Source organism: Stegodyphus dumicola, chromosome X1 (genome assembly GCF_044657685.1).
Source record: "Stegodyphus dumicola isolate Sdum_Otavi_A_Nest chromosome X1, ASM4465768v1".
In the NCBI taxonomy this organism is placed as follows: domain Eukaryota; kingdom Metazoa; phylum Arthropoda; class Arachnida; order Araneae; family Eresidae; genus Stegodyphus; species Stegodyphus dumicola.
Window position 1 is genome coordinate 164,648,299 of NC_140780.1, and position 62,804 is coordinate 164,711,102.

At 33.2% G+C, this 62,804-nt stretch overlaps 1 protein-coding gene and 1 long non-coding RNA gene across 6 annotated transcripts; one reads left to right on the forward strand and one right to left on the reverse strand.

Annotated features, from left to right (window-relative positions):
- Positions 1-10,563: 10,563 nt before the first annotated feature.
- On the reverse strand, positions 10,564-18,737 carry LOC146993348 (uncharacterized). 2 transcript variants are annotated; one of them, XR_015038671.1, is made up of 3 exons: positions 16,788-18,737; positions 16,026-16,313; positions 10,564-10,872 (listed from the first exon to the last, which is right to left on the reverse strand). It is a non-coding gene; the product is annotated as an uncharacterized LOC146993348 (long non-coding RNA). The 2 variants fall into 2 exon arrangements; XR_015038670.1 differs by lacking the exon at positions 16,788-18,737 and having other exon boundaries at positions 16,026-16,781.
- A 6,260-nt stretch (positions 18,738-24,997) lies between these two features.
- On the forward strand, positions 24,998-46,319 carry LOC118206088 (uncharacterized). 4 transcript variants are annotated; one of them, XM_035378355.2, is made up of 2 exons: positions 24,998-25,384; positions 42,583-46,319. In XM_035378355.2, the coding sequence occupies exon 2, from the start codon at positions 42,628-42,630 to the stop codon at positions 43,942-43,944; it is 1,317 nt and encodes a 438-aa protein (XP_035234246.2). In that variant the 5' UTR covers positions 24,998-25,384; positions 42,583-42,627; the 3' UTR covers positions 43,945-46,319. The 4 variants fall into 4 exon arrangements, with proteins under 4 accessions (XP_035234246.2, XP_035234245.2, XP_035234247.2 ...); XM_035378354.2 differs by lacking the exon at positions 24,998-25,384 and adding an exon at positions 25,395-25,796; XM_035378356.2 differs by lacking the exon at positions 24,998-25,384 and adding an exon at positions 25,803-25,937.
- The last annotated feature ends 16,485 nt before the right edge of the window (positions 46,320-62,804 follow it).

Here is a 62,804-nt window from a genome sequence, read left to right on the forward strand (position 1 = left end):
TTTTAAGCGTCCAGGGACACCTTAAGATTTGCCCCACCCTAGCCCACCCTAGCTACGCCACTGCATGAATCAACAATAAAACGCTAACCTCAAAGTCTTACAGCTGATTAACAACTAATTCGTCCCGTCTTTCAGAGCCGTATTTACACTGTCATCAAAATTTAAGGATAATGACAGAAATAAAAGTAGCTGATACTTAATGAAAAATTATTAATAGAAATTTGTACAAAATCATTAGTTAACATAAATTACAATATTTGGCAGTTGATTATTCGCAAAATATTTAAATTAAAACCAAATTGATGGGAAAATTAAGCCCCTCTTGCAGAAAATATTTTTCTTTAATATGGTGTATGGTCACCTAGGGCAAGTTTGCATATCTGACATCTTGATTTCATAGACTTTAGTCTTGTAGAATTGCACGCCAGTGATCTAAAAGTGGACTTGTCAGCTCTTGGAAGGTCCGCGAACGAATTCGGCGTGCTAAGGCATCCCACACATACTCAAGTCGGGTGAGTAAAGTGGTCAATACATTTGAGTGATATCTTCTGTTTACAAGTATTCTTACACCACATATACTCGACGAGGCCAAAAATTTTCACCCATTAGCAAAACTTCTGGGCCAATAGCACTCCTAAACAGTCTAACTTGGGGTTCCAGTAGCTCGTCAACATATCTCCGAGCGGTTACAGAACCTCATTGAAAGATATGCTTGAAAGATTCCAATGCGGCGACTGGTCGTAATTCCTCCCCAAAGCATTAAACCGCGGAAACGGTATATTTCACGGACAAGAGAAGGGAAGTTGTGTGTTCCTTTCTCTTTCCAGATCAACAGACATCTACAATCACTGCTTAGACTATGTCTGGACTTCTCAGTAAACAATACTCGGGATCAGTCGTTTTGGCTTCACTGAACATGACGACGGTACCAGTTTAAACAGGCCCCCTCTGGAAGATGGAGTGAATGGGACACAAACCATTGGTTTTCTTCCATACAGTCCAACCTCCTTAAGCCTTCGTGCAGCAGCAGAACGGCTAATTCGAGTTCCTATGGCAGCATGAAGTTCTAAAACCAAATCCCTTGCAGTTTCTTCGCGCCAACAAGGATATAAAACGCTCTTCTGATGCACTTGTTACTCTTTGTCGCCGTTGACCAAGGCTGTCTGTCAACCGATTCATTGCTTAAAAAGCAGCTCCAGATTCAAATCTTTTTCGACCTCCATACTGACTTCTCTCGATTATACCAATTATTCGCCACTTTTGACCTTCACTTAAATGATGCTTTGAGCCATAACTACTGAATACTGATCGGTCTCAGAAACCATATTCAATTTAAACTTTACAACAGACCGGAATTCCAAGAGGCATCCATTGCGCACCCCATTGTCAGTCACCGAATTTGCATATTTCTGGCGCTGACGTATGCGCGGAAGTGCAATTTTGTGTCCAAATGTATTTAATTAACAGAGGCGTAGCTAAGGTTTTCATCGCCCGGGGACACCTAAAGATTTTGCGCCCCTTTCTGTGTTCCAAGAATGGAAAACATTTCATTCTGAAATGTTTATCATCAATGTGCCGCTCCCTGGATGCTGCGCCCGGGAACGGATGTCCCCCTTGCCCCACCCTAGGTACGCCACTGTTAATTAATGTAAATAATTATAGCATCGGGCATTGGTTGCAACATTAACTTAGTGAGCATATTTTTTCCTCATTACCCTTTAATTTTGATGACCAGTGTATATGGTGCAGCACGAGTTCTGTAAAAAAAGGTCTTAGGGCTTCAAAAGCAAGCAAGCAAATCAGCAGCAAGACGCGTTAGGAGCGTAGTTGTTCATACTTAACGTATTATTTAAGCTATTTTTACAGTTTAAATATTTTCGAACTCAGAATTGAAATATCTACAACTGCACGTAAGAAATTATCTATATAAGAATAAAATGATTTTAAATATTTATAGAAATTTGCAACAATTAATATTTATTTACCTACCACAGAAATGTAATCTTATAAACATATCTGTCCGGCCATGTACTTATAGAAAAATACATGTATGTATTCAGAAATATTCATGAGCATTCACTGATCCATCTATATAATGTAAAAGACATGACAGACCTCCTGACGAATAGGATAGCTTATTTGAATACGGGAAAGCATGCTAGTCCTATCTGCTGAGGGGAAATGAGGACTTTCTAATGAAAACTGGATCAAATTCATGCTGCAGATGTAAAAACTGTGAAAACCTATCATGCAACTAGCGTTCGCATGGGTTCGAACTTGGGTGATACTACCAGTATTCAGTAGTCTTAATCATTCAGCATGTAAAAGTCTCATAAAACCTCCAAAGTGCAGGTGGTAAGAACTGAGCACCTTTGTCGCTTCATCCGAATTTCCAGCCCTCTGTTTTAGTGAAATTCTTAGTAACATGTTTCATCTGATATTATCACTTTATGCCTCTTGTTTTCACAAAAGAGTCAAATTAGTCCATAACAATTTAGAATCAGCCATAAAATAAGTTTTAGAAGCTAGAAGTCATTTCTGACCAATCATCCAAGATGGAAGTTTTAATGTGGTTTTGCATGTGATTCTCATGGACTATCTTATAAGACCTACAAAAAGCTTCCGAAATCTGTATTTATCTATCCTAAACTGCTCAGGTAGTTGAACTGCATCAGCATCACGTGATTGTGTGACACAGCAAGTCGCTTTTCAAAAGGTAGAACGGACCAGTCTAAGAATTTTGTACCGTTTTACACGTATCCTAACTACCTCTTCGCCTACTCCCTTTCTCTCATTGTTCATCGCCTTTGCTTTCCATTTCATAGTGGTGCAGTTTCCACACACAGATCGTATTTTATTCTCGAGTGTCAAGATGTAGAAACATCTTTTTACTCGACTCCCCGAGATGAGATAGTTCTCCAGATCCTTTTGACATCCTCACCGTCCCTCTCTGTCTTCTGACATCTCGCGAAGACGGTACTACTCACGTATAAGAACTATTTGGAAAATAAATGGATTTTATTCATTTTAAATTCCCGAATTTTTTAATTTACTATATTCTGTATTGTTGCTGAGGCGGGCTCCACGGGTACACTACTTATCAATTCTTGCAGAACTGGACAAGCTGACTGCCATTGTGCATTTCGATGTCCGACGGAAAACGCTTTCCTTCTGGAACATCTATGTGTTTGGCTCACTACTGTCTTCAACCTGTACAGACTGATATTATATATCTAGTATCGATTTTATCTGCCTTCTAATGGACTCATAGATAATATCAACCGAAAACGCTTAAGATAGCACTTATCTGCATCATTCGTTCTAACCGATGATTTTAATGACGAGAATCCTCTTTAAGGAAGTAAGGATTAAAACTTAAATATGTAAACAGAGCAACTAAGTATATCACTGCGTATGCCTCCTTAACGATAGATAGCAAACTCGTGTCTACGAACTTAAAAGGTATTAAAAGGCTACTTCACAGCACTGATCTGGTAATATGTACGCCATTACATCTATCACTTTATCCATTTAGAATCTAGAACGACCCATTTAATCAGGGGCGTAGCTAGAGGGGGGCATCTGTCCCCGGGCGCAGAATCCAAGGGACGCCAAACTGATGTTACGACATTTTAGAATTAAATGTTTTCCATCCTTGGCAAGCAGTAGGGGGCGCGAAATCTTCAGTTGTCCCTGGGCGCTGAAAACCCTAGATACGACTCTGCATTTAATACTGAATATTTCCCAATATTTGCGTCTTTTAAAGGAATATGCGTGTCGGACTTCCATCTCTAGCTTTTCTTACGAATGAAAAAGTAAGGTGTGTAAAAATAGATGATACTGTGGAGACCGTTACTGATCTGTTGTCCAGGCTTTCAGAAACCACAAATCTGTATTCCTACGTCATCAGACAGACTTCCTAGATACATATCTAAAATCATAACAGAACCATAGAAAGAGAAGTTTAGTTAAGACTTATGACAAACCCTAGTCCGAGAATATTGGCAATTCCATGCTGAAGCATTCGTTGACTGAGTCTTTTATTAGTTTCCCTTCTTACTCTTTGTAATAGAGGTTGTAGCAGGGCATTTAATGTTTGGCATAGAGAAATCCGAAAAGCAAAACTTAGAAAAGCCAGAATTGCGAATCACCTACGCAAACTTCTGGGGGAGGATGGCATACTGCAGCCTTGATCATTAGTTAGAAGAAAATGATAATACCTTTCCTAATCACAATGGTTTTCTAGAAAAGGAGATCAATACTGATAATGTACTTCTGTTCAGAGCTATATGTTCTGCTTTTTTTAAGAGGAATCACTTGATGTCAATATTTTTGTGACAAAGAAAAAAGTGTATGACTTGGAGTTCTCTAAGATCTGTTCATTGTTGTTTGCAGAGACCTTCCAATTTTTAAACAAAAATTTCTCGAAGGACTGGCTGTTTCTCATAAAAACTGATACTTTGTTGTTTTAAGTCATTAACTCTTTCCAAAAATTTCGGAGTGTTATGTTATGTCATAACACATAGCTTATTAAATTATCTGCAGTCTCCGACACCAGTAACTTTTTGGCTGACTGCCAATAACCATCAATAGTTTTGATGGGCACTGCTGTTCTTTAGTTTAGTTTTAAAATCTGTTCAGGCTTTTTTCCACTGTCTTACACTGGTAAGCTAGTTAGGCGGTCATCTCCACTGGCTGCCAATTCATAGGTCAGTAGTGATTTTAATGGGTTATGTTATGTTAGGGCGCAGCCCGGTCCACCTTGCAAAACAAAGTTTGCCTTATGACCCTATACGGGCTACGCCAGTACAAAAATCACCACACAACTATACAACACACGAATCACACACTGATAATGGCTTCTTTATTGTTGTTAATAATCTTCATAATCTTATGCGCTATTCCTCTTGCCTTAAGTAAACCATTTTTCATAAAATCTATGTTCGCTCCATCAATGCATCTGGTTAACGTAACATTCTGTAATAAAGTGGACATTGTCTCCTACTTTTGTACATACTTTACATAAATCATTATCTTGAACATGGAATCTTTTCAGATAAAAGGGAAATCTCCCATGACCTGTAAGTAACTGATTCAAGTCAATGTCATTGTTAATATTCATATTTTCTTTAGGAACAAAAATCTTCATGAACATATTATTTTAAGCACAGTTTTCCCATTGAGTCCGCCGTTTATCTACAATATCACACTTCATAATGTTAATGCATCTTCTCCTGGAGGCTTGTACATCGACAGTTTCAATATCATTACTCATTGTTGCCTCTTTTGCTAAGACTATAGAGACATTAGGATTTTTTGGAAGCCAGAGAGATGAAAAATTAGCAACCGCCTTCGCCGGGAATCGAACCACGGACCTCTGGAATACCGGCTCAGTGTGCAGAACCACTACACCACGAAGGCACGCTGGGCGAGTGGGAGAAATACCTTAGACATCCGCCCTCTCATTGCCCAAACAACCAGTATGGGCTTTAACCCAATTAAAATTCAATTGATGCCATACCTCCAATTGTACCACCAAATTTTTAATAATTTGAATATTTAAATTTTGCTGCTCGGGGTCAGAAAGTGCTTGAAGAACTGACATACAATCAGAATGTATTGTAATTATTTGTGATTCATTCAGATTTCTTACAAGCCACTCCAAGGCTTTTTGTATAGCAATCAGTTCGGCTTGATACACCGAATTATATTTTTCTAATTTAAACTTTGCATGTTTAATCTCCAGTCCACGATAGAACACTACAAATGCTAAGCCAATTTTTCCCTCCAACCCCGAGCCATCCGTATAGACATCAATATCATTAAATACAGGAATGTATCTATTAAAAGTAATTGATCTTCTTTCCCTTGGATGTAAAAGATGACAATTAAAAATATAAAAAGCAGTGTTAAAAACAATATCATCTGTATATGTATAAAAGTCAATCTTACTTGATCTCAATAAAAACTTTTTATAATAAAAGTCATAGGACAACGAGATGGGCGGAATGCCCGCAAGTATATTAGCAATTTCCGTAGGAGCAGTTCTAAAACGTCTTGTGATTGCCAGCAGCCAGCCTCTCTGGATAGATAATGTGTGTGTGTGATTATGGCAAAGCCTCGAGGGCTATCTGCCTAAGGGGAGGGATGCCTTCGTGGAGGACTTTCTAAGGGAAACTGGCTCGTATACACGTTACACATGGGGAAAACCACGAAAACGCCCATGCAGCCAGCCCGTTCGCGGGATTCGAACCTCGGACCGAACTACCAGTGTTCAGCGACTTTACCGCTCGGCCGCTGGTGGGCCCTCTCTGGATAGAATTCAATTTGTTCCTTAGTCTCAGCAACTCCGCTGCCCTAGAACCCCAAGCTCCAACACCATACATTATAATAGGAGCAATAACACATTCATAAATTTGTTTCATAGTCCTATTCTTAATAGCTAAAATCTCACCAGAGAAGGATCTCTTATAAAATTGATCTTCATGGGTACAAGTATTCTTGGATTTTATTTAAGAAAGTATGTAAATTTACTGCAATATCACATATCAGTGATCTTTACTTGTAGGTTTCTGGCGATCAACAGCATTGGCAGGCATCTATGTTCTTCAATATAATTATTATTAAAAATGCTATCTAAATTTAGTACACTACTCTGTACTAGTGAATCTGTTAACAAGTGACAACCAAGCTTTAACTTTTTTGATTGAATGTTATAAATTATGTACGGGCTATCTGCTTAGTTGGAGGGATATCTTTCTCAGGGAAACAGCCTCACATTACCTGAAGATTTGGAACATCTATTCAGACTATGTGGTTTGCTTTTACCAATCACTCCACCTAAGTTAAAAAAGTTCTCTTTGATTTAAAAATGTTTTGGAAATCTGATCATCCAGTGCTTAGTAACTATCATTCTCGGTACTAAATGCATCCATTCCTCACTCCTACCTTTGGATTTCGCGTCCAAAAGGTAACACAACTATTCTTATGCCTGAATAGGTCTAGAAATACCCCTCTGCACATATGAAACTTTATTAATTATTATCTGAATTATTTCAGAATTTTATTAAAGATAACAGTGATGTTATTAACTGCAGCATTTTTATGAATCCAGAGAATATAATAGTTATATTCCAGTCCATACAAATGTTTCTAGGTTCCCTAATCACATCGGTTTGGCTGTTATGTATAATAGAACACAACTTTAAATAGCTTATATGGCATTGAACCTATGATAACGTTTTTGAAAAGTACAAAATCTTTTTTATAGATATATTAAGTTTGTGAAGAAGCCACGTTTAATTTTTATACTTCCATAAACAAAGCAACATGGTTTAACATAGCAAAATCTAAAATTTTTCTGTAGTTTTTTTCAACAGTTCACAACAATTTATTTTATATGTACTAGTAGTATTTTAAAACTGTACTTGGATGTATTCTTGTCTTTACTTATCAGTTTAGATAATCTGGAAAATGTTTGGTATATATTTGATACTGTACAAATGTTTCTAGGTTCCCTAATCACATCGGTTTGGCTGTTATGTATAATAGAACACAACTTTAAATAGCTTATATGGCATTGAACCTATGATAACGTTTTTGAAAAGTACAAAATCTTTTTTATAGATATATTAAGTTTGTGAAGAAGCCATGTTTAATTTTTATACTTCCATAAACAAAGCAACGTGGTTTAACATAGCAAAATCTAAAATTTTTCTGTAGTTTTTTCCAACAGTTCACAACAATTTTGTTTTATATGTACTAGTAGTATTTTAAAACTGTACTTGGATGTATTCTTGTCTTTACTTATCAGTTTAGATAATCTGGAAAATGTTTGGTATATATTTGATACTGTATACTGCATTTAAATTTGCACCAATAAAACCAATTCTTATTTTTATGTTTCGTTCATACCTTGCAAAGTTCATAGGATGTTTCATGTTTCGTAGGTGTAATCTTTGGCATGAAAATACAAAGTTATATCTTGAACAGATCAATCACTTCCACATACACAAATGATATACCATAACACAAAATATTCTGGTGAATTCCTATCTGAAATAATCTAAATTTTTATGTCATGTTTCTCAGTATAAATCATACACACCAATACAGAACAGTATCTCGTTTCTAAAAAATATTTTTTTGGTTCCTTACGTATTCATTTATGAAGCCTCTCATTTTCTAAAAATGCAGATTTTATTCCATATACTTCTGACACTGATGTTTTTAATCAGTAACAGTGCTTAACTAGACCCAATTTTTAGAATTGCTTGTTGTTTGTAGGCCTTTTACACCCCTATTTTGCATATCACAATATTAGTTACTGTTATAATCAGTCACATTTATTCACACTGTTGGATAAAAACAGCACAGTTCAACATTGATGAAATAATTAACACTTAAATTCCAAGAATCATTCCTAATATACTATGATACAAATAATTTAAGAGATTTATGAATGTGTTAGAATTGTTAAGTTTTACGTTTAATGAAAACATTAGGAAACGTGTACATAGAATTGCAAAGTAACTCAAAGAAGAGGTACTTTGCATTTCTACGTACTTTAAATGGTTGCTACAGAATATTACAAGTTCGAATTTAACTGCCCACTTTTGCCCAATTCATGCACTATAAAACCTCATTATTTTGGTTTAGTAGATTAATAATTAGATATCAGATTTTGGATACAGATTAGCATTAAGTTTTATTTTCTCAGGCATATAGCATCCAAGAATAGAAATGATAATTAATTAATTTAACACTTCAAAATATACTCATGTGCATGAAAATAATTGTAACTGATGCAAAATGGGAGAAAACATGGCCTTTTGTAAAAGCAGTGTTTGTTCTTTAGTTATGAATGTTTAAATCAAATCTGGATTTTATGTATATGCTTAGAGCAAATATTCTCTTATTTTTAATGTGTCAAACAATTTATGGATATTGGAGTTCTGCAAAAAATTCAATTCTTTAAAACCATCGATGCAAATGATAAACAAAGAAATTTCAGCAAGTGCTTTTGTAATGACAGGAAATAATAATAGGCATTATCTAACTATTAAGTAATGATAAGACTTATTCTAGAATTAAAATTACAAGATATTTAATTCCCTGAATGCTTTAGATAAATCTGGCTAAACTCTTCTGTGTGAAAGACCGCAAGCCCTTTGCCTGACACATAAATTTTTATGCCTCCTTATTTTGCAATAGTTAAAAATTAAAAAAATGGGCTGTAACTTCAGCACTCATTTTCCATAACTATTACAAGACCAGTATATTCATCTTTTTGATTAGCAGCAAGTTCACTCGTACTTCTTTGTTTCTGAATGTTGAAAATTAAAATATCTAATTATTGGGAGCAGGACCTTTTCTGTTATTGGAATGTGTGAAAGTTTAATTTGTATATGGCTTTGCGTACTGAAACTTACAAATATGCAAGTACTCTTATTAACCAGGAAACAAGTGTCCACATTTTTAAGTGACTATAATGTTTTTTAATCTTAATGAAAATCAATTGATATCATGGATGATGAAATAAAGAATGAAAATATGTTTTATTTAAGAAGGGATAATGTATTATTCATGTCTTGTAAGAAACAATACTTATATTATACAGTCAAAAGTCGTTAATCCGGACTCGTCGGGACTTCGGCGACACCGGATTATAGATCATCAGTTTAAATCTGGTAAGATGGCATGCAGAAATTATAAAATTAAAAATATGAAACCGTAATTTATGAAATAAAGAGCAATTATGATCTAAAGGGTATCAAAATTTACAAAAAAAAAAAAAAAAAAAAAAAAAAAAAAAAAAAAAAAAAAGGCTTAATATTTATTTGTTTACTTTATTAAACATTTCTTTCAATGTAAGTTGTTTAAGTTGCTTCGTTTTATGTGATAATACTTTCTCTTTAATTCTATAAACAGACATAATTTCTTGTTCAGTTACAAAGTCCCGTTAATTGCTGTGCCGAGAACATCGACTAACTTGTCAATCGAAATTTTTTCGTTTTCACTAACCTCTCTGTCACATTCTTCATGTCTTTATCCATTTTTTGCAGCAATTCCACTTTTTGTTTGTTGGACATCGAAACATACTTTCGTTTTGTAGATCCTTTGCAAGTTCCAGCATCGGAAATTCTATTTGACATAATCGAAAGTTCAAGTTTACTTTTATAAAATTGCTCTTACAGTCTGCAAAAAATAATACGCGGGATCCAATTCGAAGATTAAGGAACAACGCAATCATTAACATTAACTGAAATAGATAATTAGATAATTTTAGCTTACACCGTCCGTTATACATTAAACGCGCAGGCGAAAACGTATTCTGCACTTGCGCACACGCATATGCGCAGTAGTCAAGGTCTTACGCGCACGCGTAAAACGCCTGTGCCAACGCGGCACATGCGCAGAAAGTTTTTAGCTTTGAGGTCTGGATTATAGATCATTCCGGATTATGGGTGTCCGAATTAACGACTTTTGACTGTATTATGCTTCACAGATGACTAATTCATAATATGTGGAGCAATTTTCAGTAAAAAATAATTCAAAAATGGAGAATTTTTTCCGACTTTATTCAGAATACATAATTATTTTACATAGCTTTTATTCATCTTTTATTTCTGAAAATAAAGACATATCAGATAAAAATTCCTTGAATAGAGTATAAATATTATTATTCAACCATATTATTTCAAAATTTATGAGTACTAGTTTCAGTTTCAGAAAATTCTGCTGGCAGAGCTTGCTCTTGACTCTTTATACACATACCAGATATCCATCGTTTACTGAATAAAGAAGACTAAATTCAATTGTGAAACACGAGATCACTGAAAACAATGCACCATTCATTTTGCAAACATAAACCTGAAATATTAAAAATGATCAGATATGTTATGAGATTAATTATGAACAGAAAAATTTTCAGTACTTACATATTACCCCATTGGCCATGAAAATTGGTACAGACCCACCAATCATTCCTGAGGAAATCCTTCACAGTCAATGGGATAAAGTACAAATTTTCTGATTCCTCTTTAAAAAAAAGAGAAAATTTTGGCATGTAGGTCCCCGAGAATGCATTGTTAACATAAAATGAACTATTCTCTATTATCCACAATTGGGGGTATCACCCTGGCCAAAAGGGCTCATTGTTGCCTACTTTAACAATTTTCTTTTATACTATTATTATACTACCAAGTTACATACAAACATAAGCATTTTTATTTGTTTATTAGCCATATAACATTACAAAATAAAGCAAACTCAAAAAAAAAAAAAAAAAAAAAAAAAAAATTCTTTTATAGAAACTGTATGGCAGCAGATGAACTGCAAAATATTTGTCCACTATACTTTATATTTCTCAAGCATTACCAAAGGAATGGAATGCTGTCCTGAAAAACATTTCTTATTTTTAATTTCTTTAAATATATCAATCACTTAAAATTATATGCTCATATATCATTTTCCGGAATTCAGTTATAATAACTGGCATATTTAAACTTTGATTTTTAATCCTCTGATAAGCATAGTAACATACTAAAACACAGCAGCTCATATTATCAGTTTGAAAAATATGCAAAGGATAAATTATTTTCCATTTAGTGCTAGTAGCAAATATTTTAGCTAAAACCTTACACCATGTATGAATTAAAATTTGATACTCTTGCACACATGATTTATTTTGTGGATCATAAAATTCAAATATCATATCTGGAATATTTACTACTATTAATATCCAATGACAATTTAAATTTGCAGGGATAAAAAATAATTTTGCTGATTTTAATCTTGTTAATAACAGATCTTTAATACAGGAATTTGCTTTAGGTATTTGTAAATTAGACTTAACAAAGGCAAAATTTTCATAACTGTTTAATATTTTAAACAAAAAAGCATCAATTATAGATTTATTTTGATCAATTCTGGTTAAATCACACAGATATTGATCATTGTTATTTAAATCAAATGCTATGGCTTTAAATTTAATTTTCTTTTCCACACATTCATTTATTTCTGGGTCATCTACACTATCATTAAAATCTTCGATTCTTGTTCTGCTGATGTTTCTGTAATTTTCTTTTTTTAGAAGTTTTAAACAATTGTGGGTTAAGTTTTTGATTTGGTGAAATCGGACACGATGCACTTGAAACTCTTCTTGAATTTTCATTCGAGTTTAAAATTCCCCTACATTCTGAAACTAATGAATTTAATGTTATATGAACTCACTTTAACATGACATTTTGGACTTTTCGTTGTCTTATTAATCACAGTAATTCTTCTACAAACTTTTCACATGGATTTACTCTCTGTTCAATACTTTGTGGAATGTAATGATTAACAGAATACACATTTATTGCTTTCATATTTCCATTGAATTTCTGATTCGATTTAAGATTAATCTCTGAGGGATTAAACATACAATCATTTTGTCTATTAAGAAATGAATGCACTTTATGTATATGTTTGCACAGCAATTTATCTAAGCAATTGCCATGATACAAGTGACTACACAATGAGACACAATACTTAAGGGCATCTATAAAAGCAAAAATTCTGACACGGACAAATTTCAAAAAGATGCTGCACAATATATATTTTATTTTTTGCCTGGGAGCAAACAGTCCAAGAATTATCAGAGCATTTATTTACATCACTGTCCCTAATTTTTAGTCCTCTCTGATGCCTACTTAAACAAAAAATGGAATTTCTGGGAGATACATTAGTGTATAATTTATAGGTATGCTTTAAATATTTATCTTTCTCAATTGTCAGAAGTGTAGAAATTAAAATATCTAATCGTCTATTATGTCTCCGCTTAAAATAAACAGTTTTCAACTGATTGTGAAAAGATTCACAGTACATGTTAGTATCAGTAAATGCATATGGAAAGTTCCGATAACATAAAGCCCATTCTTCTAATCTATTTTTATAATTTTCAGAAAAGTATTCAATAAAATCTCTACTTTTCCTAGAATAGTCATTCAAAAACTTCCTTATTTGATCATGAAAAGTGATCTGGTTTCTTTTATGTAATATTTTTGTTAATTCTCCTAGCATTTTTTGTCGTACTTCCTTATCTACCACTTTAGAATTAAGTTGTCAGAACCAACTTTGGCGTACGTGCCACGAACATAAAAGATGCTTAACATTTTGGCCAAAAACCTTTGAAAATGCAGGATATGTAACTTTGTCATCATCTGTCATTACGCAGTTTACATATAAATTTGGTACACGACACTTTAAACTATTAAATAAACAATAAAGAGTGCCAGCATATAGAAAATTAGTAATAAAATGAGCAACTGGATAGCCACAACCAAATTCATCAGGTACTATAAGATTAAGAAGGTAAAAATCATACTGGTTAGTCTTATGCGGAGAATCGATACATAGAATCTCTGTACAACCTTTTATCCTCATTTCTTTCTGTTCACGTGTCTGAAGACCAAAAGCAAACGATACTTTACGATTTGGAAGATTATCTAGATCAGTTGGACCGTACAAAGTTGAATTATTCTGAGGCTTATAATATATATTATAATAACACAGGATTGTATGCTTCACATTTTAAAGTTTCAATGATTGAATTAATAGAAACTGCATCACTACTTGGACGCAATGAATTGTTTAAATATCTAGAATAAGCACAAATAGCTTTACGGGAGACAAAGCTTTCCTTTACAGGGAATTTATTTCTATTCTCGTGATTTCCTGATCCATCTTGTAAGATATCCCTATTTTTTGTGGAGGCACAGACAAATGTAAATTTGCTTTTATCAAACATCGCGTACTTTGTTTCAATGGCTGATATTTACAATTTTCCAACTTTTGCTCATGATTATGTTTAGGAAAGTAAAAAACAGAGATTTTATTCATTTCTTCACACGCCCACATTCTGACTGGACAGCATAAATTTTTTGAAATTGTAAATTTTTTATTTTTCCGACTAGTATTTTTTCAAAATCAGAATAACCTTGCGTGGTAAACTGACAACAATAATAATGATAAGTTTTAGAATTTTTCGTTACTTTAGAAAACTTCCTGAATGAAGTAAATGTCGAGGTTCCTTCCAGTTCTATCCAGTCTTGAAAATAACTCATTGTTTCAAATGAATATTCTTTTGAGTTATTTAAATTATGTTCATCTGCTAAATGCTTATTAAAATTTAAAACATATGTAAAAGACTTATGGCAATCAGGTATGAAGCATACATACAATTTATTAAGTTTTGTGCAAAATTTCTTATGATTAAAAAATGATAATTTGCAAGGATAACAGTTATCACAATTTAGACATTTCTGAGGGTAAACAGATGAAAAATTTTGTTTTAAATCAGGTACTTGTTTATTTGAACTTTTTTTTTTTTTTTTTTTTTTGTGTTTATAAAATGAATTTTTCGATTTATACGTTTTCAAGCATATTTCACATTTATGAAGATAAGCCATTTCTATTTTGTCATTAATATATTCTTTGGTTTCTAATGTTTTAACACTCGATACATTATCAATGTTTATAGCAATATTACTTTGAGGAGAAGTTAATGAAAGTTTAAAATTTTCAGTTTTTCTTTGCAATTTTTTTTATGATTATTAAAAGAATTTTTAGTTTTATAGTTTTTTTTACAAACATCACATTTTCTAGGGTAAAGCGATGGTGCATTACAGTCAATTTCGGACCCCCCCCTCCAGTCAGAATAGGACACATAGACTTATTTTCCCTCTCTTGACAATTAATTTCACTGCTTTCTACGTGATCTTTTAGTAAACAAAATTTATTAAAGTGAAAGAAACTTAGGCCAGAACTACAAGAAGCGCTTCCTCTGGTCATAGAAATGTTCTTTTCCTGCAAAGCATAACTAGAGGCAGAGTAAAAGTCATCTTTTGTTGTACACAAATTTAGGTTGTGAAATATAAAAATTTGTTGAATGATTTTTTAAAATCCCTTTGCCACTAACAGAAGAACAATACAATGGATAACAATCACTGAAAGAAACAGCACTTGCCTGCTGTACACTACAACCAGCAGCAGCGACTGCATTTTTTAGTGATGATCCCGTGTAGGCCATTACACTTTCTAGGCGCAAAACAGCTGAAGCAGCATTCTTCAGATGCAAATCGCCACTAACAGTCAAATCCTTTCTTGGACACACACCATCACCAAAAGCACGAATTGGATTCTTCTGAAAGCTAGCAATTGGGACAGTAGTGTTCGTAGAAGAATTAACAGTGGAACTAGCACTGCTCCTCAGAAAACGGCCAGAACCACGGACTGCAACACGTCTGGAGTAGTCAACATCAACAAGGGTGTCATTTCTACGACAGGGGCTGGGAGTGACGTTATTCCTTGAATGCAAACCAAAAGCAGCTTCTTCGGATGATCGCCAGTACTATGGACACCAACAACGGGAATGACAACATTCTTAGGGCATGGGACAGGGGTAGCAATGTTCCTTGGATGCAAATCAGAACCAGAGCAAGGGATGGCAGCATTCCTGGGATATGAACCAAAACCATGGACAGAAACATACTTAAAATGAGAGCCAACACTACGTATGGCAACATTTCTAGAATGACATCTAGGTTTAGTCTCATTCCTCACATGCAAACCAGAATCAGTTCTACAGAGTGATCCACCACCATGCAATCAGACCGAGAGCTAGCATCTGGGTTGGCAACGTTTTTAGGATGTGAGCCAGGGGTGGTATCATTTTGCAGATGCAAACTAGAACCATCTGTGGGGTTAACAGCTTTCCTTGAATGAAAGTCACCACCATGGACAACACATTTAAAACGCGATCCAGCACCAGGAATAGCAACACTCTTCAGTCAAGAGCCAGAAGCAGCTTTAGCAGCATTTCTCAAATCAGAATTAGCCTTCTTAGTAGCATCTACAGCACAACCATGCTTCAAAACAGTTGAATAAAGAGGATAAGAAGGGCTTGCAGAAACAAAAGAATCACTCAGCGGTGGAAAATCCAATGCAGTAAATGAAACACAAGACAATACAAAATGACTTACCTTTGCAGAAACTGGCTTTGAAGTCATAACAGTCTTGATATTATCCAGGAAAACTGCCACAAGTTTCTTGTTCCCCAGACGGTTTAGGTGTAATCCATCCCTAGCCAATAACCTAGCTCCAAATTGATGAGACAACCTGCAAACAAAAAAAAGCTTCTCGATTTTGGCAGTAATTTTCAAGTTGAGAATTAATTTCTACAACTTTTCTACTAATTACCTGTAAACGGTTCAAAGCTGCTACTCGCTGATTTAAAGTTGTGAAAAAATCTTCATCATATGGTAGGATATCTGAAATGATAACATTGATATTTGGGTTCAAAGTTTAATATCCCTAGAGAGGCAATCGTACTTTTTAAGAATAACTTCAACATTGTCATTCGAATTGTTGGTACCAACATGTACCAAAATCAAATGGTATCGATTGTCCAAAAAGGATTTAACCTTTCTATCATTGCACCAGGAAAAGAATGTAAATCTACTTCATAATTCAGAAGATTCGCAGGTAAATATTTAACCATTGAATCTCCAGTTATAAGCAATTTCATCTTTTTTGGTTGCATATCGGCAAAACAAACACAACTACAAATCGAAACACAGATCAATAATTTGGTAATATATACTGTAAATAAAATGCAACTATAAATTAAATGAAAATCAAATCAAACACTAATCATAAATATAACAAAATACAAATAATTATTAATAGAAAAAAAAAGTAAATAGCTCAAGTAATGCGAGAAAAATGGCGCAAAAAATACACACCTCACTCCCGCTAATATTAACACGTAAATTAAATTCGCGCCAATTCTTCAGCTTGCGGAAAAAAAAAATAACGCCAAATGCTCGCCAAGCTTTGTTGCCAACAGATATATCAAAGGTACATATCCGGTGATGACGTAGAACACACTTCCGGGTTCCGATTTGCGGAATTTTGTAAAACTCATAAGCAAAATGTACACTGCTAGGACAACGGCTTGAATTTGGCCATTGACAGTCCAGATGAGGGTTCCATTAACTCCGCCCACATGAGTGACGTCATATTTCTGACGTTTGTTTACATTCTACTGTTCGGAAGTTACGAAGTGCGTTTTTTGAATGTACATTTAGTTTTTCGGAATAAAAGTGTATATATATGCGTATATATCTGTATATAACGATTTAATGTTTGTTTCGGAATATTAAGGATTATTCTACTGTTCCAATACAAAATTAGATCTAGTCAGATAGAAGTAACTGATGGCTGGAAGATACTATATGTAAAGTGTGATTTACAAATTATTCTGCATATTGATAATCAGAAACTTTTAAGTGACAGTGACTTAAATCATCTACTATATAAAATGTACCTGCGGGAATTAAACAAAGTGAAGTTAATATTAAGTTAGTGAATCCAAGTGCTATTTTGTGTCAGTAATTAATGCAGTAAATATTTTGAATCAAAATGCCACCAGTAACTATTGCAGTGAATTGACATAGTGTGTGTCAAGAAATCCTTAAAATACATTTCATATATATCTATCTGAATATTTACAACATTAATTGTGCTTTGATTAAGAAATCAATATGCTTTCTTAGAAATAAACCTCATTTCATTATTAGAACGTAAAGAGTATAAAAGATGAAAAAGTGTGTCCACTCTAATGAACATATTGGAATGTAATTTAGCTGTGAAACTACTGAAGTTAAATGATGAACATGTTATTTAATAAGAACTGAATATATTTAAGATATGCTACCAGCTCTGATATTTCAAGACTGTTGGATATGCTTATCTATGAAGATTAAATTACTATTAACTGACAAATTATGGTTCTGGTAAAGCATATATCATATTTGGAATCGTAGAAAGGAAGTTCATTGTTTTTCTGAAATGTAAAAAAAATAATACTGAATAACTGTAAGTGCTTAGTGTAATAGACCTATTTAAATCTAATTTAGCTATAAAACTGCAAATGCTAAATGATGCTGAACAAAATTTAGCAAGAACTGAATTTAGTAAGATATGTTACCAGTAATGATATTTCAAGACTATTGAAAATGCCTAACAATGAGGTATCATTACCTGTTTGTTCTAAGGTGTAACGCTGAATTGAATAAGTATAGTTTTATTTCCAGGAAACATACCTTCAAGTGAATTGCTTGAATTAATCAAATTCAATTAAAAAAAACCACTATTAACTGACATTATAGTTCTGATAAAGCATATATAATATTTGGAATTTTCATTGTTCAGTATGCATTCTCAGAAAGGAAGTTCATTGTTTTGTTGAAATGTTAAGAAAATAATAGTGAATAACTGTAAGTGCTTAGTTAATAGACCTACTGAAATCTAATTTAGTTATAAAACTGCAAATGCCAAATGATGCTTAACATAATTTAACAAGAACTGAATTTAGAAAGATATTTTACCAGTTATGCTATTTCAAGACTATCGGAAATGTCTAACAATGAGGTATCATTACGTGTTCTAAGGTGTAATGTTGAATTGAATCCAATAAGTATACTTTTATTTCCTGGAAACATACCTTCAAGTGAATTGTGTGAATGTGTGTTTATAGTTCTTTACATCTAGTTAAATACAGTGAAACTTACATAAGCCAAAACTGAATGGATTAAAAAAAATAACTTAAAGTTGTATTTCAAATTTTACATTTTGTCGTATTAAAGACTGATTACCTGGGTTTCCACTGATGGTTGGACTTGATAAAATATGTCTTGAACAGGCAATTTTTTTTTTTTCTTTTGAGAAAAAGAATTTTATATTGATTTTCTTATATTAGTATGTATTTTTAACTGTGAAGTTTGTGCATTTAAAAATTGCCAGTTTCCTTTAGAAAGTCCTCCTCAAAGGCATCCCTTCCCACAGGCAGATAGACCTAGTGTACTTTGCCATACTAAACTAAAATGAAACCCAAACCACTCGTGGATACATACATTACATGTCTGAATCCTGTCCCGAGAACAGAAAAGTACCGGTTAAAATTGGGCTTTTAAAGATATGTGAAAAGAGTTTTGAATTAAAATCCAGACTATAATTTCATTATCTTGTAATAAATACATTGGACTTAAGATTGCACTGCAACTATTTAATATAAGTTCCACTAAGCTGTCAATAATGCTTTACATTAAGTACTGAAAATCAAGATCAGAATGTTATGAATTAGTATTATTGTTCACATAAGTGCTTCACATTTAGAAGTCCATTCTATTATCAATAATTTAATATCCATTCTTAATAAATAAGAACAATATGATACTAATTATTACATTTATTCATTTACAAGTTCTATGAATTGCAATAATTTCCTTTTCCAATATCTTCTTTTACAAAATACTTTCAGTCTATAATTCCTTTTTTAAATGTTATTTTCTCTTCATCATAAGTAAAATATATGCACACATTATTGATGAAAAATTATTTAATTAAAATGTTCAAAGTATATGTTACAAAAAACAAACATATTGACGTCTATAATACATTTATTAAAACTTATTTATTTACTACACTGAAATAATCAAATTCTCAGATTAATAGATAGAGTTTGAAAAGCAGAGGTCTAAGAAAGCGTGTAACATTTATTTTACATAAGAATGACTGTATATATGTTACGGTGAAACACCGAAATCTGGAGAATGTCGACATTCGCCGGTGAATGTCAACATTCACATAGTCGCTTGGTGTATGTCCGAAATATTTTCCAAATACTTTTATTTCTGACTTACACCGGTAAATGTCGACATTCACCATGTGCCAATGGTGAATGTTGAACATATAAGAATATTATATCTTCTCTGTAATTCAGTCTCAAAAAAACACACTTGAGACTTAAAATAAGAACATAAGAACTTAAAACACACAGTACATTCAAAATGAGAAAGGAAAATAATAGAAGTTAAAAACTTAATAAATTATGTGATTCCAATCTTATTTATTGCAACAACATAAACTATTATTACTCTTTGAATTGCACAAGAGGCCCTTGCTTTTACAACTGCATTTATTTGTGGAACACTTCCTTTTGCAATGACAGCGTGTACATATACTCCTCTCTTTTCGACCTACACCAGAGCATATCTGTGATTGTCGACATACACTGGTGAGGATCCGAATGTACAAGAATGTAGTGCAATATCCGATCTTTCACCAACGCATTTGGTGAATGTTGACATTCTCCGTTGAAAGTCGACATTCTCATTTTTCGGTCTTTCACAGTAACATATACATAATGATAACAAGTTATCTTTTACTCAGACATTTCATGCTAACCTGTTTTTATTGCATTCGAGTTTTAAAACTAAGTATTTTTAATGATTTTTCTACTACTGTTTCAAAATTCTGATTTTTATGCCAGTCAGAAATGATTTTCTTCGAGTATACAGAATTAAATTATTTATTTCTGGATTAGTCATTGAGTAATTTAAAATATAATACTTAGTACTATTACAAAATTTAAGAACTACAACTTTTAACATGCTGCTTTTTATCACATAAAAAATTAACCAAAATGTAAACTTGTAATATTGAAAAATTTCTCTCTTAAGTAAAATTATTGCCACTACATAATTTCAGCACAAACTCAATATTACAGTATATAAAAGAATACAGTGTTTTGCCTGTAAAATTAATAATACTTACAGATTAACACAACTACCTTAGCTCAACTTGGATTTAACATATGAATATGTAAAAATTATTCATTGGGTGCAAATTGATGGTTTTCACAACTTTTCTTAAATAGATACCCAAATTATTGATATCTATCATAAGTTGGCTAAGATTATCAAATTATGAAAAGAAAACATACTTTAGAATTTGAAATATAAATTTTAATTATTAAATAAGGAAATAAAGCACGTTCATCTCCAAATCTTTCTGTAAGCGGTTTGTTTTTCTTGAAAAAAAAAATTAAATAATTTCAGAGACTCGGCATCACACAAACTTCAGCAGCATCAGCTATCTACCAAATGCATTTCCTTTTTCTATCTTTTAGAAATTTTGTATTGCTGTAGAGTTTCCACTGTAGTTTTTTCCATTGTTGATAAATTCCAAAGAGCATATTTTAAAATTAAGGCAAAAAATATCACAATTTGTTCATAAAAAATGTTGAAACTTGAAATACAACATAAAGAATGTACTATACAAAAATGGCGACATTGTTCTATTAAAGGATTGTTATGAGCATGGTTGCTAGAGTTAGGCACATTTTAAAAATTTGACGAGTTCTACTGAGGTGGTTGCAAGTAATAAATTAATTGCATTGTAATATGTGCATTTTTACTGTTAAGAATATAAAAGTTTTGCTTATAATAAATATCTGAATATGCTAATTATTTATTTGCCCTCTTATGTAATTTTGATAAATTAGACACTATTTTATATCAGTAATCTTCAGACTAATTTTAAATTTAGTTTCAGTGTGAATTTCTTTTGTTCTCTGCTTTCTTATGTTTAAATTGACGTCATGTAAAGCAACATAAAAAATAAAACTATTAAAAAAATATATGAAAAGCAAACAAATGAACAGATATGAAAATTTATCGGTTCAGTTTCATAGATATCCTGTACAATAAAACCCTAAGTTAATTAATAGGTGAAACTAATGAAACGTACAACTTCACATACAGGATCTGTCAGAAAAATACATAGAAACTTTAATAGATGATATCTGTATATTGGTTTCTAAGTTGAATTACCTTTATAATATGTAATATGATATTTCCTTAACATGTGTACTCTCACATATATGTAATACATGACTGTGAACCAAAATGGATTTGAAGGACTCTGAGGGATGTTGTGTTGTATAAGAAATTGGTTAGGCTAGAGGTCCTTCATCAAAAAATTATGGCAGAATGTGCAGCAGTCGCCTCAGACACATCGACTAAACATTGTTCAAATAGCTGCTCAGTATTGTGCTATAACTCTAGCTGTTAATGGCTACCGCTGTGACTGAGCAATCTAAGTAACTGTACAGGTACATATTCATAAATATTTTTATTAAACCTAGCATAGCCTCTGATATGTATGATTTAATTATAATTAAGTTCAATACTAAAGCACAAGAATTTTCGGCTAATCTTTGGAATATGGTAGTTTGGCAGGTAATAACAGGTAGTTTGGCGATAAATGTTGCTAGCTAGGACTTTAGCAGTGCACATGGATAAAGTCAAGAGTGTGCGCAATGCCATAATGGCGTACAAAAAAAAAAAAAAAAAAACCACTAGCAGGTTGCTGTAGCAGAGTTGGTCGCCAAATTTTCGACAAGTTACCATAATCCGAAGATTAACCGAATTTTCTTTTATTATTAAAGTGTGTGCATTTTTTTGATAAGCCGTTTATAAATATAGATGAATTTTAGTTTAATAGGATCGAGGGCCAGACCACCAGCACCTGAGTGGTAAAGTCGCTGGATACTAGATATTTAGCCCAGGTTTCCAATTTTGCCGAATGCATGGGCGCTTTCATGGTTTTCTTCAAGTGTAATGTGTTTAAGAGCCAGTTTCCCTTTGAAAGTCTTCCATAAAAGCATCCCTCCTGTTAAGCAGATAGCACTCGAGTGCTTTGCATAATTAAATAAACCAAACCAAACCGATCATGCTACTTGGCCGGTCAAAGGGATAATATGTAAGAACCTAAAACAGTATTAAAATTAATACACTGGATTTTTGTGGATGCCAATTGCCTCGTATTTAGCACACATTTCTAATTAGAATCTATGTTCCCCAAAGCCTTTTATCACTTGAGCAAAGGATCTTTTGTCAAACTTGTGACTATCATACATTTTTCTGTAAACTTTAAATTTAAAACTGTGTAACTTCATGTTCCCTTAAGTCAAGGATGAATATTCCATAACATGTGAAGAAAACATATATTTATTTTCTCATATGTCGAACCTTTTTCAGTATTATACTCAAATATAAGGCTTCATACATACTATATTTAAAGTTTATATATATATATCAATATACCAGAGTCTGGTCTCTACATTAAAAAAAATCACATCACAGGAAACGAAATTTGAGATTAACATTACATGATATTCAAATTTATGTAATTTTAATTTCAGCTTCAACATTATTCATTTCCTAGATTAAATCTTAACATGGACTATTTAGATAAAGCCCACCAGCGTCAAGCGGTTAATTCGCTGAACACTGGTAGTTCGGTCTGAGGTTCGAATCCCTCGAACAGGCTGGCTGCATGGACACGTTTTCATGGTTTTCCCATGCGTAATGTGTATACAAGTCAGTTTTCCTTAGAAAGTCCTCCATGAAGGCATCCCTCTGCTTAGGCAGATAGCCCTCGAGCTATAAATTGCTATAAATCACATAAACCAAATCAAACCCTGCAAAAAAGTTAGAAACAGATTATCATTTTAATACAGTAAACTTTTTCTTTGTGATCACTTCTGAAACTGACTACTTCTCCTCAATACACAAATTCTGGTACTGAACATCTTCTTTTTGAAATGACAAGCTTTACACAAAATTGAAATCATGTAGAACTGCTAGTGGTCATCTTAGAGAGAGTTCACTGTATTTAATAAAGGTCAGAAATTTATTCAACTATTTCTAAAAATGCAAATTAATCAACAAAATCTGTACTTTGTTTCTGTAAGCATAATTAATAACAACTTCTGAGTTTGATTTAGTATGTATGATTACAGTTTGTTACATTAACGAATGTCATTTGCTTGACAGATATGAAGAATTTCTTTTGAGGAGCTGTTTTGCTTGGAGGGTTGGTTTGGTTTGTTTGATTATGGAAAGCATACAAGGTGTATGTGGGAGGTATGTCTTTGTGGAGGATTTTTTAAGGAAAAAACTCTCCACGTTATGCATGTGGAACAGCCTGTCCAACTGAAATCAAACTCAGAGCAAACTATCAGCGTTCCAGTCACTTTACCACTCAGCCGCAGCCTCGAGGGCTATCTGCCTAAGGGGAGGGATGCCTTCGTGGAGGACTTTCTAAGGGAAACTGGCTCGTATACATGTTACACATGGAGAAAACCACGAAAACACTCATGCAGCCAGCCCATTCACGGGCTTCGAACCTCGAACCGAACTACCAATTTTAAGCGACTTTACCGCTCGGCCGCTCGAGGGCCATGAAGGAGAATAATTACATGCACTGAAAACTGAATTCTAAACTAAATGTATAAAGAAAGCAATGGAAATTCACTTATCAACACTAGTTCTTTATTAAATTAAAATACTGCTTAAAATAAATTTATAAAGCTATTGAATGAAAATTTTCTGTTAACATATTTCAGACATGTGTAAGGAGTAACAGATTAATTATTTCTAATATTATTATGTAATTTTCTTATAAAGGAATTAAAAAATAAAAACAAACAAAAGCTTCTTTAGAGAAATTATTCTACTATTAAAAACCATATACTACTGGAATTAACATCCCACGTTATCCAAAATTAAATAAATGCATTTTTAAGTGATAAATCAAGTTGTGCAGAAATATTAAGTATGAATATATTCATCTTAATTATTTAAAAAACTGAATGTGAAGATGGGAAAAATTAAGAGAAAAAAGCTTTGTAGATTATTTGCTAGAAATCTGACATTCTGAAAACTGAATACACACACACTCATATTTCTATGCATAAAACACACACATATTGATAGATATAATTCACATATGATTAATTATATATTGAAAATATATGTATGTAAGCATGCTTGTGTATACACACTCACGCATATAGTGAGAAATTTTGTAATGTTTGAGACATAAATTTATATTCCTTCTGGAACAGTAAGGAAATAATACTTTAAAGGAAAATTTAAAAAATAGTGTCACTAGAACAGATTTACGTTGCAAAGTAAAAATGTTTTTCATTCGATCAACGCACTTCCTAACGCCGAATAACAGAATGTAAACAAACGTCAGAAATGTGACACACTTATGTGGGCGGAGTTAATGGTGATCCTTATCTGGTTTGTCATTGGCCAAACTTAAGCCGTTGTTTTAGCAGTGTACATTTTGCTTATATGCTTCCCGGACGCTGGAAACCCTAGCTACGCCCCTGGCTTTGAAGAAGAAATATGTAAACTTTCATTTCAGATTACAATCAGTGCGGCAATTTACTAGTATTAGAGATAAATAACTCGGCTAAAGTGCAGAATCGCTCACTTATTTGTTTGGAGCATTTTACAAGAGTAAGAATTGGATTTTTGTCAATTTTCTCTAACTTTTAAAGTGACAATAGGTCGATGTGTACATGGATAAAGTCAAGGAGAGGTTGATGTGTATATGGATACCGAGTATGTGCAATTCTTAAAAACGCGCCAAGCAGTGGGCGATTCTGCACTTTCCCTAATAACTCTTGCTGTTCTTTAAGGTCAGTAATATCCTAAATCCTAAACAAATTTGAACATTAAGTATGTATCGTAATGATGTATATGGTTGCTACCCGAGGGAAGAAATATTCATAGCAATGCCAATATTGCACTGTTATCGCCATTGTTATAGTTTTTTACATATAAGATGTCGCGAAATAGCAATAACAGTTTCGGGAAAGATACATCGGAGATTTAAAATTAATATACGCGTATGAAATGTGACTCGATTTTTCAAATCTGAAGATACTTAAAAACTATTTGCATAGTCATTCGTCACATGCAAAAAATTACATAATTTTCCTTATGGACTTGCAACACAGATATCGCCAATATTTTCCCAGAATATGAAAAGAGGATGGTTCCTGTGGTTTATGTGTCTCGTATTCCGTTACTGTTCCGAAAAACGTTGCGGTAAGTTACAGAAACTATTAATTTTTGTTATTTATTGGAACTGGATAATGAGTGACGTTAGAACTCTGTTGAGGTTGTTTGATTATCGTAAAACGTGTAGCATAGTGAAGAAAACCTGTTAATACAAAAGACTGAATAAAAGTAATCTTTTAACTTAAGTATTCATCTTCGAAGATTTTATTAAAAATAGTTCACGTAAATTGTTAAATTTATTATTTTTTTAACCTGGATTACTTTATAACCATCAGTTTGAGATTTGTGAGCCTTGTGTTCTAATTCTCCCTTTTTTTTTTTACTATTTTATGATAAATATCAGCTTACAAAAATGATATTTTTCATTTGTCAAGCTGTAAAACTGGACTGTATTTTAATAATTACATATAAAATCACTTGATATGTTAATGATATTATGAAGAAAGATCTATAGCTACTTTGAATATTCTTAAAAATAATTTTCCTATTAAAATAAACACAAATTTTAGGGGCTTTAAGTAAAAAGTATTCTTCATGGTTTTATGTGATTTTATGTACTTTAGAAATTCTCTGTACATGAAATATAAAATTCTTGTGAATACATTGATGTAAAATGCTGCTTCATTATTTGTACCAAATTTTCCTTTTATTCTGAATAACATTTTAATGTTTACTTACCATGTTTCTTCCAGTGTCAGAGTAAAATTGTAATTACCGACTTGGTGTTACACATTCAGCCTATTTAAGAAAGTCCTATATCCCATTGGGGAAAAAAAAAAAAAAAAAAAGAGGCTTGAAATTTTTCTTTCCCTAAGTTTACATGGTGCTTTTGTGTTAGTCATCAACAATGGAAATGTGGAATGTTATCTGATGTTATAAAATCCACTAAACATTTGTTATGAAAGATGAACATGATCTAAGTTTTTTTTCTTTTAGTGTATGAGTTTGTGGGTACTAATTTTGTGCTTTCATCAATTTCCACAAATATTATGAATGAATTTGTGGTCTTCTAATTTTATGCTTTCATGAATTTCCACAAATAAACATTTTCCAGTAAACGTTAGCTCCTGACTGAGTAAGTAAATGAATTCTACTGTAGTTAATGAAAGGAATGCAAAATTAAACAAACCATGCTTCATACACCTTTTTCTGCCAAGGAATTACTTCCAAAGTTAAATTCAGCTAATAAATATTAATTTATTTTTCTCTCCAAGAAAATGATTGCAGAATACAGAACTGGACTCCACCTCTGGAGGTAGATTCATATTTTTCATCTTTTGGTATGGTATCAAATGTTGCATGTTTTTCATTTGGAGGTTTTATGAGACAAGGTGTTTTTTATTTTTATCCTATTACTTTTTTCTGTTTATTAATAATAGGAATTTCATTCTTAAAACAAATTATAGTCAAGGTTTCTTTTAAATGTACGGAGTACACTGTGTAGTAAATATTAGCACAGATTGAGAAATTCAAACTGCGATTCAAGGCAGCGTATTTTCACAAATGTTGTCATTTTAACCACTTGTTGGAAAGTTGCCACTTCAGATTGTATTTCATCCAAGTACAACACTCCATACTTAATACCTGATATTTCAGTAAGCATGCTAAAGAAAATGTGTAATTGAGCTCATAGACATAACCATACTAGTAGTCATAGTTTCCTGATACGTCTTCCATTAGAGTTCTACAAAGTATCACAAATGTCATCATTTTAATCATTCATTGTAAAGTTGTTTCAAATTCCTTTTCTACTAACATTAATTGGTACTTTTCCATTTCGCCGGCGCATATCTCGCCAAGCAGACTTTATTGGCGACAACACACAATATACACATAAAAAATGTTAACAAATATTAGTTCTTAGGAATTTTTTATTTTGAAGGCATAAACATTTTAATATGGTTTGAAATTTTGTAAAAAGACAATAAATAAAGACGATAAATTTGTAAAAAGACATTAATTAAAGAATTAACGGTTGATCTTTAGATTATGGTAATTTGGCGACCAACTCTCCTCCAGCAACCCTCTATTTTTTTTTCCCGCCGCCAAGACATGTTTCTTTTCTTTTTATCTACTGAACACTTCTTCCAACAATCTACTAGCCGAATTACACTTATGCTAGAAATTTTATCTAACAAAACTGCTTAATCATGACAAATATTCACTGCAAAATTGGGAAAAAGTGCACAATACCATACTCCTTACGCGTTTTTCAAAATAACACATACACATAAACCATGTACATGTCGACTTATTTTTACTTAAAAAAACATCCCAGAATTACACAAAAATAGCATTGCGCACACTCTTCACTATATCCATGTACACTGCTTTTTTCTCATAAATTAGAAAAATTTCACGAAAATACATGACAATTTTCTGAATCTTTTAACCTGGTAAAAGGAACATATATGAAATTACCTAGTAACGAAAAAGTATATACCCTTTCCAAATATTAACATTTCCACTTATAAAATAAATAAAATATCCAAAAACGTTTACCTCTAAATCATCTATTATATTATAAACGTCACCAACGAATTCATACCGCAAGCATTACAAATACTTAGTGTCAAATATTTAAATTATTTCCATGCACGTTTACTTCAACTAAAACGTATACGAAATTCCTACAAACATAAAATTCACAAAATAACTATCATTTAATTGAAATATAATTAAATTCAAAAACACTACTTAAAATATAAATAAGCACATACATGAAATTAATAAAAATTAACTTACAATCCTAATTACTTTAAACTAAATCATTGCTAATAACAATTTTCCCAATAATACCAAATTCCTTTACTTCCACCTTACATTTAGAACAATGCATAAAAATAATATCCTCAAATAATTAAAAATACTAACTTACCTAATCTTCTTCAGAATCTTGATTACGTGTCTGATAAACTTTTATTTCCTCAGCTAAATAAAAAGCAAGCATATGTGCGCCTGTTTCAGGATCTTTAAAATCATACTTATAGTTCACAGCAAGGTACCAGGTAAAATAAATAACTTAATAAAACATCTTTACTTCTATCTCTCACAACCTTAAAGAAATACTTATTACTACCCCTTTCAATCCCACTAAATACCCATTTCGAATTCACTTTAGTTAGGGCCATGGGATCCAAAAATTAACGAACACTGTTTCACACAACACAGAATAAAGCCAAATACAAAATTTCCCAATTTTTTCCCGATTTCCCCCCTTTTCCGATTAAAGAACCGTAATTCGTCTATTAATATCACATGACATATCCCATGATCTCTCATTTCCCTCACACAAAATAATGCGTAATCGGAACTGAGTACTGCTCACATTATTTCCAAAGTCCCTTTATCGCCTCCAAAATGTTGCCAAACTACCAGTTACCATATTCTAAAGATCAGCTGAATTAACTATGCTTTTATTGTACAACATATGGATTCGCTGTTTCATATCACGTGACCCCAAGTGATCTCTTCTCACGTAGACTACGCTACAAAAATCTAATTCTCTCAGTAATTATCTACATTAATTTTAAGTTAAATCTTAATTTGGAATACAAGTTTAAATGCAAGAATTATTTCAATTCCTACGAATAGCTTACTCAGAAATTATGAAAAACCACAGTGTTTTACTTCGCTAGTGTAGTGTCATTAGAATTGATGAATTTAACCCTTGACTTTGCTTTTTCTATATTTTCGAGAGCGGTGTGATTGCATCCTGATTGACTTAATTACTGCGAATGGCCTTAGGGCATAAAAGTGAACTATCTGGTAAAAATTCTATGTAATTGTATGCCAGTATTGAAATAAATAATAAATCTGGTAAGAAATGGCTGCGACTTGTTTTGAAAATGAGGTGTAAAAGGTTACCAGCGAGGATATTCCGTTTGGCATCAGTTGTACTATTTTTGGCGACTTTATCACTTGCACCGGCAAAATGGAAAAGTACCCATTAATTCTTTAATCTTTTAGCTGCTCCTTTTCATCATTTGTTTTAAGCATCTGATTTTAATTTAAATTTGGTTAATCTTTGGAATATGGTAACAGGTAGTTTGGCAACATTTTGGTAAGGTGATAAAGGTTACTAGCTAGGTAACGCGGCAAGCAGTGGGCGATTCTGCACTTTGTCCCAATTTCGCACCTAATCTTCGTCATGATTAAGCACTTTTGTTCCATAAAAGTTCTAGCATAAGTGTAATTCGGCTAGCAGATTGTTGGAAATGTTGAGTAAAAAAAAGAAATGCCTTGGTTGATCTTTAGATTATGGTAACTAGGCGATTTTTGGGCGAAAATTTGACGACCGACTCTCCTACAGGCATTGCGCACACTCTTCACCATATCAATGTACACTCCTTTTTTTCTCATAAATTAGAAAAATTTCACGAAAATGCATGACAATTTTCTGAATCTTTAAACCCGTTAAAAAGAACATATATGAAATTACCTAATAACGAAAAAGTATATACCCTTTCCAAATATGAACATTTCCACGTATAAAATAAATAAAATATCCAAAAACTTTTACCTCTAAATTATCTATTATATTATAAACGTCACCAACGAATTCATACCGCAAACATTACAAACACTTAGTGTCAAATATTTAAATTATTTCCATGCACGTTTACTTCAACTAAAACGTATACCAAATTCCTACAAACTTAAAATTCACAAAATAACTATCATTTAATTGAAATATAATTAAATTCAAAAACACTACTTAAAATATAAATAAGCACATACATGAAATTAATAAAAATTAGCTTACAATCCTAATTACTTTAAACTAAATCATTGTTAATAATAATTTTCCAATAATACCAAATTACTTTACTTCCTTACATTTAGAACAATGCATAAAAATAATATCCTCAAATAATTAAAAATACTAACTTACCTAATCTTCTTCAGAATCTTGCTTACATGGTGGATACACTTTTATTATGTATTCAATACAATTATTGAATGATTTTTTCTGCGAATTTTTCCTCTGCTAAATAAAAAGCAAAATTCTCTTTATCACAATGCCTCAGAATGGCGCTTTTTATAGCACTCCACGTGCCCTCTATTGTATTGTTATGTGCACCTGTTTCCGGATCTTTAAAATAATATTTGTGGTTCACAGCAAGATGTTTAAAACCTTCATCTTCCAAACATTCATACGATTTTTCACTTTAGACAGCGCCATACAATCCCAAAATTATTCAACCCTACTTCACACAACACACAATGAAGCTTAATACAAAATAATATACAGCCACAGATATTTTCCCAAATTCCCCCCTTTTCCGATTAAAGAACCGTAATTCGTCCATTAATATCACATGACATATCCCATCATCTCTCATTTGCCTCACACAAAATAATGCGTAATCGGAACTGAGTACTGCTCACATTATTTCCAAAGTCCCAGGTAGTAACCTTTATCGCCTCCAAAATGTCGCCAAACTACCAGTTACCATATTCTAAAGATCAGCCAATGCCGGTACTTCGTGAAAACAAAATGGCTTCCAAACAAAAACTAGCAGGTCGCTGCAGCAGGGTTGGTCGCCAAAAAATCGCCAAGTTACCATAATCCAAAGATTAACCTTTTCTTTACACTGTGCAATTGAAGGTTTAAATTTATGACATCTATGATAACGTCCTATCTTCGTATTCCCTGTTTCCCCCTCCCTCCCTTGTATTCTAGTACGCATGTCAAAGGAAATAAATATGGTAGTTGAGCTATTAGAAGTAGCCAGATTAGTAATTCTAGCTTCCTGACATTATGTACTCCATAGAGTTTTGCAGTTAGGATGAAAATACATTTTGCATTTCCAGTGCTTATCCTAGTCCCTACTGACATCAGTATAACATGAAACAATTTGTCTTAATAGTCTGCTTAGGGTAGAGTAGACTTTAAGGTACCCCTTGTGTTATGGTGAAGTTGTTGTTTGATTTATCACCAAGTTGTTGTTTCATTTATGGTAGCCTGAGTAGTTGAATGTCATGGAAACCCTATTGTGACGTAATCGGGTGCATGATTCTGGGAAATTTTGAATCATGGGATGTTTTGTAAGCATTTTTGTGGTGTGTGTTAAAACCGTTTAGATGGATTTAAATTGGTTTATAGGAAAAAAGGTTCAGATGGTCGCTATGTGAAGCGTTCGATCAGAAAGAGTACCTGGTTTGAAAAAAGTCTCTTGAGTATGATTGATATTTTGATTTTTACGTGGCTCTGGGTGTACGAAGCGAACTCGAAAACCATGGTTGGTTGGTTGGTTGGTTGGTAACGGAGGACGGGGACGCCTGATGTCTAACAGAGGTAAACAGGCATGTGTCCCGCACCCTCCACTAACCAGGAACAACTCCCTGGGGCCTCAAGAGGCCGCCTCGGGAGCTTTTTAGGATGTTAACAAGATCATTTACATGGCCATACGAGGGCAGATTGCATTCGTTTTACCGTTTTGACATTTGTTGTTGCAATTTGCTATGGTAATTTTGCACATTCACAATAAAATTCTAATAAAAATACAAATTAAATATACAGATACAAAAATACAGTTACAAAATAATAGGATCAAATTACAGGCTCATAGGGGGAAAAAAAATAAAAAATAAAAAAATAAAAATAAAAATAATAAAAATAAAATAAAATAAAATAAATAAAAAAAAATTAAGTATTATGCATATACAGAAGAGGAAATGTTAAATACATTTGATTGTACATTATTTGAAAGGTGTCTGTAATAGGGACTTATGTAAATTTTAGGAGTAGACTTATGTGTCTGAGAATGTGGAACTGCATGCTGACTTAGTTAGTGTATCATGTCTTGAGAGTTTTGGTTAATAAGGAGAGTACAAATCTTGGCCCATTCTCTTGAGCTTGTTAACAACTTTGCAAATTGTATTTACTGCCGGTTTGTGCTTTATAAGGAAGCGGTGATAAGCTTCACTATTGTTGATAGGAAGAGGGAGGTGATTTCCTGCTGTCAGATGGCATTCAAAAACATAGTGGTCTGGGGAGCCTTCCGCTCCGCAGGCGCATATGTCCGTGGTTGTTATGCCATGTCTATTGAAGTAGGTCGGGAATGGGCCGTGTCCCGTAATATAAGCCGTAAGAGGAGCTATTGCAATGTTGCGTTCAGTGCTGACTTTCGGGAGGTAGCTGTATGTACGTCTTCCAGTTGTGCAGTGCGTCCAGTCTTCCTGCCAAAGATTTAGGCCTTGACCCCGTAATAGCCCTTTGAGGTAGGAAGGAGGGGCTGGGATTGTGATTTTTTCAGCTTCTGGATCAGTGGCTGCTTGCTTGGCCAGGCTATCAGCTGCTTCATTCCCCTCATTTTCTGCATGTGCCTTGATCCATGTTAAGGAGAGATGTTTCTGCGGGTTGCGCTGTAAAAGTTGTTGTAATTTGATGATCAAGGGCGAGGTGTGGTTGTGATTATCTAGTGCTAGAAGCGTTGACATACTGTCAGTGAAAATTTTCGCCCGTTCTATATTATTATTGAAAATGTAATCTACCGCGGTTATAATTGCTTGCACCTCCGCCTGGAACACACTGTTGTTTAAGTCAAGGCGTCCTTTCCATACATGGATGATTCTTCCTTTGTCATAGTGTGCAAAGGCGCTGCCTACTCCATCTTCCTGCTTAGAGCCATCGGTGTATATTTGCGTATCCCTTGAAACTCGCGTCATTGACAGTGGCTGTATCCGTGAGATGTTAATTCTTATTCCTGTGCCTTTACGTGCAGGATGAGTGTGAAGAGTGTTACCTGGGCTTTGAAATTGCAGAGGGCTGTATGTTATGTTGCCAGATGTTGCATCTTTGCGGAGGTATATGAGGGTGGTGTACACTGCCTCTTCTGCCCGTATGTGGAGTGGAATGAGCCCTGCAAGGACTGTCGCTGAGCTGGTGGCTGTGGTGCGGTACGCTTTACAGAGATTCAGGGCGAATGGTCGTTGAAGAGATGTAAGATGTTTGATCTTTCGTCCTCCCATCGGTTGGGCCCATACGGCAGCAGCATACAAGACTATTTTTTCAGCTACCACATGGTAGAGGATCTTCTGAATATGATGATTCTGACCCCAGTTTTTACCTTGGAAGGTGCGGGCCTTTCTGGCTATAGCTGATGTTTTGTTTTTTAGTTCTTGGATGTGAGGGATCCAGGTTAGTTTTTTATCCCAGATTACACCTAGGTATTTTAGCGTTTGGACAATCTTTATGTTGGCTCCTTGTAGTTTGATGCAGGGGCGGCGCTTTGAATTCGTGCCTGCTTTGGGTATTATTATTGCTGATGACTTTGCGGTAGAGATTGTAAGCTTTAAGTTGCTGCAGATATTGGCGAGGAGGGAGCAGACTTCGGTGCCGTTTTTCTCGAGCTCCGCACGAGTGCGACCTTTGACAAGAAGAGCTGCGTCGTCTGCGTAGGCGATGACACTTGTATGTCGTGGCCAGTTTGCATCCAGTACAGAGTTGAATGTTAAATTCCAGAGAATCGGTCCAGCACAAGAGCCTTGGGGACATCCTCTTTCTTGCACTTTGAAGGTAGTGTCATTGTTGATGCCTATGAGAAGACTACGATTCTCTAGATAACTACTAAAAACGCTGAAGAGGTTGGATGGACACTGTGCGTCTCGGAGGGCCTGTCTTATCGCTGGCCACCAGAGTGTGTCAAACGCACTCTGGAGGTCAATGGATATGAAAGCTGTATGGAAACCTGTGGTGCTATTGCGTTGAATTGTTTCACGAATTTTGCAGAGGGCATGCGTAGTGGACAGACCAGTGCGAAAGCCATAGTGCCTGGGACTGAGATGATTGTTGCTATGGAGATGATATTTTAGTCTGTTAACAATTAATTTCTCGTAAATTTTGCCCAGGGTTGGCAAAAGGCATATCGGGCGAAAAGAGCGCGGGTCTTGCGGGCTTTTATTCTTTTTCAGGAATAGGACAACTTGTCCTTTCTTGAATGCCTGCGGGAATATTTGGTTGTCAAACAGTTGGTTAAAGAATTTGTAGAAGAAGGAGGGACGTGCTTTGTAGGGAACTTTGATGATGCTATAGTCCAAGCCGTCTGGACCGGGGTCCTTTTTCAGGGGTAGGTGTTGGAAAATTTGCTTGACTTCCTTGTCACTAAATGGTATATCATGTGGAGTCGGTGGGATGGTGGTATTCATGCGAACAATTTTCTGTGCTGGCGTATCTTCCTCCACGTTGTCTGTGGGGAAGACTTCGTTAAGGATTGTGGTGGCTGTATTTTGTACTGGATTGTCGTTGCTTGTATTTGGTGGCTGCATGAAGATTTGAGCTGGCTGATATATTTTACTTGAGGCTAGCTTGTGGAGGATTCCATACGGATTGCTGTTTTCGGTGCAAAATTTCCTCCAACTGGTAATTTTGGCCGCTAGTATGTTGTTTTTGTAAAGAGCTCGCTCCTTGCGGAATGTCGCCAATAGTTGGATTTTTCTGTCTTCATTGGTGGTGGAACGTATGCGGCGTCTGATAGCTCTGCATTTTTGCCGTTGTTGTCTGAGCTCTTTCGTCCACCACTTAACTCCTTGTATTTTCTTCGCTGCGCGTGTGGGGAGTAGTTCACTACAGGCTGCTTTAAGGTTTTCAAGTAGTCGGTCTGTGAAAATCTCCATGCCTTCTGGGCTGTTGTGAAGCGCAAGGTTGTTTTCCTCATTACTTAAGATGCGTGTGAAGGAGCGACTGAGGGGGCGGATCTTGTTGCCTGGAAGCCTGTACCTACGTAGGACTGTGATTTTCGTGTCACAGTTTATGAGAAAGTGAAGGTATTTGTGATCGGAGCAGCTCTCATCATCGACCACAGTCCAGTCTTGCACTAGGTTTGCGATGCTGCTTGAACAGAGGGTGAGATCTGGCCAGCCCACATGATAGGTATTATCAAATGTAGGTGGGGAATCGGATGTATTTAATAGATGAATGTTATTGGCTGCCAGAAAGTCCTCAAGCTCCTGTCCCTTCGTCGTAGTATCTGCATATCCCCATATGGTGTTATGCGCATTAAAATCACCACTAAGAAGCAGAGGGGTTGAAGGGCATCGTTGTATGGTGTCAAGAATGTATGAGGTGGTGCCAGTGATACTGTCCGTTGGGGAAGAGTAAATTGAAGCTATTATGTACTGTGCGTTATTGAATGCTAGTAAGATGGCAACGAAGTCTCGTTCTTGCTTGATGACTATTGGAGACCAGGATGTGTTGGTGCATGCTATTGCGGCTCTGGGGGATTTTTCGTTAGTTTCTGCTTTACGCTGATAAACTTTCCACGATATGGGAAGGCTTGCTACTTGACCCTCTCTACAATAAGGTTCCTGTATCAGGAGTAGATCTGCATCGTAGGATGTTGCATGAGTGACTGCTTGAGATGTCGCTGCCTGCGCTCTTTGTAGATTAATCTGGACGCATTTTATGGGGCTAAATGTTACTTGGTTGTTGTGGTCTGTAGGCATAGATTGATGGATGTCTGCAGTGCTATTACTCATAGGTTGTGCTGCGTTTGATTCTTTCAACGTACCTGCTGTAGGTGGGACAGGAGATGTCATAGGCGGGGTGGGCGCAGGATATTTTGTTATTACTTCTGTAGTTATAGTCTGCACAGTTGATGCAGGTGGCCATCCCGGATTTGCAGTTCTTGACGTTGTGGCTTCCGGAGCAGTACGCACAGTAGACTTTGTTCTTGCAGTCTTGCTGCGTGTGCCCGAATTCCTGGCACTGGAAGCATCGTCTGGTGTTGAAGAATTCAGCAATTCGGTGCACTCTCCAGCCAAGATACAATCTGGGGTATTGCATGATGCGGTGGAAGGCTGATGGCTGACATTCCAGCACCCATTTGACGCCATTTGCTTTATCTTTTAGCCGGTATAAGACTTTTGTAGTGCTGCTGGTAAGGTTGTGTTCAGAGCCTAGTGCCCGTTCAATGTCCTCCTTGGTGACGTCTAGTTTTACGTCGTGGATTGCGACTCTAGGTAGTCTGACTGCTGGCAGTTTTGTTTTGGCAAATTGTTTGCCTTGCGTGCTTTCTAGTGTCTTTGTGAGGTGGGTGAGATCCTCTTTGGTGGCGCAGTCAACAGCAATCCCCTCCTTCTGGATATTTCTAACTGAGTGTATTTTTACACCTAGTGATGGGAGAGGGAATTTGGCGTTCAGGTGTTCCTTTAGTACTTTCCTTGTGGCGTTCGAGTCTTCTTTTGGGTAAATAAGAAGTGTGTGTTTCGTAGAATGTGATGCCACTTGCGCATAGGAACGCTCGATAACCGGAGCTGCTGCTGGGTGTATTGTTGGTTGAGGTGGAGAGTAGGAGAGTCGTGAATCAGTATTAACACCTGTGTTGGTTTTAGCTGGAGGTGGAGTGGCAGCAGGTCCTCTGGTGGCTAGAGTCCGGAAGGCCTCTAAAATGGCCAATAGTTTCTTTCTTTGCTCTGTCGGTAACAGGTACTTGTTATTTTTTGTACTGGTGCCAATGTCTTTGGCTTTCTCGTAGAGTGTATTAATCTTTTGTTCGTAATTAAGACTTTCAGTTAATACGATTGTTGCTGCGTCGAATTTGCAAAGGCGCACTGACGCTTCTGCATCAGGCATAGTGCTGGTTTGTGCTGGAAGGAATATGGGTGATGATGAAGTTGAGTATAGCAATCAAGGGGTATTTTGGTGTATTTACCAGTGTAGAAATGCCGCTAGATAAGTTGCATCTAAGTTGTATAAGTATACATAAGCACTGGTCATACACTGCTCGATCAGGAAAGTGGGAATACTCTGCTCAATCTGGGAAAGTGACAAGTAATGCAAGTAATACTCTGCTCAATCAAATATGACAGGTAACACACTGCTCAATTAAAACAGTAGCAGTAGAGCTGTACACTTCTTAATTAGTAAAGATCAATTAAAAGTCTATGGGCCGTATAATAAAGGTATAGAACATGATATCACACAGAATACAAGCACTGAAACTATTCTCTGTATAAAAATTAATTCAATCAAATTATTATTATTAGCTAGAAGTATATAACACACAATATCAGCATAAATACTTAATTGGCTAAATTATTGTAAGCCAGAATTATATAATTATACAACACATTAGGGGGAAAACTTGATTAATTAAATTTTTGTAAGCTAGAAATACATTACACAAGATACTAGCACTTACTGATATATAAACACTCACAGATATAAGTATGGTAAAATGTATAAAACAGGAAAATATACAAGATACGATCACTGAATCAAATATGACTGAATTAAATATGACAAATACTCTGCTCAATCAAATATGACAGGTAACACACTGCTCAATTAATAAAGTAGCAGTAGCGCTGTACACTGCTTAATTAGTAAAGATCAATGAATAAGTCTATGGGCCGCATAATAAAGGTATAGAACATGATATCACACAGAATATAAGCGCTGAAACTATTCTCTGTATAAAAACTAAATCAATTAAATTATTATTATTAGCTAGAAGTATATAACACAAAATATCAGCATAAATACTTAATTAGTTAAATTATTGTAAGCCATAGTTATATAACGCACAGCTAGAAATATAATACACCACATACTAGCACTTACTGATATATAAACACTCACAAATATAAGTATAGTTAAATGTATAAAACAGAAAAATATACAAGATACGATCACTGAAACGAATCCTTGCAAAACTGCTAATATTTAGGAGGGTGGTATACAGGATTAAGGAATTAATACGCAGCTAATTTACCAGCTCCTAATTGAACGCACAAAATCATAAGTTTTAAACAGCTATTATTACTCTGATGCTATTTAGGTGACTGCTATTGTGTAAATGTAATGCAATCTTAATTATTGCTCGTAGGATTATCGGATATTTTGTTTACCGGATAATTAAAACAATCCTACCTTGATTGCAGGGCTTCTTCTGCGCTTCCTTTGTTCTCTATGAAGTAAACACAATAATATTTATTAAGCACTAATAGTGCTGAGTACTACACACACACGCTGTGGAACACTGTATTCGCACAGCACTATCATTGTATCACAAATTAGCTCACACTACTACGTTAATTGTTGGTTTCAGCTGAGAAAACTGAAGTTTCTAATTCGTACTGCTACGTCACACTGCTATGTGAATTGCTCTTTTCAGCTGGGAAATCCTTGGTCGTTTATCTTCTATGTATTTCATCTGTTGAATTAGGTAATCCAAAAGCGAAGGCACAACACAATTAGAACAGATCACTATAACGCACTAATGAGCACTACACTGTAAGAACTGATGTCAACACACTCACCATGATACACACTACGCTGTGAGAACTGATATAACACACTAAGATGAATAATTAAGCTTTAAAAAAAAAAAAAAAAAAAAAAAAAAAAAAAGTCGTAATTTGCGAACCATTAGTCAGAATATCATCAGATAAAGAAACTTGGATCCGTCTCGATGAGCAGAGATCAAAAATGCTAGTCCTCTCTCGGTACACTAATTAGTTCTACTATAAACACTGTGTATGAAAATGCCCACTTCTCTATTTTTGAAGCATTCTTTGTGGTCACTCCTTAGCGAATTCCCTTGGGGAGGGGGAGACGAGTGCAACGGCCTTTTGCTCAAGGTCAGAGTTCACAATCGCATTCCACACCGTGTGTAAAATCGCAAATTTAATAATATTAAATTCCCTAATTAATAGAACGACTTGAGCTTGGTCTTAAAATGCTCCTGGAAAGCTTACACATCCGATGGTAAAAGTTACTTGAAGATCCAATGTGCGTCGGCTCATATAGAACGGTGGAAAGTTGTAGCTTGCGTAATTACAATACTTTTGCCATTTCAGAGTTTTGAATAATCTGAAAATTCATAAATCATTTTCTATCAATCTCTCTATCACAAATCTGGTATCTTTGTAATCCTTAGATCTTCCTCTTAATGATAATGCGAAATTTGTATGCTTTAGCACAATATTTCCGCAAGATGAGCAGGCAATAAGCGGAGCGATAAAAACGCGTGCGTCTCCTCAGAAGGTTGAGGGGTCTCGAAAACCATGGTAAGTGAATATTTGCTTTTAAATGTATAACATGTTTTTCCTTTTTTATGTTATTTTATTGTTTGGTTTAAAATGTATTTTTTGTTTGCCAATATTGTAGAATTTGGTACTCCTTTGACTTTTTAAGTGAAAATATATCGATGTGTACATGGACAAAGTAAAGGGAGTGCGCAATGCAAGTTTGTGCAATTCTGGGATTTTTTTTAAAGTGAAAATAGGTCGACGTGTACATGGATAAAGCTAAAAGAGTGTGCAATTCGGAGATTTTTTTTAAGTGAAAATAGGTCGACGTGTACACGGATAAAGTCAGAGGAGTGCACAATGCCATTTTTGTGCAATTCGGGGGGTTCTTTTAAGTGAAAATAAATTTATGTGCACATGGATACCGAGTTTATGCAATTGTTTGTCTTGTTATTTTGGCTTTGTGTAGCAGCGATGTTTGGCTCAAAAATCGCCGCTTCGCAAGCCAAAATAACGAGTGAAACAATTGCACAAAATCGGTATCCATGTACCGCCAAAAATAGCCAAGTTTCGCCAAGGGGTACCCTAAACTATACTTTTACCATCTGCTTAAAACCTGAGACAGTGAAAAGCAAAATAAGATTTTTCTTAACACTTCTTCACCAGAATTCACCTTGTTAATAATTATATATATATCTTTTAAAATAATTCTACTTTAATTCAACTTAGGAGATAATATAATCAATTAATCAATATTGTTTAGGAAATAAATTATTATATATATATATATATATAAATCTTGGTTTGATCCTTTTTTATTTATTTATTTTTATTTTAGTAAAAGATAATCGTAATGCTTTAGGAAATTTCTTTAAATATCTAAAAATCTTCTAAACTTAATATTTACTGAAATTCATAATTCATGAATTATTTATAAATATAACATATGAAAAAACTTTTTAAAAAAATGAACATGATTTGTTCAAGAGGTTTCAGGGTGTTTCGTATAAATAGAAAAGAGCAGAAAGGTTGATTGATTTTGAGGAAGTATTAAGAAATAAAAGAGTATATTGGAAATATTACAGCAAAAAGGTGATAAAATGTATAATATTATAAAATAAAAGAGAAAAAAGTCTGAAAACTAATGTGGGAAAGTTTTATACTTGTTATGAAAATATAAAAATACAAGAAGTTTGACTCCTGTATGTCCTTAATTTCAAAATTTGCAGTTTTTGCTGTTGCTTTTAACTTGCCTTGATGGTTAAGTTAGAATGATTCAAGGAAATAAGTTTAAATGATTGCAGCAAAAAAGTATGTAAAATTTAAATTTAATTGATGTATGAGAAGGTCATATTCAAATCAAATTTTTTTAGTTAATTGTATAGTAGAACTTTTAACAGGTCAAACTGAAGGCTGAAATGTGGAATTTGAAATTTATGTTTCTGGGAAACTCAAATTGTTTTGCTAATCAATGTAGGCATTAAGGTAAAATAACACGCTGAACAAATACTAATTGTCAATGTAGGCAGGTCAGAGTTCAACTGTATGTGAACTTTGTAACTAAGAGATGTAAAAAATGCTAATAATACGTGGACATGTCTGTGCCTATGCATATACAACAATATATTTGAGAAAATTTGTTGCTGTGTTTTCTTCTTTAAATAATGATTCTGGATATGTACCTTTCATCGTAAAAATAAGTTGTTTAACTTCAGATATTTCCATCTCTTGGGCCGATAAAATGAGTACCAAGTTCGCTTGGAGACTAAGCACTGGGGGTCCTGCGACTAGCTGACCACTTGTTCAGGGCATATGCTCACGCACCCCAAGGCCCACGGTCAAGAAAGCAGATTTCGGGCACTGCAGGCCTTGGCCCATTAGGGTTGTTACGCCGCTGAGTTTAGTTTAGTAGAACTTCAGATAGTTTGAACATTATGGATGGGAATGATCTCTTAAAATAAAATTTAACTTTTTATTTGACTCCAACTGAGAAAGAGTTTCAATTACTAAGGCACTCTTTTTTTCTTTTATAGATTAAAAATAAAGCATTTTGTGTCTTCATCATGAAAATTGAGAAAACTATGCATAATTGATATTTTTTTAGAACCACCTATAATTTTAATAATAAATGTTTTATCTAAGATGGAACAAATAATAGCTTAAATGATTGTTTTATATATGTTCTCTAAATTTGGTCTAAAAAATCTTCAGTGATATGCATTGGAAAGTGTCTAAAACAAAATTAAGAAAAAAATTTTTAGAACATTTCTATGAATAATATATGTGAAGGTGTGGAACTTTTTTTTTAAAAACTTATGAACACATGCAAATATTTTACTAGCTGCCTTATGAATAATCTTATTTATTGTTCTCTTAGTGAGTGTATTATTTATCACTTACAGAACATGAATATTTTATAAACAACCTAGAATGTTTTTTGTAATGTTTTAAGAAAGTATCTATTTCTCACATTTTGAAATATTTTCAAGAAATTAAGACCATACATTAAAAGCACATAAATCCAGGTATGAAATTAAAATCGAGACATTAAATCATTTCTCACATGAAAATCAAGAAAATATTCTTTCTTATTGCATTTTTGGGAAATTGGGGATTTTTTAGTGAAACCCTTAGGTGAATTGGTGGGTTAAATATTGCATGATTAAGTTTATAATTCGCTTTCAGTCAAATTTTAATTTACTTTTGTTTGTTACATTGAAATGTGATTTAGAATGTATGGCATTGAAACTTATCTGATTAATTTTAATGAATTTTTGCATATTTAACTTATGGAGCCATGTGATATGTTTTACTGATTTTTACTATTTCATTTCAGAAGCAGAAATTCCAGTTATGTAAAAGGAAGAGCTCTGGAATAAGAATGAGGAAGTATACAAGGTTATTGATAGCTATTATAGTATTTACAGGTTTCGTTCTGTTGTTTATTTATAGGCAGAAATATGCTAAACTTAGTACACTCTTTGAAATGATGAACTTTCAGTCTAAGAATACCAAGTCTAATTGTGATACAAATTTATCGAAGTTTGAAGCAATGGCAAAATATAATTTTAGTACTGAGGAAATGATAACAAATATGCCATATTGGACAGAAATATTTCCAGGTGTTTATGCCTATTCATCATATTGGATCTCTGGAAAAACGCGAACTTTAATTTTCTCTAGGGATGTCTCTTTAAGTGTTTTGGATAAAATAGAATGCAAGCTGTGGCATGAAAGTGATAAAAGCATTGCAGTAAAATATACTCAACGTTTCCTTGTAAAGAAAAGGCAGTCATCATTATTTTTATTCCTAGAATGTTTACCTTTTCATGCACATAAAGCACCTTATAGTGTTAGTTTTAGGTATAGAAACATGACAATGCCGTTTGATTTACCAGTTATTTATGAAGATTCATACACTCGTAGTCATGGTCTTTATGCATTATGTGTGAAACCTCTGCAACCTGTTTTTAAAGACGTTTACAGAATTTTAGAATTTATTATGTTTCATTCTTATATTGGAGTAAAATTTTTTATATTTTATGATGCAGGCATGTCACTAAATGTAAGGAGACTTTTACTAAATATTGGTACAAAAACTGAAACATATGTGCTGTTTTTAAAATGGAATCTCCCGTTTGGACTTCAGGAGGTATTTTATGATTCAGATATATACTTTATAGACTGCCTTCATCGTGTAAGTGCTAAAAATTATGCAGATTTAATTTTAAAACTTGATATAGACCATTTTATGGTCCCAAAAATGGATTATAATTTAACTGAGGTCGTTAAGCATTTTGATAATACAGTGAGTGTTATGAGTGTGGAAGAGAAAAAGTTTTGTTTGGAATTTCCAAATGATGTCATCGCTTATAATCTGAATATACCGTTTGTGACATTATTAAAAACAAGAGCATCAAATGAAGGAGATGTAATATCTCATGTTATATTTGATGTAACTAAAGTAAAAAAGAGTTTAGAAGATGATGAATTTAGAGTTTGGTATTTCAAGAAACATGCACAGAAGACAGATTTGCTGTCTAAAACATTATCTGTTATACATTCCTATGCTAAATGTGGATTTAACAAAAGTGAAATTGTGTTTTCTGTTGACAAAACAATGTGGAAATACAAAGATGTCTTCTACAAATCTGAGATTTACCAGTTAGCAAAGAAAATGTCTTTAATATATGATTAAAGACTTACATTTGATGAATATACTGCTGAGTGCCTTTCTGAAGCAAAAGCTTTGTGTTGAATTTAGATGTTGTGATTATTACACTTTTTAATCTTTAAAAATTTATCCATGTATTCAAGTTAAGAAACTGTTGAAAGGGAACTACTCTGACATGCGCCCTCAAATCGCCAAATTTCTCGCCAAACATTTTTGGCGAGAAACTTCATGCTGGCATATTACTATCTAAATTTTTTGTCTACATTTCGAACTTTAAGCCTAAAATGTTTCCAAAAACGTGGTTTTCGCACATGCAAAAACTACGTTTTGAACACACGATTTAAGCTAAAAATCCGAAATAAAAACAAAAAATTTAGATAGCAAAAACGTAAAGTTTCTAACCAAAAATATTTGACAAGAATCCATGTATACAGTGACATGTTTTAACTTAAAAAAACATCTACGAATGGCACAATGTAGGCAACGAACGAATCTAGGAACTACGCACACCTTCCTTTAATAAATTTAACATAACAACAATAAATTTCAAAGAATACCATGTACACATCATCCTGTTTAAACTTAAAAAACATCTACGAATTGCACAATTTAGGCAAGGAACGAATCTACGATCTACGCACACCTCGCTTTAATAAAATAACATAACAACAATAAATTTCAAATAATACCATGTACACAGCATTCTGTTTCAAAAACAATAATAACGACAGAAATTCATACTAAAGAATCAATGAACGTAACATTCTACAAAATAAGAACAAGAACAAAATAAAATTCACTTACCATGAAGTAATGCTTTTTTGAACAGCAGAAATACCAATTTCATACCGCCTTTAACGTGCTGCCACGTAATCACTATCTTATTTACATGACAGACAGACACACTCCAGAAAATTCATACTATGGTTCACAAATAAATAAAATCACAAATCCCTACTTCTATCGTACACAGCCATTAAAAATAATCTCCCAGACCCTCTTTGCACACCTCCAAATACCCACTATCCCTTAACAGGATGGCCACAATGATATTTCCTTTTGCCGAACTTCAATTCAACAACAACCATTTTATCTTTCCCTCCCATCTTCTCAGACACAGATGCGAATCAACGAGTTCCAGCGAAAGATCTTTCAACGTCAACAGGGTTGCCATAGAACACGCAATCGCACCAAAAACCAGCGCAGAACACATATCGCCACATTTGGTGAAATTAGGGCGTATATCAGAGTTGTACCGTTGAGAATTTTTTGAAAAAACTTTGAGATCTGAAATATTCTTTCTCGTACTTTTTGACTTGTTCATGTTAAGTTTATTTAAATGGATGTATTTTGCATATTTTCTCATTACTACATGAACTACATATAAAGTGGTATATTTTTCAGCATTTCAAATTTCATTATTACAAGTTATTATTTCTTATTTTTTGACATGGAAGAATATAATCATGTACTGTCAAAAGAACTCTAGTTTTTGTTGTTTGTAGTGTTTCTGTTGCCATTTAAAACAACTCAGTATGTGTTGTTTTCTACCATCCTCTTAAAATGTTTATAGATTTTAATATTGTTCAAAAAAAGACCTTCTGATTGATTATGCATAGCTGACAAAATTGAAATATTCAAAGTGTTGGAATATCCAATTATGGTTATTTTGTTTTATCTTCTATGAATTTGTTTTTATGAACTTTATAACCAGAATGTTTGGAATCTTAGCATAAGAAATGTCCTTTTTTATATTGCTTTATGGAATTTTTTAGAATTTAGAGTTAATTAACATCTGTAGGGAAATTAGCAGAAGCTTTTCTAAATCTAGTGTCAATAAATATAGGGGCATAAATTCTGTTTTTAGCTGGTTAATGAAAGTGTTTTAAATCATTTTGGCTTTCTTTCACTTATCTTAAGGAACTTTATACGGAGATGTTTGAAAATAAAAATTGCTTTAATATAAGTAATATTTAAATATATAAAATATTTATTAGTTGAAAAATACTTTTAAAAAGTTAAATATTCCAGAGCATAAAGACTAACTTGTTTCATGAGTAAATATGGCTTAAAGATTTTAATTAATTGTATAAAGATCTTGCAGCATAAGAATAGATATTATAGTAAATCAGATTTATGTAATTTGCGAATTTTTCCATCTCCTTTTCATCCCTTTTTTACAAGAATAAGTAAAAATGTACATACTATAAATATATCAGCTTGGCATTTTATTTTTATATATCATTTTACTTACCTGTTTTTATAACAAATTATATAACAAAATTTAGAAAACATAGTACACTTCATATTTTTGCTTAGAAGTAGCTGAAACTTTTGTATTAAATTTGTGATAACTTGTGTTTATATGAAAATAAATTCTTTAAAAAGTGATCAGAAAATAGTTTGTTTTGAATCATTTCTTTAAAAAACTGTTAAAATGAGTGAATTTTCTGTCGCCTTTTATATGAAAATAGATTACAGTATAGTTATGGAATTATTTTTCAGGTGTTATTCAGTAAAATATGTTGGAAAAGTAATACAATAGACAAAATTTCCAGCGCTATCATAAACATGTAAATGATAATGTGCATTTATGGTTCACTGTGAACAAGGAATGAATACATCTTCAGAACTGGATTCAGAGGATTCCAAAGATTAATGTTAAAATAATGCTTTTAAAATAATGCTAAAATGTATTCAGAATAACGAGTTTTTTCACAGTAGTTAAAAAAATGAGACTTTCATAATAAAAGAAAACATTTAAAAATACACCCACACATATTTTTCATAACCACCAAATGTGAAAGAGTCATTCACAGTCTTTAGTCATTTATTTTTGTAACTGACCATATTAACAACTTCTCCATTGCATGCTTCCATATCAAATGGGATAATTTTATAAGTTCTAAAAAAATCTAGTAACTAAACTGAAGATATTCATGAGGAGATATTTCCAATCAACTGATTTGAATGGAATTTAGTACACATGTTACATGTATATGTTACCGGCAAAGTATGAAATCCAACATTCTGTAGAATACCTAGGCATTTTATAGAATGCTGAAAATTGGCCAGCAATGTATGAAATGATTAAACATTTGCCACGTTGCCTAAGCTTTCTATAAAATGCCAAATCAGAAACTGGTAAAATATGAAATACATCTCCATATTACATACAGTACCTAGGGAAAGTATATAATAATTTTTGCTGTATATTGGTAGTTGTAATGAATATGATAAAGGATATTTTCTGTTGACCTGGAACTTCTGAAAAATTTTAAAACAACTACAAGATCACAGTTTATTCACAAACTCCTGTCTGGTCAGTTGCAGTTGCTTAGTCCAATGGAAGTGGCAGGGGATTCATCAAGTATATGTGTAAAACAAAGGGATGGAATGTGAAATATCTGTGTGAAAAAAGTGATGAAGTGAATTCAAAATGTTATTCAAACCTACCATGTCACAACAAATAGGTTAATTTTAATTTCTTATTTTTATATGAAATTTTGTTTTCTTTAATAAGAAGGGTATAAATTTTGTTTTTTCTAACTCTCACTTCTTTTTATGTAGTTTGAATAAGAATTTTTTAATTTCATTCTTTTATAATTTTTTTTTTTTTAAATAGGATTTGTATTAGGGTATGAACATCTTTTAAATAGCCGTATCATGACCTTTTTTTCATACTTTATCTAAAGAGCATTTGTCGCTCTATAGAATTCTTAGGCATTATATGCAATGCCCAGGGTAAAGTATATAATAATTCTCATGTTTGATACTTTTCCTAAAAATGTCAGCATTCTATAAAATGCATAGATATTCTATAGATTGCTGCCATTTCATACTTTGCCGTTAACATACATATATGTGTATCATGGAGGAAGAGCTTTAAAAAGAAAATTTTAAATTGAGATTCAAAGTTATTGCCATGAGATGGTGCTGTTCAGTAAGAATGCTGTAGAAGTTAAAAGAAATCATGGTTTTGATACAGAATCTTTGGCTATTGTCAGAATTATTCAAGTGTGTTTTGTTATGTTATTTACACATATATACCAACTTTTATTAATTTTTTGCAATTTTTAGGGCCAAGTGGTATAGTTGCTGGGCACTGGCAGTTTGGTTCGAGTTTCAAATCCTGCAAACGGGCTGTCTGCATGGGCATTTTTGTGGTTTTCCCCATGTATAATGTGTATACTAGCCAGTTTTTCTTAGAAAGTCTTCCATGAAGGCATCCTTCCTTAGGCAGATAGCCTTCGAGGCTTTGCCATAATCTCATAAACCACCATTTGGTAAAAATATATTTAAGAGTAGCCTTGGCAAAAATTGGCGATTTTTTGGTGGTGTTCTTGTTTATGTCCAACGCCTTTCCCCAGTAAAATGGCATCCAAAATATAATGCAATAAAACATAATTAAAAACGAAAATTATATTAATCTCAATAAACTACACTTTAAATCAAACAAGGAAATAACACAAGAATGGAAATACATGTTATATTATCTATGCAGTACAAAGAGGAAATGTCGACTTACGTTATTTAAAAATTTCTGTTTCTTCGATAGTTGTGACACACAGAATTCCTTAACAGCATCCAAAAGCTATTTAAATTGATCTAAACTAGAATCAGTATACTGCTGTCTCCACATCAGTTCACAAAAGTAAAAATTAAAAATATGCTACGGATTGTCAGTAGCATTTCTTTCGAAAATCCCCTTTTATTGCACCCCACATGCTTTCCATAGTGTTGATATGAGTTCTGGTTTCGAAATCCTGAAATCTCACTGCGTAATTTACCAAGAGGTGAACGAAGCCATTTAAATCTTCATACACACCAGTCAATCAATGTTTTCTTTCCCAGTCATTCTAAAGTGTATAAAAGCTTCAAGTTAATTGTACTACCAGCAGGCATTTTATGTTGTAAAGCACAAAATATGCAACATACTTCCTAACCAACATCCATACCTAAGTAAGCCCTTACAAATATTTCCCCATCAGTCAAAATCACACATTGTAACTAATCACGTCATAACAGGATTTCCATAACATTCAACTACTCAGGTTACCATAAATGAAACAACTTGGCGATAATTCAATGGGTACCATAAAATGTAGACTAAATCATCATTTTTTTATTTTTATTAAAACTTCTGTAATTTTATGATTTTAAGTCCCCCCCCCAACAAATTTCTCTTTATTTTTGTAAAGGTGCCCCCATTTGGTTCAACTTGGCAATTTTTAGCCAAGTTTATTTTTGGCTCCTATTTTATTTGATTTAGGGATTACTTTGATCAGATCACATTGTGAGAAGAACAGTAATGCTTTTGTCAGTTTTGGATTAAAAAGATAACCTCATCATCAACTGTGGGATTAGCATTCTTCATCTTGTGATCAATTTTTTCTTTATATAAAGAGGCTAGGAATGCTGGGGCATTGCATTGCTTCTACATTTTTAAATTTTGTGTTGTTGGATTTTGGCATTTAATCACCATTTTGCTGATTTTAAAGTGGATTTATTTTGACAACATTTGAGCTGGTGATTTGCGAATTTCTTCATGATTTTGTTGATTATTGGGATGAAAAAATTTATAAAAAATTAAAGAATATATCATCTAACTTTCTTGTTTTAAAATGTATAGCATCCATATTTAGCAATTTTTTGGATGCTGTAGGACAAAATTTTGTCAAGTCAATGTAGAAGCCTCAATTAAAATCAGCAATGCAAAATATATTAAGTAGGGGGTCAAATATTGCATGCACATAGTTTAAGAAAATTTGTATCAATAAAATGAGTAAAAAGATTATGTTGCCAACATTATAAACCAGTTTATAATGATGAATTCTTTGTATTAAAATAATGGAAGGAAAATCCTTATAAATTCTGCAACATATTTGAATGCAAGTGTCATGATGACAAAAAATGATAATGTAAAGCAACTGAAATAAGAAAAACATAAATCAGATAATGGAAGCAAGGATTTTTGTAGAAGAGAGATTTCAATGTTCCTTTTCCCTGATGAAGTGGCATTGAAGTTGATTGAATTTCTCTTCTGCTATGTTCTTTTCCTTTAATTTTTTTAATTAGGGTATTGATTGTTTAAAAGTTTTGATTTTTACATTTATTAAATTCTTTGTTGCATTTATAAGATTATTTGAAATTTATTAATCATGAATTTCAAAATTTTTTTTCTTTGGGAAACATTAATTCTAAATTTCTTACTTTATGTCTTTAATGATAATTTTCAGCAGCTTAAAGCGCCAAAATACTAAACATATTTATATATTTTTTTAAAATTTTGTAATTATATATGTGATTTGCCCAGCAAATCAGTTACAAACTTTCAGGAGAAATAGAGTAGACCCAGAGGATAGAAAAGCACATAGCAATGCATGGTCAGAAACGTCTTCATGGTGCGGTATATAATGACACAAAACACAAGAAAGGAAGAACATGAACAGGGTGAGGAAACATATTTATTAGGCTTAGTACAGCGGAAACCTAGAAATAAGAACAAAAACAGACGATCATCATCAAAGAAGGTGTTCGAAACGTATCTTCAACGTGGGATTGACAGGGGTGGTCCAGTGCACTGGCCAGCAAAGATCGCCAGACTTCACTTGCATTGACTGCTTCCTCTGAGGGTACATCAACACAATGGTGTACAAGACCACCGTTAGAGGCGCTGAGGAACTTGTTGCACGCATCGTAGCAGCTGCTGGGGGAAGTCCGGGACGCATATTCCTAAAACGTACTCGCTGTACCTCCTGCTGTGATAGCTGCTTCGCTGCTATTGGTTAGAAGAATACAGACGTAACATAGAGCTTTCGGTGTCATTTGTTTTGTCATGTGGTAAAGCTTTTCAAGCCCGTGTAATAAAAATCCTTTTATGGCGTGCAGCGGTTATGTTTTAATCCTTTAAAAAAATCAGTTAAGAAGTCAGAGGTGATTTTATGTACAACTGAATATTAATTCATATGTTAATATATATTTTTACTTTATGCAATACACCTTGAGAAATACCGGATCATTACAAAGGAAGGAAAATGGGTTATTTGCTTGAGAGGGTTATATCCTTATTCTATTTTGCTAATGGAATGTTGGAAAAACAATATTTAACATAGTTTATTAATGTTTTATTGTGATACAACTACATTTTTAAGAACAAGATTACAAAGCTTACAATTTTACACCTAAATTTATCTCAGTTTTCACCCTGAGATGGAATCCCAGGAAAAATATTGTTAATGATGGACTAGATTAAAGTAGTGATATAGAGAAAGCACATGTGGGATCTTTTCCTTTACTGAATAACATTTGCCAATCAATTTACAGCAAAATATATATGCCTACTGTCCCTTAAATATAACCTTTAAATCGCTCTTAATATTATTCTTCTTTTAAAAGTAATTGTTGTCAGTTAAATCTATCAGGTACATTGCTTGGATTATCCCAAATTTTCATTTATATTTTAAAATACACAGTGTCATTTCCATTATCTATTTCTACTTCATTACCTTTTTTTTTTTTTTTTTCCCTAAAGATTGGGATGATCTAGAACTATGACAAATTGCATTTTGAATGTATTTTAAATTTACCATTAATATTTTAAACTACATTTTGCACCAATATTTATGTTTGCTCTCCCATTAAGGGAAACATAGAAATAAGTTTTTGTGTTTAAATATAAGTTATTAAATTAAAATTCCTGTGTTTAATTCCATCTTTAACAAGAGCCATAAAATATATGGAATTTACATTCTTACCACAGATGTGGTAAGTCATGAACTCATTGGTGGCTGGCTGCATGGGCGTTTTCGTGGTTTTCCCCATGTGTAACGTGTATACGAGCCAGTTTCCCTTAGAAAGTCCTCCACGAAGGCATCCCTCCTCTTAGGCAGATAGCCCTCGAGGCTTTGCCATAATCACACACACACATGAACTCATTGGCACTGAAAAGTCATGAACTCATTGGCAACTTTGAAGAGCATTTGCAAACTTGTTGGTGAGTTAGGAGAGGAATATTTGCATATCTTTAAATTTATTTCAACAATGCATCCACCACCACCTATTGTTTTACATTCTTCTTCTGCAATACAAGACAAGCACAATTCCAGGCTTTTTTTCTCCGTTGTTCTTCCTATAAATCTTTTTAATGAAAAAAAAAAAATCAGAAAATTGCAAAATTTTGGCACCAGAATCCTAAAATGAGAAAGGAAAGAGGGGCATGTGATTCCTTTTATGTTGTATGCATGCAGAAAGCTACATCGCCAAAGATTTTACCAGAGACAACAGAAACTGCAGTATGTGGTCCACCGCAATGCTGAAGTACTGAAATTCCCATAGGAGGGATCATAATCTTCAACCACACTGGTGAAAATATATGGAGAAGTGCTGTCTGGGAGAATGCTATGTGTATACTTGGGTTGTCACATAAATGATTTTCAGTGACATGAGTAGCAACATAAATTTTTCTTCGCAACATGGTTTAGACCATGAATAATTTTTCACAGCATTCTGGTGAGGTTCAGAAAATTAGAAAGTACCAAAATTCATCATTTTAGAATTATTTGGAGTAAGTTATACACTTTGTGACCTCTGATGAACAAAAATTAATAAGCTATGCTTCCCTCAAACCAATTTCCTTTCTTTCACATAATGATTTATTTGCATATATCAGAACTTTACTAGTATTGCAATATACTTTTGGAATGATTATTATTTCATTCTATGAGATTTTTACTATCCCATGACATAGCAGACTGAAACTAGAAAAAACGAACAGTTTTCTGTGTTCATTATTTTTAGCAAATCAAAAAGATCCATATTTATAAAATGAGAAATGGCTAACAAAAATGAAATATAAAATTACATGCACAATTATCAGAAGTCAGTTATGATTATACATGACTGTTACAGTTAAATACTATTTATTGGCACTTTACCTCCAAAGAAAACGCACAGACATCATCGCTGGGAAATAACTACCTCTAAAAATCTGAGATGTAGTAAATAATCAATAGGTACCTTTGTCACAATTTGAATTATCATTTTTAAAGCACATTGATACTTAATTATGTTAAAAGGGGAAAAAAAAAGCACTATCCTACTTGATCTGGTTTTCCTAAAGCTGGTGAATGCTTAAGCAATGAACTCACTAGTTTGACTCATTGATTAAGATAACATAATCTGTATGTATGGCTGTTTCAGTTATATTATTCTTCAGTTCAGAACTAAAGAGGTGTTACATTGCAAAAAATTAAAAGTAGTTTTTTTAAAGTGACCATTGTTTCAGCTAACTTTGGTAGAAGAAATAAGCAGCCCTTAGGTGCTTTGCCATATTCAAATAACCTAACCAAACCCTCGTTAGAACATTATAAGTGACTACAGCTATAGTTGTGCATAGAACTTTGCAAATAGAAGGATAAATAATATAAATTCATTTTTTCCAGATGAATCTTAATACATCAACACCATCAAGGATCACATCCATGGTCTGCATCAACAAAATGCCACATTATGTCATGCATCATGCTTCTCCATACAGGTCTGAAACCAAGTCGTATGGTCCATTACATTCCAGTTGCCTTCACGTTTAATGCTCATCGGTGGCTAGGGCAACCTGTATGAGTGCAATGGGCAGCAAGACATAGGAGCGTCAAAATTTTTCGAATTTTGGCAGGAACTGGAAAGCATAATTTGCAAGCAGCAGTTATTTTATTAGGTAACAAAATGTCTAGCTCTGGCTTCGCTAGCAGTAAGTAGCTGAATACTGATAATTCGACCTGGGTTCACATTCTGGCGAATGGGTTGGCTGCACGTGTTTTCATAGTTTTCCGCATATATGAAATATGTATAAGCTAATTTCCCTTTGAAAGTACTTCATGAAAGTATCTCTACCCTTAGCCAAGTTACTATACTGTTATCAAATAAATTAACCCCCCCCCAAAAAAAACAGCCTCCATGTTTAATGTGCAGTTGAACAGGTGCCACTGTTTAGGGCTACTGTAAATGATTAATCATTTAAAAATTCTAATATTGAAAATATTATGCATATTATAATGATTGAATCCAAGTAAAGAAATTATCCAAATTTTCTTTACATACAACAAATGTTTTGCTGTGTATGTTACGTGAGCACCAGGTACATAATGTATTACCAGTACATTATGTACAAAAATGCACTCCTTAATGTTTGCCCAATGGAAGACTTCAAATGTGATAGATGATGCAGTATGGAAACTCAGGATACAAAAAATGTGATATCAATAGCCATTTGGAAGTGTGCTATGTGATCAATGTTCATAAAATGTCTGTAGCACGCGAGGTAATTTTTTTAGTTTCTAGTTCATTTCCATAAATTGATTATTGTATGTATACTACTTATGAAAAGGCAGTGTTTTTAAAATCTGATTAATCATTTATTATTACTCTGAGGTTTTTGAAGCTCACTACTGTCTATCTTTAGAGGTTGTCTAGAACGAGTGATCAACAAAGAATGTCTGGCACATAACAGAAAACAACTTTTAAATTCCCACCTTTTTTTTACTGATCTATTTATCCCTTGATCTATGATTTCATCAGATCTCTTATCTACTGAATATAACAGGCCTATGATTATAAAAAAACTAACGCACCACAGTCTACCCACGGTTACATCAGCTGAACACTGGTAATAATTGAAATCTCATTTTCTCACATATTCTAGGTGCACATCCAGTATCTGTTTATCTTCATGCAATGGCTGTACGAGGAGGTATATTCCAAGTTTAACTGTTTTTTAAACCATGTACTTCAAGTCTAACTGATTTGCTTACACATGTACAGTTAAATCATGTATTAAAAGTTATCTGCATAATAAATATGATTTTACCTACTGTCTTCTGTAATGTTATGCTTCTAATGGCTGTCAGTGTTTTATGATTACAACAGTTATTTATATTAATGTTAACCAAAAAAATTTAATCACTGTGGAAATCTACAAATTAGACAAATTGCAATTATAATTTTCTTCTAATATTTAATCTAAAGCAGCGGTTCTCAACCTTTTGACTAACGCGTACCATCTAAAAAAAATTGAAAACCTTTAATACCACCACCACTCCTGAACAAAGCTCAAATCACATAAATTTACGTGTGTTCGAAAAAAAAAAAAAAAAAAAAAAAAAAAACTCAATCAGGATGTTGGGTTTTAATTTTTTAATTTAATAGTTAAAAATACTTTGCTTCATTGTATACCACCGGTTGAGAACTTCTGATCTAAAGAAATGTTCCTATGTTGTTTAGATTCATTCACACTCATTCTGCAAACAAATTGTGGAAATTTTTATATTTTTGTCTATTAACAGTCAAATGGTACGTGCGTTAAGTGATAATATCAGTAGAACATATTCGCTGTACTGATGATTTTCATACTCTTTCTCAAATGTACACATAACTACTAATAATTTATTCATAGTAAATCATTAATAGAAGATTTTACTTTTTGATGAAATACATTTTACCTAACTTGTTAGCTTTTATGCACTTTTGTAACATACATATTAAACGTCAGTTTACATATTTTCTAAGTAATATTTCTTTCACTTAAATCATCATTTCCTAGAAACTGGTATTGCTGTTTGTTATTAATTTTTCATTAAAATGCATTCATAAGTTTTTTTTTTTTTTTCTTCTCAGAATTTTACTTCATGTGATGAATAAGTATTATTTCCATTAAGTTGGAAAATTTGGATCTAGGAAAATATAAATTTTGTCCAGTTTTGTCTGACATCATTCTGAATCTCAAAACAGAGCTATAGCACATTACTTCAGAGTTTTGATTAAAAAAATCTGCAAAATAACATCAACAAGAGAAGTTATCCTAGCTGTATATAAGCAAATGTTCTGTGATACATATTTATGTAGGTATAATATATTTTGTTATAAAGATTAAGAGTTTTACTAAACATACATCACTTAATTTATCTTCATGTACGCTGATCTCAGGCAGGTCATGGCTGGCTTGGTCTTTCATGTATTTTCTAATCGGAAAAGCAGGTATGAGACAAATATCATTTAGTAGCTTCCATGAGAGCATATCTCAAGCAAAATTAATTAATTAGCTTTTAAAGGTACATTAAAAGTATGATGTTATGAAGAAGAGAAAAGTTCCACAAAGGAGAAAAAAAATCTAAAGTACAAATTAGCAAGAAATCCAGCCTTAGTCCTACGAAGCTTTATTATAGCACTATTAGATTTATCGTTTTAAACTCTAATTCATTTACTCAGAAAAACCATTCTATTAAGAAATTTTATATAATCATCATTAAGAAAAATATATTGTTTTTAATATGTTTTTATATGACTACTTCATTTTAGACAATATATTACTTTATGAAGCCAAATAATAGATATGCAAGACTTAATTGAATATCAATTGTGTTAATCTTGTTTTGAAATTTTAATATATAATTATTTGCTTTATTAGCGTTGGAAACATGATTTTGTAAGTAATTATTTTCTCAGAAGACATGCTGTATTTTTATCTTAAATCTGGCTGGTATTTTCTAGGGAAGATAATCTTTTAGAAGACTGCTTACATTTTTGTTTGATTTATCCCTTAGAAGATATCATGATGTTGACTGAGCAATGCTACTAAGACATTAGTTTTATATCATTATGCACAATGGCAAACGTTACGAGAGCGACTAAATGGCTAGTCAATAAGACAGTGATTATTTCTGGTGCTTTTTATTAAATAAGATCTGTAGCTTTCATAAGTATTATAAAATCTGAGATAGAGTTAGTAATTCATCACGAATCAACTTGACTGCTTTATGTAATCATACCATACGTGTCTGCATTCACCGGCTAGCCTCTGTACGGACTCGAAAGGGATCTTTCACCACATCCACCATATAACCCCGACATCGCACGTTCGGACTTTCAGCTACATCTTGCTGGTCCTATCTTCACTTCTGCACAAGACGTCCGAAATGAGGTTGACCTGTGTTTGGACTCGGGCCACCAAGTTTCCGAGCCGAAGGTTTTGAAAAACTACCAAAAAATTGGCAGAAAAGCATAGATTTTTGGTAGTGATTACTATCCGCACTAAAGGTACTGACTGCTTTTTTTTCATAACTTTATGAAGAACGTTCGTGCATAAAATTTTCGTTACAACCATTAAATTCTGTAATTTATGAATGCCTTCCCACTTCTCATGTATTTATCAACTGTTCTTTATGAACCTGATATTCCTACAATTATCAGCTGTACTTTATAAATCTGATATGTAGAAACGCAATTTGATTTTATGCATTTCAGTATCAAGTGAAATCTTTAAACTAATCGTTCATTATAACACTTTATGTTGTTTTCATTCAAAGCTGAACTCAGATAATGTGCCGAGGTTGAACTACCAGTAATAGGCGACTTTAGCGCTCGCCCGCTAGAATTTAGAGAGGAACTGAGTGCTAGAATTGGGTTAGGCTCTTTGAATATAGCAAAGCCACGAGGTGGCAGATGGCAGATAGCAGATGCTTTCGTGGAGGAAGTTTCTGAAGGCTTAGTTTAGTTTATAGCAAAGCTCCCCATACACGTTACACACGGGGAAGATTATGAAAACGCCCATGTAGCCAGCCCGTTCGCCTTGATTCGAACCCAGGTCGGAACTACCAGTGTTCAGCGATTTAACCGCTCGGCCGCGGGTGAGCCTAATTGCTGAAGGAAACTGGGTCGTATTCATGTTGCACAACAGGAAAACAAACCATGCAGCCAGCTGGTTCGCCTGGGATCGAACCGAAACCAGGTCGAACTTCCAGTAATCAATATTCTTAACCACTCAGCCACTGGCGGCGCGTGGCAGAAGTAAGAGCCACAGATATTGTAGTGAGCAGCAAAAACCTCTAATACTGGCTCTGGTTACTAGTAGAATTATATATTGGTAATAATCCAATCTACAGCAATGAAATTTCGGAGCATAATTGTGAAGTTAAATACGACACTCCGATAAACGTGATAAAGATGAAAAATTTTTTAAAAAAGCAAACTTACTATGCAAATACATGTATTCATTAGTAAACATTTTATAAAATTTATTCTTAATTTAGCGTTTATGAATTCTCAGAGAATTATCTCATCGAATTATTTTTTTCTCCTCTGGTAATCCAATATAATTGATTAAATTTATGTGCTGTTAATATCTTTGCCTGTTATGTACATAGTTTTTTTTTTTTTTTTTTCCGTTCAAAGTTAGATAAAACTGAACGTACGTTACACTGAAATTACTTTGTCTAGAAAGTAAGCGCTTGAGTAGAAACAGATGTTGGGTTTTATTTTTAGAAGACATGAGATCGCTTTCTGTAAAGTAATGTTATAAAATTTTGAATTTGAAATAATCGTACTTCGTTTTTAGTAGCGCAGAATGATAAAGATTTAATGAGAATATAGCAAAGCATCTTTTTTAGAGACGCTGTTATAATTTTGCTATTTTATTTTTTTATGGTAGGTCAAGGAAAAAGGCAGGCTGCTAAATACGGTAACAGCACATTACTCTGTTTCATATATAGCGAATCCGCTCTGAAATGAGGCACGAAGCGGTAAAGTAGCTGAACACCAGTATTTCGGTCCGAGTTTCGAATCCCGCGAAGGGACTGGTTGCGCTTTCGTGGTTTTACCCTGTGTAACGTGTCTAGGAGCCAATTTCCCTTAGAAAGTCTTCCACGAAGGCATCCTTTCCCTTAGGCAGATAGATCGTACCGGTGTTTATTTTATCAACAGTACTGGTTATTTTTAAAAATGATCATCCTAGAAAGGTGATTGCCAAAAAGTATTCACTTCGCATATTTATACGTTATGCATGAATATACTCTTTTTAGTCAATCTAATATATATAAATTACTAATGCTTTAAAAAAATTCAATTTTCAATATTCTGTTTCCTATTTGTTCCTGTTCAATGAAACAGATTCATACACAGCAAATCCAAATGCATCGCTACAGGAAGATGATAAACCAGCACAGTACGTAATTACAGTTACATCCGGAAAAGAGTAGATATACATATAAATACATAATATATATATACGGTATACAACGATATACAATATATATATATATTATCGTTTTTTAGGATGTATCTATAATATGTATCATTTTACTTTATTAAAATATAATATTCAATTTTGTAATTTAGGAATTTCTTCTCCCTTATCATGTATTATCAGCTTGTACTTTATAAACCTGATACCCCTTCAATTATCAGCTGTATTTTATAAACCTGAAACATAGAAACGCAATTTGATTTTATGCATTTCAGTATCAAGTGAAATATTAAAACTGATTGTTCATTATAACACTTTATGTATTCATTCAAAGCGGATCTCAGATAATGTGCCGCAAATTATTTCCACACTAAGTTTTTTGTGCAAATAATACGTCCTGCTAGTGTTTTTGTAATAAAATGCATGTTATTAATTGATTTCGAATTTTCGTTGCATCTTGATATTGCTGCCAAAAGATATTCAATCAACAATAGTATCTTTTACTACGTTTATGTGTGTGGATACATAGACCATTTCTCCGTGTACTAGAAAAATTTGATAATGATTTATCCACTTTTGAAGTAAAAAAATAATAGTTAGGAGTGTTATACGATTTTATAATACAAGTAAAAAATATATATAAAGCTCTGGAAAGTGCTAACACATATTTATGGAATATTATGGATGGTAATTTATGAAATATTATGGATGGATGAGTAAATGGAATATTATGTGCGTGCTATATATGTATACACATATCATCAAGTATAAAATCATTTATATATAATTTTTATGTCGCGATGAAATTTGTTTTCTTCCGCAAAATAACGGCAAATTATGAAACATTACGCAACATTGAAAAGCGTGATGAACAAATTTTGCGAAAAGAAATAGCGACTGCTGCACGTATCTCACAGATATCTTTCATTCAACACAAAGGTGAAAAAGTTCTATTCCTGTTCAAAACATACCCTGCAGTCTGAGTCACAGACGGAAGAAATGACAGCAGGTCTTTTGTTCAACTGAGGGGATGTGTTTTATGGCTTACTCACTTTCCCGCCAAACAAGTACAGAGGAAGGAAGCGTCGTTGCCATAGTAACCAGGCTGTAGGTAGTCTTACAGATTTGAGTCTTTATCGCTCAACGTTCGTAGCGCCATCTGTTATTAAAAATCGACATGAGAAAGGGGTATTAAACGCTCTTAAACAATGCCCAAGACCTATGGAAAAGCCACTTCAATAAGGGAGTGTACCAAGTGTCCTGAATTTACAGCTGATATCACTCAAAACAGTTTTATGTATCTTATCATGCACATAAATTATGTCATGATGCAAAATATTTTCCCAACATGATGATAATGTAAGTCGAGCCTCCAGCAATGGGCACTTCACATTATCAGATATACCCCATTAAATAGACAGTTCCTGATTTCGAAGCAGAGAACCACTGTACACATATATAGCAATCCTGTAACTGTCTGGTAGTGGGTGGTTTTACTATACTTCACTTTGTTGTAATGATGCCATTAATTATATCTTCAAAGATATCCCTGCCACTATGATAATAAAAAACTGCAGTTGGTTACGATACCCAGGCAGCATGCATTCGTTAATTGTACGAGAAAAATACGTGCAATTTACGAATGACCTTCCATATAAAAAACGTTCAAGTTGAACGATAAATATCATAAAGTGTCCAGTGGCAGTTACTAAATATTTACGTATACTATATGTAACTTTTACGTAAAATTTAGGTATATTTACGTGAGAGACTGCTGTTCATTCGCAACTTTTACGAAGTAAAAATTTATGTATATTTATCGCATATACGTAAATCTCAATTTTTTGCTTCACGTATGCGTATATATTTAGTAAAACTTTACGTAAATTTCTCCGATTTTTTACTGTATATAAACGTATATATTAGGTAAAAATTAAGGTAGGTATTTCCCGTATTTTACGGTACATAAATGTATATATTTTATAGAAATTAACGTATACATTTCCCATATTTTACGGTACAAAAACATATATATTTGATAGTAATTGAACTAAACATACCTGCCAACCTCTAAAGATAAAAATTCAGAAGATTTCTCCAAAATTCAGAAGAACACGAAGAATTAATATCATGCTTTGATATTAAAAAAATAATTTATACAAATAGAAAAAAGAAAATTGTACTTACATTAGTAAATCTCAATTAAGTAGTAACTAAAAAATTTATTAGGAAACATAAAACAAGAACTTAATGTTACACAAAAAAATTATTGCAATAAATTTAGAGTGCATTTTTTGGCTTTAGCCAAAAATTCTTTGGAAAATTTCCTGTCATAACAATTAGTTTCCTCATAACATTTAGCAATTAAAATGTTTTCTAGAGTTTTTGGTGAAATTGAAGAACGAAACATAGTTTTGTTTTTCTTCACATCACTGAAGACTCTCTCGCACTCAGCATTACTGTGTGGAATTACGAGAATAGCACATAAAACTCTTGCTAGTTTATCATATTTTGGTGTTCCATCAGCCCTTTTTATTCTTTTTATGGTACCAACGAGGACATCAAGTCTATCTTCTCTAGAACTGGCAAAGTCTTCAAACTGTGCAGCAGAAAATGGGTTCTGTAGTTCATCTAAAGCATCATTATATTATGGCATTCATTTTCTTTAATTGTTAACAAAAATGGAAATTTATCAATAAAAAAACGAATCTTTTCAAAAGATGAATTTTCAATTTGTTTCAAATTTGCCACTTCAGCATTTAAAAGAACTTCATTTTGCAAAGGAAGCTTCCTTACAATGTAATCACAGGCTGAGGAAAAGTACTTTCTAACACAATGAAAAAATTCTTTTTTCTCATGATCTTTCAAAGAATTTGCAAGTTCCCTGGACTGATTTCCATTTACAAACTTAGTATAAAGTTCTTTCAGAAGATCATTAAGAATTTGGATAAGCAGGGGAGATTTTGGCGCCCACAAAGAAAAGTGTGGGAGAAACAAGTTCAGCGCATTGGATTAGCTGGTTAAGCGGCGAGTTGGAAGAAACCACAGGTTACTGGATTCGAAGTAGTCGGTAGTTGGCGATAAAACACAATGCAATTGGCAAAAATCGCTGGATTGGCGAAAAATTCTAAAATTTCGACAAAAATCACTAAAAACATCGTAAAAAATGGATTACGATCGTAAAATTGTAAAGACAAACGCATTTTCGTAAACATTACGAAAAATTCGTAAAAGTTGGCAGGTATGCCTAAACCTTCCCCATGTTTTCTTTGCATATGCGAATGACTGGTAAAAATTTAATCCAATGTCTTCTCCACTTTACTGTGTATAAATGCCCATTTTTTGGTAAAAAATTTGCATAAATCTCCAGTTACCTTTTCACTGCATTTTTCGTAAAATGTACTTATTTTAATCTCATATTTTTTATATAAATCTATGCAAAAACTTTCTGCATGCTATGATTAAAAGGTAAAATCATTTTTATATCAAACTCTTACATATCTGCCTTTTAGTTATGTACAGCAATATGGAATATATATAACTGGAAAATTTAAATGCACTAGTAAATGAAAAAAAAAAAAAAAATCTATTCAAAAATTATGTAACACTTAAAGGCTGAAAATCACTTTTAATATTTCATTTCAAAGTGACTAAAAATATGCAGTAAATTTCGTAAACATCAATTCTGTTTTAAATCAATTAATGCTATCTTTCATTTGCATTTTTGTTTACTAAGGTCATTTCATAAATTTAAATTTAGTAAACAACTGTAGCAAACAGTTGTTTACTAAATTCATTATTACTAAATAACGCTTTAAATAAACTATTTGCTTTTCCGAAGGACATTTTCTTATGCCATGTAAATGAACGA